This window comes from Pseudorca crassidens, chromosome 5, assembly GCF_039906515.1.
Source record: "Pseudorca crassidens isolate mPseCra1 chromosome 5, mPseCra1.hap1, whole genome shotgun sequence".
Lineage (NCBI taxonomy): Eukaryota > Metazoa > Chordata > Mammalia > Artiodactyla > Delphinidae > Pseudorca > Pseudorca crassidens.
The window spans coordinates 19,177,446-19,249,534 of NC_090300.1; the positions used below are offsets into that span (position 1 = coordinate 19,177,446).

Below are 72,089 nucleotides of genomic sequence, written 5' to 3' on the forward strand. Positions count from 1 at the left end.
TTGAGGTTTCTGCTACTTAGGAAAGTTGCAAAGTATTTGGCTTCTTCTAATCCTTGATTTCCTAATCTATAAAATCAGTGATAGCTATTTATAGAACTGTTTGGGGGATCATATGAGAAAAGGGATGTGAAAGAGTTGAGCACAGGGCCTAGGACCCTGGATGGATGTTTGTCCCATCTTCTTAGGTGACTTCCAGCTTCTGGTTCTCTCTTGCTCCTCTCAGCCTGAACTTGCAGCTACTCAAAATGACCTCTTCCTGGAGATGTCTCTGCTTCTACCTTAGACCAAAGATTTCAATGACTGGAGTTAAATTTTCTGAGTAGGACCATAGGCATCATTCTATTCCCAAACCAACTCGGGGTGGGGGGGGGTGGGAATCCTGTTATTATACAATATACCTAAAGTAGGAGAACAAATATCCTCAGAATGTGACCATCCATAAACTTATCTACACTTTTCTCACCACCTTACCTTCTCTACTGGCTTTCTAGGACAGAATGTTTTTAACTTAAATTCAGTAGAGGATGTAAAGATGAATTTGCGTGGGGAGTGTATCAGTGATATGTCAGTTTAGGCATTTTCCTGAAAGAAAGCAACTCTAGTTTGAATCACTCAGTTCCCCAAAAGAAGGAGGATGTGGGCAAAGATCCACAAGTATAGGGTACACACTTTGACAATGCTTGTGAATTTCTACAAATCCTAATGTTCTGTGTGACTAGTTTATAAGCATATTCCTGTCCTTCTCTGATGTAATTACAGCAATATCCAGAAATTTGCCTAATTCAAAGTTGTTCATTAATGGAAGACAAGGGAAAAAACTGCTAGTACTTACCATTTGAAAATAATCAACATGGAAAGTATAAATGAAATAGTTATAGCTACTAGGTAATAGTATAGTTATAGTTATATAGTAATATATAACTATATAGTAGTATATAACTGTATACTATAGTTATATAGTAATAGTTATAGCTAATAGGTGATTCGTCATAGACTTTAGCAAAAGGTAGACTAAATTAGTGACATTGAATTTTCACTTGTCACAGAAATTTAGAATAAAGTAGTATTCATTGCTTAATGACAAATGATTTAATATAGTAAAATACTATGCTTATTTTTAAGGGTTTCTAAATGTAAAATAAAGGAAATATGTGAAAGTATTTGAACTCAAAGTATTTCTTAGATACTAAAAGCTATTGTTTTCAGTGAATTTAGTAACAAATCTGATTTTTCTAATTACTAAATATATTAATAATTATTTATATGTAATGCTATTAACAATTCTATATATGTTTTATGGATAAACTCCGTAAAATCAAAATCAGAAATCTTACATACAAACTGACAGAACAATTCTCTATGCATAGTGAGTCCATAAAAGACAGAGCTAAAAAGAATGCTAAAAAGGTCTTCCTCTTCACTTCCCTCATGTCTGGGACCCTATGAGGCATCAGCAGGAAAGGATTCATATTTTCCCAGTTAAATGTGAGCCCAGAGGCCCAAACAGAGTTTCACTTGTAGTCAGTTTTTGTATGTCTAATCTTCCATGAAGAGAGAACGGAACTTCTAATAAGTTAAAGTAAACACAGAGAACATTCTGAAAATCTGAGAGTGTTGCATGTAATTATTTGACAGGATGGACTGCCGAATTAAAATATATGTACATGTATAAACTATATATATTATAAATCTCAAAGAAACAAAAGATATAAAGTAGAGCACAGGGAAAACGCTAATAATAAGAAGAAATAAAGCCACCAGAGAGACTAATATTAAAACACTAAATTTTCAAATAGTAAAAAGGCAGTAACATCTCCTGGGACTTCATAAAATGGGATTCAGACCCACTATTTGTTGACAATGTAGGTAAAAACAGAAGAGAAGGCGCAAATAAGTGTTCCAGGTTTGCTCTGATAGAAAGTATTCTCTCAAAAGGATAAAAAAAAAAAAAACAAACAGCTGGAGAAGAAAGTTTCACTGCAGGTTCTCCAAGAGATTATTTCTAGTCTCATAGGAAAATAAGTGAGCATGGTGGATGTAAGGTTGAACGTCTTCAGGTTCTTGAAAAATTATACTAGGAAGAATAGCTAAATCCTTTTCTCCCTAGTTTTTCCATCTGCTGACAGAATGCTCAGGCTGGCCATTTATGGACTAGAGGTGGGGCAAGGTGGAAGGCAAGAATATATCAGGTAAGAAGCTGTTAAGACAGTTCAGACAAGAGATAATGATCAATCATCCACCTTGGCTATAGTCACGTGGATGAACTGAAGGGAGGTGAGGGCGTGGATTACATGCCTATTTAGAAAGTTAAATCATATGGATTTACTGAGTAAATGGGGAGGAAACCAAAAACAAAACCCCAAAACAAACAAAACAAAAGAGAAAGAGTCCAGCATGACACTCAGGTTTCTGGTTCGAATAGGAGTGGGTTCTAGCCTATGAGAACTGACTTGCAAATACTCAGCATCGTGTAGTGTGCAGTTGGTGTGTAATGTTGACCCACTACCTTTGTACAGTGAGCACTAGGGGTGTCTGGTGATGTTTTCTGACTTGATCTCTTTGGCATGTGTCATATGTCTTCAGTGATTAGGACCTTCCCTAGGGCTCACTAACATCCAAATTATTTCAGTCAAGAGACAGAGACCTCCAGGGGTTGGGAGGGGTAGATAGGTGGAACACAGGATTTTTAGGCAGTGTAACTACTCTGATATTATAATGGTGGATACAAGTTACATATTTGTTCAAATACAGAGCATGCACAATAGTAAAAGTGGACCCTAATGTAAACTATGAACTTTGGGTAATGATGATGTGTCAATATAGGTTCATCAGCTGTCACAAATGTACCACTTTGAGGGGAATGTTAATAATGGGGGAAGCTTTGTATGTGTTGTGGGTACAGGGCATATGGGAAATCTCTGTACCTTCTACTCATTTTTGCTATGAACCTAAAACTGCTCTAAAAGTAAAATCAAATTGAAAAAAGACAACTGCAAAGTAAATATACACAAATCTAATGTCTTAGACCCAAGTTAAGGGGTGAGATGGAAGGGAATTGTATAAAGTCAGAAATAAGTTGTGATATATGTTGGGATACCATAATGATTGAAGCCACACAATTCTGTTTAGGGATCAGAAAAATAAAGACGTTTTAGGAAAAGAATCCCAGTGAGAAAACTGAATAATATAAAAAAAAATTTTATCAGTATAAATACAAGATCTGCAACTACTCCATGGAGGCACTCTAATTCCTATGTTCCAGAAAAATTTTAGCACATATACACTAGGTGCTCTCTTCTGGGATTTTTAGGGGTTTTTAAAATGATTTATTTATTTATTTAGTAAGATTCACTCTTGGTCCCTATAATGTGTTACATATTAGCTGGAACATATATCTGAGGAGCACGTTTTCTACTTTGAATACTTTTGGAATAATCTCTAGGAATTGAAAAATAATGCATTCAACACACTTTTCATTGAATACCTGTTATGTTCCAGACACTATTCTAGGTGGTGGGGGATATACTAGTAAACAAAACAAATAAAAATTTCTAGTTTCTTAGAATTTGCCTTCAGGTTAAGAGAGAATATAAATGTATTGCTAGCTAAGATTATAGTACATACAAGCTAAGAATAATAAGGAAGCAGGAGAAGAAGCTAGAGAGGGATCAGGGAGGGAGATGATTGCTCTTTTCCACAGAGTGGTGAGGAGACTTAGTGAATGAAGGAATTAGGTGCATACTGGGAAGAAAAGGACTTCAGGCAGAGAGAAGAGCAGGAAATGTTTGGTAGGTTGAGAAATATCAAGGAGGCCAGAATGGCTAAAATAGAGAGGAGGGGAAGTACCCTGTGGTCAGCTCATCCAGTACCTCATAGAGCTGTATTACCTTCTGATACATAGCACATCACAATAAAACCTAGTGGCTTAACACAGCAATCATTATTTCTCACACTTCTGTGGGTTCACTGGGTGATTCTTCTGCTGGTCTTGCCTGGGTTACCTCAAGAGCTGAAGCCATCTGGCAGCTCTGTTGGAACTTATGGTCCAGGATGTCCGTAGGTGACATAGTTTTCTATGATGGCCTTCGTCACATAGTGACAGAAGTGTTCCAAGAGGATGAGAGTGGTGGGAGCTTTAGGCCTCAAGATCTGGGTTCAGAGCTTGCTCAAGGGCCCCTCTGATACATTCTAGGAATCAAAGGAAGTCCCAAGGCCCGCCCAGATTCAGGGAGTTGGGGAGGAGACTCAGCCCCTTCATGGGATGAGTAGGAAAGCATTTGTGGCTATTTAAAAACCACCTCACAGGCTGTAGTAAAGGCTTAGAACTATTTTGCAAGAGTCATGAGAAGTGATGGGAGGATTTTGAGTAGAGAAGTCAGATGAACAGGCTTGTTTTTCAAAGAGCACGCTAGCTTCTGTACGAAGAACAAACAAGAAACCATTTAGGAGGCTAACACTGAATAGCATTCCCTCTGTCATCCATTAAACCTACAGAAAGAAGCCGACAGCTTTTAATAGACAGAGCTGTTATGGTCATATTCCATGGGTTCCCTCATGGTTCAACTTGCTGCAATGTAGTAAAAATCAGTTAAGACATAAAATTAAAGCTTTCTTTTCCAGAAAAAGACAATGACCTTTATGTGCTATATTTCTACTTTCATTTATGTTTAGTTAAATTTAGTTGTCAGCATTCAGAAACCATGAGCTTTCACAGAAAGTCTATATTTCTGGCTTCTCTTGAAAAAACAACTGTAGACATTACATTAAATTCTCCATGCTGCACAGGGACTTTGTCATTTAAAATAAGAATATCATGATTATCTCAAGGCATTTATGTCTTTTTCCAAAGAGCTCTAAGCACTGTAACAATACTCTGGAGTGGAAACAGCCATTTACATAATCAACTGTAGGAATTCTTGCAGTCCTGTGCACATTTCATAGATGTGCATATGTTATGCATGCCATAACTATGTATAGATTCTAAGTTAAAACTTGCTGTCATTTCCTGATTTCGTCTTCATCTTTGTTGTTCTTCTCATCACAGTAGTCTTCCATACTATAAGTACAGGTGAGAAGGCTATATATTGAGTGAATTTAAATAAAAGACTGAACAGAAGAAGGCCAGAAAGGATGTTGATTAAGATAGAAGAGAGAACAGAGTTTGAGACTTTCCACTGCCCAGGAGGGAAATGTTAGCGCTTGAAGTAACTTAGTGGTCATCTACTTCAGTTTCTCCTGTAATAGTCAAGAAAATGAGTCTTGCAAATGCCCCATTCTGGAGGCCTGTAGGCAGAATGCAGCCTGTAAATAAGTTTTATTTTACCTTCAATGCATTTTATTATTAGTTAAATTTAGTTTTCAACATTCAAAAATCAAGAGCTTTCACATCAATCTCTATTTCTGGCTTCTGTTGGAGATTCACGTTATCTTAGAATACTGGATTTTTCACAGCCTTCCCTACTAAGTCTGCCTCGTCATTTCCAATCCTACCTGAACTTTGGTGACATTTTATTGCAGCCTCTGGGTCACACAAGACTTAATGGCAGAGATGAGGCCAGAAGCTCTAAACCCATGTTCTTTCCAGTTCATTCTTCTTGCCTTTCTTTGTGATTCTTTGTGATTCTAGTTTTACTGGTTGTTTTTTTCCAGACAATAAATAGCCATTACAATCCTATTTTCTTCTCGAAATTGGATAAAGATATTTGTGGATCTTAGTAAAGCTGCTTCCACCCCTTTAATTAAAAAAAAAAAGTTCTATAACTCACTGAACAAAAGGCAGATAGGCCATTTCAGAGTCAGGATCTTGAGGGATCATCAGCTGACAATGAAAGGGCAGAGTGATTCCTTCCTCAGTGAGGTACATGGTAAGAGTGACTCCAGCTGAAGAAGTCAGTAAGAAACTCCTAATAGTCATGTACCACAATGTTCATTGCAGCTCTATTTACAGTAGCCAGGACATGGAAGCAACCTGAGTGTCCATCGACAGATGAATGGATAAAGAAGGTGTGGCACATATATACGATGGAATATTACTCAGCCATATAAAGAAACGAAATTGAGTTATTTGTAGTGATGTGGATGGACCTAGAGTCTGTCATACAGAGTGAATTAAGTCAGGAAGAGAAAGACAAATACCGTATGCTAACACATATATATATGGAATCTAAAAAAAAAAATGGTTCTTGAAAGAACCTAGGGGCAGGACAGGAATAAAGATGCAGACGTAGAGAATGGACTTCAGGACACGAGGAAGTACCGGTAAGGGTAAGCTGGACGAGGTTGAGAAAGAGTGGCATTGACATATATACACTACCAAATGTAAAATAGATCGCTAGTGGGAAGCAGCCGCATAGCACAGGGAGATCAGCTCTGTGCTTTGTGACCACCTAGAGGGGTGGGATAGGGAGGGTGGGAGGGAGGCTTAAGAGGGAGGGGATATGGGGATATATGTATGCATATGGCTGATTCACTTTGTTATACAGCAGAAACTAACACACCATTGTAAAGCAATTATACTCCAATAAAGATGTTAAAAAAAACAAACTCATAATAATCATGTACCTTCTCACTTCAAAGTCTACTCATTAGAAAACATCACATCTTTTAGCCTTTTATTAATATGCTATAAAAAAACCATTGCCTTCTGTATGCACAGATGAGTTTGGCATACAACGGAATAAGATTCCCACTGCCAGGCAACAAATTAAAACAAAAGCTGTCAATATAGAATCTTGCCCAGCTTCTAGAATATGCATTAGATGCATTCAATTTGATAAATTCAGCTAAAGCAGTGTATTCATAAAAGGGTTCATTGTTAACTTTGAAGTGTCTTTTCTGAAAAACAGACAAAATCCTATAATATGGTTTCACATATTATCTTTAGATATATTTATGTAGAATACTTGCTGATTTTTTAAAACTTTTTTTGAATTAAATATTTACTTATCCTCACCATGGCCACTCTGCGTGTCACAGGATGGTTTGTAATTAGCAGTTTCATGTCTTTGAGGCTAGTTAAAGAAAACAACTCAAAGAGCTACTTCAAATATCGTGGAGAAGGAATGTGCAAAATATCACATCCTATATACTGTACCTGAGGTAGTTAATTGCCTATTTCTGTACATTTCACATATGTATGACATGATCAGCACACCTACATAGTCTCAGCAGAATGACTACCTCCAGATCTTTCCAGAAAAATCACTAGGTGTAGTACTTACAAACTATTAAAGCCATATTATTGACCAAAGAGAATAGTAAGTTCTGTAATAAGAGTAAGAATTCTAGCAAAAATGTTGGTTACTTCACTGAAATTTATATCCCTATAAATGATAGAATTAAAATATTCATCTTTGATTGTCTTGCTATAACTGAAGGGACTCATAGTTTATAAGCATCATTCTCAGAGGAGGTCTAAGATGCCTTTAGACCAGTGATCCCCAACCTTTTTGGCACCAGGGACCTGTTTTGTGGAAGACAATTTTTCCACGGGCGGGAGGGTGGGGGGAATGGGGGTGAGGGGGGCGATATGGTGGTTCAGGCGGTAATGCGAGCGCTGGGGAGCGGCAGATGAAGCTTCGCTTGCTCGCTCGCCCGCCCGCCGCTCACCTCCTGCTGTGCGGCCTGGTTCCTAAGAGGCCGTGACCAGTACTGATCCGCGGCCCAGGGGTTGGGGACTCCTGCTTTAGACAATTACGTTTTGTTGACATCTTACTTGGCATATAATCAAACTATGTTGCCCTGCAGACCTGATCCTAAACTTTCCATGCTTATACTTACTGTCCTGCTAAATATGAAGCTTATATTCTTCTGTACTCTGACTCTTCCTCTAAGTAACTGGTTATTAAATTGATTCATATGGGATTAGTAAGATCATGTCCTTAGTATATCTTCCAGTAAGTTCTAGATTATCTCTGAGTGTATAGAAAGTGTCAAGAAGTATAAAAAAGTGAATGAGATCAAATTCCTTCAAAAGGGGTTGCCTGTATTCCTCTGTGTATTAAAATCCTCCTAAATCAGGCTGCATCTGCCTTTTAAATCTGGCCTCCATTAAACTCTGCTCCAGCCAGCCTGGTCTACCAGCAGGGTCTGAGCATGCCTTCAGCTTTTCTGCTTTCTTACTCTACCTGAATCCCCAATCAGATCTTCCCCATCAACTTTTTTTATTTTATTTTATTTTATTTTTGGGCGGTACGCAGGCCTCTCACTGTCGTGGCCTCTCCCGTGGCAGAGCACAGGCTCTGGACGCGCAGTCTCAGCGGCCATGGCTCACGGGCCCAGCCGCTCTGCGGCACGTGGGATCTTCCCGGACCAGGGCACGAACCCATGTCCCCTGCATCGGCAGGTGGACTCTCAACCACTGCGCCACCAGGGAAGCCCCCCCGCCCCATCAACTTTTATACATCTTTTAGGACTTGACTTATATCCTTCACACCTTGATTATAAGATCTGCTTTTGGAAAATTGAGCTAATCTCTCAAGAGTCAGTTCCATTCCCTGAGCCAAGCACTGGGGCTCTGAAGATTGCAGCACCTGATTCCTGTTCTCAGGGTGCTTGCTGTCCAGTGGGAGAGACCGTGGCCACACTGTGCATCCAGTGCTTTGACAGAGGATTCCCAGAGGGCCTGTGTGCTCAAAGAGGAACGCTGACCCCAAAGATGGGGCAAATGGAAGTAAAGCTGGATCATCAGAGGTCACCTGAGGAAGGGGCAAGTAGAGATAGATGATTATGGCAGACAGTGAGGAGGGGGCAGAGGCTCAGAGAAATGAGGATGGGATACTCCTGGGCTAGTACAGATCCTGAAGTGGGAGGGAAACGTGGTGGGAGATGCAGCCAGAGAGGTGAGCAGCAGGAATCTCCCATCTCCTGTAAAGGAGTTTGAGTTTTATACTGAGTTACGAGGAAGCATGGCAGTGACGAGAGATCATCTCTAAGGTATCTTATAGCTTTGAAGTCTGTAATTCTCTGACCCCAGTTCTCTTCTACTTAACACGCTCGCCCAAAACTAACTTGGATGGCATAGCGTTCTTATTTGCATTTGTATCGTATCCTTTACAGTGGGCTTTGTATACAGTAGGTGATTAAAAATGCCTATCAGATTTCTCTGTTTTACTGTTATATTCTGAGAGGCAGAAACCATAGCTTATCTTCTGTTTTATCCACATAGTACCCAGTATTATAAATATTAAATGAGTGAATAAAAGATATGGGTGGGACTCCAGCCTGAATCTATGGCATCTTCCTTTTAGTGGGCCCAAGGTTTAAGAGCCTGAATGCAAACATGTTTCCTTTACTTTTTTGCTGCACAAATACTGGCTAAAAGCCTATGAGGTGCCAGGACTGAGACATACAACATTGCAGTTACAGTCAGTTATGCCCTCTTGGATTTTATATTCTCCCTTTTCTCTTGCTTCTCTGCCCCTACCCATGTGGTTACAAAGGTTCAGCAAAATTAGACACCCCTCCCACATAAATCATGGGAAATAATTTAAAAGAATCTGGAGCCCTGCTTGAAATTAAATTGTTCTTTATATTTCTGTTTTATCGTTGCTGCCAAAATTTTTGATGTAGTGGAAAGAGCATGGAATGCCATATCAGACAGACTGGGTTTGAATCTTCATTCTGCCATTAATAGGTGTATAATTCTTGCACAGTCTACCTTCCCTAAATCTGTTTATCCAACAGAAAAACTGAGCTCACTAGGACAACACACGGTGTTTGTTGGATGCATAGTAGATGCCAGTTTCCCATTCTTCCGCTTGTTTTTTTATAAGGATGTTAATTTCATCATGGAAGCAGAGTGAAGAGGAGAACTTGCAGTAAAGCCATTTGAGGTTCTCCCAGTGTCAGATGTCAAAGTAGCACAAAATCATTTTAGGTCTGTGACACAGGGCACAACAGTGAGAAAATGCCAGAACTGTCAAAGCAAATGGGTAATAAGAATAGAAGTTTTATGTCTTGTTTTATCAGATGTGCATATTAAATATTTTACAATAACCCCAAGAGGCAGATTATATTCATCTCCATTTCACAGATGAGAAAAAAGAGGCTCAGAGAAGCAAACTTGCCCAAAAGTCATGTGTAAGCTGAGATTTGACTCCAAGTACATTCACCATCAAGCCTTTTCTTCCCAAGCCACAGCATGGGACAAGCCACACTGCCAGCTATGAAAAAAGTAAAGTACTGTTGTCCATCTTCTGGTCTACTACTGACTGTAAGAGCTAAAAGGCAGAGACCTGTTTTTAAAAGTCTAAGGAAAAGTATCAGAAAAAAAGTGCGCCACAGCAGCTCTATTCAGAAGCGCAAATCATTAATTTTTTGTGTGTCTGTTAAGTTCTGGCCATGAAAACTTATTGAACAGATGGGCTAAAGGGCATTGAGCAGAGCAGTAACTGTCAAAATCTTAGCTTGGACACTTGATATACTTCTTTAGAAAAGTGATACTGTATGTTCCAAATATTTTCCATTCTCGTGTGTTTAAGTGTAATACATGACATGTAATATATGTAGGTTCAAACTGTTAGCTTTCATAATTGTCTCTCCTGATCTCACCTGCTGATGATATCAAGCTGAGATGGACCCCATTCTTTGCCAAATTATAGAGTAAATGAAATGAGAACTTAGGGTACCATTAATTTTTTAAGACTCCTGCTCATCTCCTGGTGATGCCTCCACTTTCCTTGTCCAGACCCCTACCTGTACCCTGGATTTCAGGTTCTACCATGTTTCTCCGTGTAAATTCATCACCTCAAACCCCAGTTAGGTGTCCCCTCTGTCCACAGTGTCAGCTTGTGCTCTAACCTGGTCTGGAATTGCCCTGACTGCTCAGTAAGAAGTAAAATTAATTCAGTCTATGGTATTAATAACAAACAGAACGGAGTGTGTTTCTTCCAAGCATATTTACAGTCAAAGGAGAAAAATCGTGGAGGAGTGAGAGCTGGTGCATCAGGCATAAAATGAGGTACTGGTGTCATTAGAAGTAAAGGCATGTTTGGACGGGTAGTGGGACATCCCATGAGGAAATGCTCTATTACAAAGGAAGAGATGAGGCAGAAACTACTGATGGAGTTGTCTGACTTTGTGTGTGAAGGAGGAGGGGTGAAGAAATTAGATTTGTAAAGATGCCTAAAGTGTGGATCTGAGTTTTTTCAAATCCTAAGGAAAAAAATGCACATTTTTAACAGCTACTAGGTATAAACATACATTTTGCAATAGCAGTGTTTGTATCTTTTTTAAAACTACAAAATGTTAAAAAAAAAACAACTTCATATGTGTTCCAGGTAACTTTTGTCTACACAAAAAGCATGGGGAGTTAGGAAAGGATTCCTACATCAAACTTGCTGCACCTCAGCCTACTACCCATTTTCTCCTTATCCCGGTACCTCTGGCAGATGTGTTCTTGTGTGTTTGGTAGCTGGATATAGCCAGAGTTCCAATGTCAGTTTTTCTGAATAGCTGCCCTCCCTGCATCACCTGGTTAGTTGGGGCCCATGACAGGAACTCTTTCCTCAGTGACTGCAAAGTGTTTAGTAAGTCCCAAAACCTAAGAGGCATAATTTTGAAGTCAGTGAGAATCAGAACTCCAGGGCAGTTTTATTGAGGTGGCAGCGACTTTAAATGATTCTGGAAAATGCTTCTTCACAGCTATGCTGGAAGCCAGCAAATAACTAATTGAGCCATTACTCTGGTAACAGGTGAAAGGCATCAATTTTCATTTACTCGTCCCTGCTCTGCCTCTCATTTAGAATCTCCCTGCAAACTCACATATTTAAGAGGGTAGGAAGAATAAAAAACAAAAAAGCCAGATAGCTAAACACATTGCTAGTCTTCTAGGGTCTTCTAAACTACGTGGCTTACAATACATGCTGTTGCCAGTGCACCATTATGTTCTCTGCCACCTCCTACTCTTCTCAGTGCCAAATAGACTATGTGGGGAAGCCCCGCTCTCTGCAAACTTTGACAGGCAGCCATTCACAGGGCCTCCCATGACAACTCCAGCTTCTAGATTCAGAAAAGAGTTTTCTGTCAGCAGGATTCATTTACATTCCAACTGACAAGGTTTTGGTCTCAGAGTCTTTGTTTTATGCTATGGTGTCTGTTCAAATTAACAGTAAGCTCAGTTGTGCTCTTCTGACCAAGGGTCACATTCTCATCTGGTGACTTGCTCTGGGCGGGTACAAACTGCATTATAACAAAGGCCACGGCTGTTAACGTGCTTTTACAAGGGAATATCAGAATCTGCTTTATGCATAAGCTCATTGATTTGTGTACATTAATTTTACTCCGTTGGCAGCCATATCTACTTTTTTTTTTTTTCTTACTGTGGAGTGAAAAAGTCTGTACAAGAATGTGAGGCTCTTAGGAGCTGAATATCTTATGTGAGTTCTTTAAAAGATAGTTCTCTGCAAGTTGTATGGTGATCTATTTTACCCTATCCAGTGTGACTTGGGAATTACTGTGGCTTTAATTAAGGTGGCTTTGATTCTGTCTTGTGAGCTAATGACTCTGTATGATTCCATACTAGTATCATAGTTTGTGCTGGCATATTAGGGGTGACTCTGGGCATTCATGGCGGGTGTGTGTCAGGAAAGAAGGCTGGGAAATTCCTGGGGCCCTTGTGGTGGGGAAGTGGGGTGGATAGCCCTGTGAATAAATCGATGGCCTCTGCAATTACTGATATCTGTGAAACTTTAAAAATCCTTCCAATGCTGAAACCTCTTCTGAGCCTCAGCTGTATAAACTGACCAATTTTAAAGAGGCCAAATTATCTGCAAATTAGCAAATGAAAATTCTCGAGTTTAAAAAATTGATTTGTAATTAAAAAAAAATCTTAAGCCTAGAAACTTTTAGAATTTTAAAACTTAAAAAAATTCATTTGCTAAATGATATTTATTTTTGAGATTTTAATTTTTTTAATTCAATACAATCCTATGCTGAGATATGTTGTTATATATTTCCTGTCAGACTTCATTGATGTGTTGTCCAAAATCATCTGTTGTTGGCAACAATGAGATACTATGAGAATTGATCTGCAACAACATTTGAAGCATGTATTACTAAAAGAAAAAGTGGTCTAATATTACATTAGTGGTAAATAAGATTTATAAATCGATTTTAGATAATTTTCAGTTTTATCTTAATCGTTAGTCTCAAATAAGTTTGGCTACTTTGCCCTTGATATTTTAACAAGTCATTAATTAAGCTGTCAGGCTATTTTTCCTTCTCTTTTATTGGCTAAATGGTGAAACTAGGTGCAGATGTGTAGTTATCAGAATGATTTCCAGTCTATTTTCACTCTCACCTCTGCTGCTCTATAAATCTGATGGCTGTGGCAGGTTCATAGTGTAAGACATTAGTTATTAAAACCTGAAGTCTGAGTTATTATTTATGAAATCTTATTATTCAGACATTGAATTAATAATGTTTCTCCAAAAGTAATATTCTCAAAATTGCACTGTCTAGAATGGAAATGAAGAAAAATTCATAATTAAGATTTTTTAAAGAATTTGCCGAATTAATCACAGCCTTAGTGATAAGTTTAATTGAAGGGTGTAATAGAGGATGTTAGCATTGATTTCTCTGTCAACTGAAAAAAAAAAAGCACAATCTAAAAGTTGAGAATTATGTTTTATTAAGTGGACATACTGAGGACTTAAGCCTAGGAGACAACCTCTCAGAGAGCTCTGAGGGACTGCTCCAAAGAGGTAAGGGAGGAACCAGAGTATGTAGGAATTCTGTATGTGCACCCCGCCCAGATAGCTGAACATCAAAGATTACTGCGAATTAGAAGAAAAAATGGTCATCTCCAGTTAATGAATTTAGGGCTTTTCTATTTATGGGAAGATGCAAATGAAATCATTCCTTCAATACGCACCTTAACTATCTAGGCCAGTATCGTGTTTTTCTCCATCCTGAATCCCCTCACGGTGCACGGTTGGGGGCTGCTGCAGTGGCTGAGGGCTTGTTGGCCACAACATCGTTTGTTTACTGATGTGGCAGGTGACATTCTTTGTCCATGTCTGCATTTATATGCCTAGTAGAAGAAAATTTGTGGACATTATTAAGTGACTTTCATTGATGAGTTTATTCAACACACAAGAAGGAAAAAAGAAATGAAGATGACGTGTTTGACCACTACTAGGAATCAGAGGACCTGGATTTTAGTTATTTTGCAGACATTTACTGCCTCTCTTCTCCCTTTCAAGGTTCACAGTTGCCGCCAAAAAGCCTGTTGATGTTTGTGAATGTGTCAGTTCCAGTGGCCCTGAACTCTCATGCCAGATACCTTTGCTCCATATAGCTATGCAGCATTCTTGCTTCTAAACTATAGCTTGTTCCAACCAACCACAGTTATGTTGACATGAGTTAGAACAGAGTCAAAATGAAGGCCACTTCAAGGTTTCAGCCACCTAGTGCAGTTCAGATGTTCAGAGTAAAATCTTATCTAGAACAGTGGAACAAAGTCTAAGATCTTGGGCTCCAGAAACAGTGATTCAAATCTCAGCGCCTTCCTTCAAACTAAGTGAACTTGGGGTCTCAGAGCCTCAGTTTTCTTTTTGAGAAAGAGGTATGGTGATGTTAAAAATAAAAATAATAGAATTGATTAACAGTGACTGGTGGTTATTATGTGCCAGGCTCTATGCTAAATTCTTCCTCTATAAAGAACTTAGCCCAGAGGACTTTCGGGAAGAGTTAAATGAGATCGTGAACGCAGAGCACAGAGGGAAACACTTTGTAAATAGTTGTTACTTTTTCCTACTACTATTACTATCGTAGCTGGTGGTGTTCCTCCCCAGCCCCCATCCCGCTCCTTCTCTTTCTCTACATAATAGCTCTAAGCTGAAATGGCCTTTTCAATAGGGTTGCCAGATAAAACACAGGGTACCCAGTAAATACAAACTTCAGATGAACAGCAACACACTGTTAAGTGTAAGTATTGTATGGGATATGGTTGCATCAAATATTACTTGTCCTAAAAAACTTTCTGAAATTCAACTTTAACTGAGTAATTGGTACTTTTCATTACTAATCTGTCAATACTACTTCTCAAATATGTGTATAATTTGTCCTAGTGGTGGACGATTGGGGATTTTCATGTAATTTAGTCATTTGTTTTAGTCAAAAAAACAAAAAAAGTATTTCAGAGCATTCTCTAAGTTTGGGAGGGGCAGTGGCTGTCTTTGTGTCTCCAGAGGAGAATTCAGCTGTGTATCTCATTTAGTTTTGACTATTCCATTCACAGTGTGTTTCGTAGGTTAATAGAATATCTTTTTCAAGAATATGGACTCTGCTCCTGGTTGTCTGGGTTACTGTTTTAATGCAGTGGTTTCATTTGGATCACTATGCATAGATAAGTAACAATAAAAAAATAATAAAGATACACATAAGGATTTTAAATAACTGTGTTCTGAATTCATCAAGCATTTCAGAGGAATTTTCAACTGTTTGGAAACCTCAAATATTTTGCCAAATATAAAATTCTTGATTATAAAATTTATCTATTTTAAGGAAACTTAGGTTTTCTGCCCATTGCTAACCTATTTATCTTTATAAGAATGATATTTATATAAAAGTTATTTTTAATGTTCTTAAGAGCTTTTGAGTCTTTGTCCATGCTCAACGTCTTATTATTTCTAAATTATACTATAATTTATATATTGCAAAAACGTGTTTTATTCTCACAGTATGGCATAACACTACACACAAGGAAAGGATTCTGATTTTCTCACTTGAGTAACATTTCTGCCCCTCCTTCCATATCACACATTAATCTAAAGATAAGACATGCCTCACACACCATTTGGAAGTTATTCTCCAAAATGTCAGGGTTGAGCATTAACATCATGTGTTTTTTTGTTTGTTTGTTTGCGGTACGCGGGCCTCTCACTGTTGTGGCCTCTCCCGTTGCGGAGCACAGGCTCCGGACTCGCAGGCTCAGCGGCCATGGCTCACGGGCCCAGCCGCTCCGCGGCATGTGGGATCTTCCCGGACCGGGGCACGATCCCGCGTCCCCTGCATCGGCAGGCGGACTCTCCACCACTGCGCCACCAGGGAAGCCCCATGATGTGTTTTTATATACAAAGTCACCCCTTTGAACATGAATATCAGTCTAGTTATGCACTTTTCAATGTTATTTATTATGAGGTTGCTGTTTTAATACTGCGTTAATTTGCCAACTAGTTATAAATCAAATGAAAATACTTTCTCCTCTAAATAATGGCAAACTTTATATTCTGCTTGACTTTTGACAATATAACATTTACCATTATCATCCCACGCTTCTCTTTTGGAAATTAGTAACATTTGCAGCATTCTCAAATCAATTCCATCTTTATTCATTTGCATGAGTAAGGGCAGAATCATGAAGTGAGTTAAGTTGGTCTCTCGTGACACCCTGCCACATGTCCATGACTGAGTGTCTCCTCCTTGACACCTTCCCAAACATTTGTGGGAGGAATGCACAAATGAATATTGAAGCAATCAGATGGCCACTGTAGAGTGTGTAAATTTCAAAGTGACTGACAATACACAGTATTTACTCCTTTGCTAAGATAACTGTCCAGGATGCACTGGGGGAAAGTGTCAAATAGTCATCACTACAACATCTGTCACTTCTAAAAACTGATAGGAGGGAACAGTTCTCTAAACACTGTACGTTCTGTATAGATTTTTAAAAAAATTTCTTTCCTGCTATGCGAAGAAATCTCATAGCAGCAATGATTATTATCCTGACATTTGTTTGGTATTTTATGGTTCATAAGAACTTTTACAAATCATTTTGGGGAAATTATTAGCTAAAGATCAAGAAAAACTCCACTCTCGCTGTGAGAGTCTGAAACAATCAAACTTTTTATTTGCTTTGCTTTTGTATTTCTTTTACGTAAGACAGAAAATGAGAGATTCAGAACCCCAAGGGACATGAAGCAGTGAAAAGTATGGGTTTTTTTTTGGCCAAGATATTTATTTTCTCCCTAGATAATATTAAGAATCAGACATTATCCTCCACCCTCTCTTGGGGTGGTGTTGCTTTTGTTTCAAAAGAAAGCACAGTGAAAAGTCCCTCTTCTCCCTTTCCTTTATGGGGAAGAGTGAAGTGACAGAACAAGAAGATTCAGCCATAGGTAGAATCTCTTTCTATGACACCTGGTTACCAGTTCCAAGGGCCAAGGTGACAAAACTTCATTTCTTGTATCCTAGGTAACTGGTAGTGATAATATTCAATCATGATTTTTCTCATTTGGGAGGTGCTTACTGACGTCTCCTTTTATTCTTTCGCAGGAAAGTGACAAAGCAGTGCCATGCTCAATTTCTCAAAATAGATAGGAAGTTAAAATGTTTGCAGAGCACCTCAAACTTCCATTCTTTTTGTTTTTGTAGTGTACAAAATATTTTTGGGTAGTGGAATGGCGCAGCCTGTGTAGAACTCTGTTCTAGTACACTAATGATGTTTATCAGTCCCCATTTGCCAAAATAAGGAGCACTTGTCACATAGCAAATAGCCAAGGGGCACTCACACTAAAAGTGGAGAATTCTCCAGGAGATTCCTAGCACCTTGCCACTCAAAGTGTGGTCCCTGGACCAGGGACATCAGCATCACCTGGAAACTTATTTTTAACAAATTTCTTCATTTCTAATATCTTACCCCAGACCTACTGAATTGAAAACTGCTTTTTAACAATGTCCCAGGTGACTGGTGTGCACATTAAACTTTGAGAAGTGTTGTCTTCACACATAAAGAGAATAAACTAGTGGTTACCATCCGGGAGAGCGTGGGGACAGGCAAGATAGGGATAGGGGTTAAGAGGTACAAACCACTATGCATAAAATAAGCTATAAAGATATATTGTACAAGACAGGAAATATAGCCAGTATTTTATAATAATTATAAATGGGGTATAATCTTTTAAAATTGTGAACCACTGTGTTGTACATCTGAAACTTAATGTTGTAAATCAGCTGGATATATGTATATGCATAAATGTATATGTATAACTAATTCACTTTGCTGTACACCTGAAACGAACACAACATTGTAAATCAACTATACCCCAATAAAAATTAAAACAAAAAAAATACCTCAGTAAAAAATAATAATAATAACGTGGTGGTTGCTGGAAAAAAGAGAAGTATTATCTTAGCACAAACATAGTATTTTATTAAAGCCTTGCAATAAACCCATGAGGCAGATTCTTGCTATTATCCTTAGCATGGTTATGAGGAAGCTGAGGCATTGAGGTGTTCAAATAGTCTTAAAATAAATTCCTCAAGTATATAGCCTTTAGTAGTAATATTAACAATGTAACAACAATTAAGAAAAAACAGCAGCAGTACAGCACATAAGTAGTTAACTGTCCTGCCTCTGGAGTCAGACTGCCTGGGTTCAAATCCTGACTCTACTACTCACCAACTGTAAAATATTCAACAAGGTGCTCAATATCTCTTTCCTTTTTCAACAGTAAAATAGGGGGTTTTGAGAGGGGGGAGGATTAAATGAATAAATTCAAATAAAATGCTTAGAATAGTGCCTAGCACGTAGTACAAATTCCATATATATTAGACAGTAGTAATAGAAGGAGTAAGAGTAATTGTAGTAGTAACATTTTTTCCAATGCCAACTACATATTTCATTCAGTCTTTGAAATTACTCTACTGTCCCTTCTACCTTGCGGTAGAAGGACTAATGTTACCCAGCTGAACTTGGGTTGACTTCCCTAACATGCAGCAAAGCCAATCTGCTGATGCTAGGTTGCACTAAAAAAGTACAGCATTCTTTGCAGGGTGCCAAGCAAGGAGAATGGGCAGCTAGTTCTCAAAAGACCCCATCCCCGTCAGTGGCATTCAGGGGACGATTTTTAAAGGCAACATTAGAAATGAGGATTACATGCTGTGGACATTTTTTCTGATTGGCTGCTGATGAGGTAACAGGATGATGTTTCAGGAACCTTAATTATCAGCCTGGTTCCAACCAGTCTGGGGTCTGTGTGCTTGTGGTCAGCATGTAGTCACCATCCTCCCCTTTTTTTTGGTGGGGTGGGGGAAGGTCTTAGTTTCTGAGGAACAAATCAAAGATATGCATCAGATCTTTATCTGTTTCCCTTCAGGAGGAAGCAGGGGTCCTGTGACTGTTTTTTGTTTGTTTGTTTTTTAACATCTTTATTGGAGTATAACTGCTTTACAATGGTGTGTTAGTTTATGCTTTATAACAAAGTGAATCAGCTATACATATACATATCCCCATATCTCTTCCCTCTTGCTTCTCCCTCCCACCCCTCTGGTGGTCACAGAGCAACAGCTGATCTCCCTGTACTATGCATCCGCTTCCCACTAGCTAGCTATTTTACATTTGGTAGTGTATATATGTCAATGCCACTATCTCACTTTGTCCCAGCTTACCCTTTCCCCTTCCCATGAGCTGAAGTCCATTCTCTACGTCTGCATCTTTATTCCTGTCCTGCCCATAGGTTTGTCAGAACCATTTTTTTCTTTTAGATTCCATATATATATATGTGTTAGCATATGGTATTTGTTTTTCCTTCCTTATTTTTTTTCCCATGGTATCCCAGCGCTTGAGGATAGAACCGGCAGACAGGAAGCCACTGGTACCGAAGACATGACGCCGGGGGGGCCAGAGCGCTTTCCCTCTACCTATGTACATTACATGGACTGGGACCGCAAGCCCGATCCCCGCCAAGAAAAAGAGGGTTATTTTTCTCTTTCTGACTTACTTCACCCTGTATGACAGACTCTAGGTCCATCCACCTCACTACAAATATCTCAGTGTCATTTCTTTTTATGGCTGAGTAATATTCCATTGTATATATGTGCCACAGCTTCTTTATCCATTCATCTGTTGATGGACACTTAGCTTGCTTCCATGTCCTGGCTGTTGTAAATAGAGCTGCACTGAACATTGTGGTACATGACTCTTTTTGAATTATGGTTTTCTCAGGGTATGTGTCCAGTAGTAGGATTGCTGGGTCATATGGTAGTTCTATTTTTAGTTTTTTAAGGAACCTCCATACTGTTCTCCACAGTGGCTGTATCAATTTACATTCCCACCAACAGTGCAAGAGGGTTCCCTTTTCTCCACACCCTCTCCAGAATTTATTGTTTGTAGATTTTTTAATGATGGCCATTCTGACTGGTGTGAGGTGATACCTCATTGTAGATTTGATTTGCATTTCTCCAATAATTAGTGATGTTGAGCATCCTTTCATGTGTTAGTTGGCAATCTGTATATCTTCTTTGGAGAAATACCTATTTATGTCTTTTGCCCATTTTTGGATTTGGGTTCGTTTGCCATTAAGCTGCGTGAGCTGCTTGTATATTTTGGAGGTGAATCCTTTGTCAGTTGCTTTGTTTGAAAATATTTTCTCCCATTCTGAGGGCTGTCTTTTCATCTTGTTTATGGTTTCCTTTGCTGTGCAGAAGGTTTTAAGTTACATTAGGTCCCATTTATTTATTTATTTATTTATTTTGCGGTACACGGGCCTCTCACTGTTGTGGCCTCTCCCGTTGTGGAGCACAGGCTCCAGACGCGCAGGCTCAGCAGCCACGGCTCACGGGCCCAGCCGCTCCGCGGCATGTGGGATCTTCCCGGACCGGGGCACAAACCCGTGTCCCCTGCATCGGCAGGCGGACTCTCAACCACTGCACCACCAGGGAAGCCACCATTTGTTTATTTTTGTTTTTATTTCCATTTCTCTAGGAGGTGGGTCAAAAAGGATCTTACTGTGATTTATGTCATAGAGTGTTCTGCCTGTGTTTTCCTCTAAGAGTTTTATAGTGTCTGGCCTTACATTTAGGTTGTTAATCCATTTTGAGTCTACTTTTGTGTATGGTATTAGAGGGTGTTCTAATTTCATTGTTTTACATGTAGCTGTTCAGTTTTCCCAGCACCATTTATTAAAGAGGCTGTCTTTTCTCCATTGTATATTCTTGCCTCCTTTATCAAAGATAAGGTGACCGTATGTGCATGGGTTTATCTCTGGGTTTCTCTCTTGTTCCATTGATATATATTTCTCTTTTTGTGCCAGTCCCATACTGTCTTGATTACTGTAGCTTTATAGTATAGTCTGAAGTCAGGAAGCCTGATTCCTCCAGCTCCGTATTTCTTTCTCAAAATTGCTTTGGCTATTTGGGGTCTCTTGTTTCCATACAAATTATGAAATTTCTTGTTCTAGTTCTGTGAAAAATGACATTGGTAGTTTGATAGGGATTGCATTGAATCTGTAGATTGCTTTGGGTGGTAAAATCATTTTCACAATGTTGATTCTTCCAATCCAAGAACATGGTATATCGCTCCATCTGTTGGTATCATCTTTAATTTCTTTCATCAGTGTCTTATAGTTTTCTGCATACAGATTGTTTGTCTCCTTAGGTAGGTTTATTCCTAGGTGTTTTATTCTTATTGCTGCAATGGTAAATGGGAGTTTTTCCTTAATTTCTGTTCAGATGTTTCATCATTAGTGTATCAGAATGCAAGAGATTTCTGTGCATTAATTTTGTATCCTGCTACTTTACCAAATTCATTGATTAGCTCTAGTAGTTTTCTGGTAGCATCTTTAGGATTCTCCATGTATAGTATCATGTGATCTGCAAACAGTGACAGTTTTACTTCTTTTCCAGTTTGGATTCCTTTTATTTCTTTTTCTTCTCTGATTGCTGTGGCTTAAACTATGTTGAATAAGAGTGGTGAGAGTGGGCAACCTTGTCTTGTTCCTGATCTCAGTGGAAATGGTTTCAGTTTTTCACCATTGAGAACGATGTTGGCTGTGGATTTGTCATATATGGACTTTATTATGTTGAGGTAAGCTTGTTATTTAAAGCTTGTTTCCTTATTTATTTTTATTTTGGATGATCTGTCCATTGGTGAAAGTGGGGTGTTAAAAGTCCCCTACTATGATTGTGTTACTGTTGATTTCCTCTTTTATGGCTATTAGCATTTGCCTTTGTATTGAGGTGCTCCTGTGTTGTGTGCATAAATATTTACAATTGTTATATCTTCTTTTTGGATTGATCCCTTGATCATTATGTAGTGTCCTTCTTTGTCTCTTGTAGTAGTCTTTATTTTAAATTCTATTTTGTCGGTTATGAAAATTGCTACTCCAGCTTTCTTTTGATTTGTATTTGCATGGAATATCTTTTTCCATCCCCTCACTTTCAGTCTGTATGTGTCCCAACTCTGAAGTGGGTCTCTTGTAGACAGCATATATATGGGTCTTGTTTTTGTATTCATTCAACCAGTCTGTGTCTTTTGGTGGGAGCATTTAATCCATTTACATTTAAGGTAATTATTTATATGTGTGTTCCTATTACCATTTCCTTAATTGTTTTGGGTTTGTTATTGTAGGTCTTTTCCTACTCTTGTGTTTCCTGCCTAGAGAATTTCCTTTAGCATTTGTTCTGAAGCTGGTTTGGTGGTGCTGAATTCTCTTAGCTTTTGCTTGTCTGTAAAGCTTTTAATTTCTCCATTGAATCTGAATGAGATCCTTGCTGGGTAGAGTAGTCTTGGTTGTAAGTTTTTCCCTTTCATCACTTTAAATATGTCCTGCCACTCCCTTCTGGCTTGCAGAGTTTTGCTGAAAGATCAGCTGTTAACCATATGGACATTCTCTTGTTTTTTATTCATTGCTTTTCCCTTGCTGCTTTTAATATTGTTTTAGTATTTAATTTTTGATAGTTTGATTAATATGTTTCTCAGTGTGTTTCTCCTTAGATTTATCCTGTATGGGACTCTCTGTGCTTCCTGGACTTGATAGACTATTTCCTTTCCTTTGTTAGGGAAGTTTTCAACTATAATCTCTTCAAATATTTTCTCAGACCCTCTCTTTCTCTGTTCTTCTCCTGGGACCTGTATAATTCAAATGTTGGTGTTTTTGTTTTTGGTTTTTTTTGCAGTACGCAGGCCTCTCACTGTTGTGGCCTCTCCCGTTGCGGAGCACAGGCTCCAGACGCGCAGGCTCAGCAGCCATGGCTCACGGGCCTAGCCGCTCCATGGCATGTGGGATCTTCCCGGACCAGGGCACGAACCCGTGTCCCGTGCATCGGCAGGTGGACTCTCAACCACTGCGCCACCAGGGAAGCCCAAATGTTGGTGTGTTTAATGTTGTCCCAGAGGTCTGTGAGTCTGTCCTCAGTTCTTTTCATTCTTTTTTCTTTATTCTGCTCTGCAGTAGTTATTTCCACTATTTTATCTTCCAGGTCTCTTATCTGTTCTTCTGCCTCAGTTATTCTGCTATGGATTCCTTCTAGAGAATTTGTAATCTCATTTGTGTTGTTCATCATTGTTTGCTTCCTCTTTAGTTCTTGTATGTCCTTGTTAAATGTTTCTTGTATTTTCTCCATTCTATTTCTAAGATTTTGGATCATTTTTACTATCATTACTCTGAATTATTTTTCAGGTAGACTGCCTACTTCCTCTTCTTTTGTTTGTTCCAGTGGGTTTTTACCTTGCTTCTTCATCTGCTGTGTGTTTCTCTGTCTTCTCATTTTGCTTAACTTACTGTTTTTGGGGTCTCCTTTTCGCAGGCTGCAAGTTCATAGTTCCCGTTGTTTTTGGTGTCTGCCCCCAGTGGGTAAGGTTGGTTTGGTGAGTTGTGTATACTTCCTGGTGGAGGGGACTGAAGCCTGTGTTCTGGTGGATGAGGCTGGATTTTGTCTTTCTGGTGGGCAGGACCACATCTGGTGGTGTGTTTTGGAGTGTCTGTGAACTTATGATTTTAGGTAGCCTCTCTGCAAATGGATGGGGTTGTGTTCCTGTCTTGCTAGTTGTTTGGCATGGGGTGTCCAGCACTGGATCTTGCTGCTTGTTTTAGTGGAGCTGGGTCTTAGCGTCGAGACGGAGATATCTGGGAGAACTCTCGCCAATTGATATTACGTGGGGCCGTGAGGTCTCTGGTGGTTTAATGTCCTTCATTCGGCTCTCCCACTTCAGAGGCTCAGGCCTGACACCTGGCCAGAGAACCAAGACCCTTTCAGACACACGGCTGCTAGTGCTGGAGGGTCTCCTGCAGAGGCAAGTGGTGGCTGTGACTCACTGGGGTCAAGATCACTGGCAACAGAAGCTCTGGGAAGTACTCCTCCCTCACATTCACATTCCTTTGCTGCTTTGTCTTTGTCTAGGGAAGCTTCAGGTGATCAGGGGAGGTACAGCCCAAACTCAAGGTGTTCCTGACAGTGCTCAGAAACCTGAAGAAGCATCAGTCTTGAGCAGGAAGCCAGTTCCATTGAAGATCGACCTATGAACCTGGCCACTCCCTGGGGACTTGGTGTGACTCTGTTTTATGAACTCTTGTTTAAGCTATCATTTCTTTTCTTGCTTGACACTTTTCCTTTGTTTCTGCGTTCCCTCACTTCTCTAATTAGTAACTGCTTGAAGCTGCTCTTTGGAACTTGGGCAAGGCCAAACAAGAAGCAGGGGTTGTGGAGGGGCTTGTACTTGGGAAGACCCCACAGGGTCCTGCTTGGATTCACTAAGAAGTAGTTTTGCCTGAAGTCACATAGCTGTGAATGTGATACTGGCTTAAAACCTCAAGATTTGTCTCCACCTTATATTGCACTGCTCTTTCAGTGAGTACCTTAAGTTCAGGTCTTTTGAATTCAAGCCGTCTATTTTTCCACCAAACTGCACTCTCTCCAACCATGAACGAGAAGAACACTTTCAGATGGCAGATGACTCATTAATGCTGTTTGACTCAGAACATAATTATCCGCCTTTAGATCTGCCTCTCTGTTTTGCTCTGGGCCCTATTCCTTTCCTCTTTGCCCTGGCCCTAGAGAACACTCTTGTCATTCTTTGCTTGCCTAAGGTTTCAAATCAGTATCAAAATATTCTTAGAAAGTAATAGAATCCTGAGCTGAGAGTTCCAGCTTCCCGAGGATTCTTCCTAATAAATAGCCTCTTAGCACGTCTGTTTCATAGACCTTTGTGGGAAATTTGCATTTTGATAGAGAACTTCTGAAGATGAAAAGCCTTAACCTACAGACTGACTAGCTAATGATAGTATATCAGGTACAAGAGGGCAGTGCCCTCTAGGGTAAAACACAATTAAAGAGGAATAAAAAAGTTTTTCCAGAGATCCTCTGATCTCAGCCTGTAGGCAAATGGTGTCCCAGATAATAGCACACCTGCAGAAGTCTCTACTACGCAGTGAAATAGAATGTAATAACCTTCATGTTTTAGAAGGTGGCAGCTCTGATTCTTAATTTAACCTCACTAGTGATTTTCATAACTAAAGTTTATAAATTGTCTGCAATGGTCTATTAAATGAAAAAATGCTTCCACACCAGTGTGGGCTTCAGCATAGGTGGACTTGAGCATGATGTGAGTGTATGGATGGAGGACATAATAGATACTTTTACAATTGACCCTTGAACAACACTAGTTTGAACCTAGGGGGTCCACTTATGCATGGGTTTTTTCAAGAATAAATACTACAGTTTTACACGAACCCAGAATCGCATTGATTGAATCCACAGATACAGAAGACGGCCTATAAGTTTTACACAGATTTTCAACTCTGTGGACGATCAGTGCCCCTAACCCCCACGTTGTTCCAAGAGTCAACTCTTCTCTTGTCTCTCTCAAGGGAAAGGCAGTGCTCCGGGAGCCTAATACTGTCTTAGAGAATGGATGTGCCACTGTAGGAAATCTGGAATTATTGGCATAATTGAAACATACACACATGTAAGGTGTCTTTTCTAATGCTTCATCATATGAAGGACTTAGAGGTCTGGGGAAATACTTTGGTTGCATTTAATGAGTACATGTGTAAAAGAAGCTTGGGTATGTTGAAACATACCCAACTTAAGAATTTATGGAGTATTATTCTGAAAAAGAATGTATGTATGTATATATATAACTGTATCACTTTGTCCACCTGAAACTAACACAACATTATAAATAAACTATACTCCAATATAAGACAAAAATTAAATTAAAAATTAAAAAAAGAACTTATGGAGTATTATTGAAGTACAAGCCTTTTGTTATATTAAACTATTGAAGTCTTTGACAAGACTAAAATTCTAAGTCCTTTAACAAGATGGAAAAATATCAGTTGAATCTTGAAAAAGACAGAAAAGCCATCTTCTCTCTGGATGCTTCATTTGAAATGATGAAAAACGGAATTAGGCTAGAGGCTTAAGTTTTATAACTATCCCTCTTTAGTGCAATAGAGGTTTTTTTTCTTTTCTTTCTCTTAGATAAGGCAAAAGAGATAATAGAGGGTGGCTCAGGAGACATGTTAGCTTAAGATCAAAGTAGCAGGAGTATGTGTATGCTTAGAGGTCAGTGTTCTTAAAAGGAATAGAGCCTAGAATGTTTCCAAAAATAGATGGCAACAAAGGGGAAAAAAAAGGAAAAGGGAAGAAACCTACAACAAATCTGATTAAAAAGAAAATGGGATAATGGATTCAAGAGAATATGTAGTTGATCATTCACTTCTCCACATAGCTCAGAATTTGGAACAATGGAATATCATGACTTTTTTCTTTCGCTTTTGGACACATTTTGTCATTTCTTTTGCAGGTGTGAGTGGGATGTGACATAGAGGTTGCTATAGTTACTCATTTTTAATGAGTTTCAAGACTTATCCAACCAAATACCTTTCTCACCCTCAAAATTTTTAGAGTACAGGGGAAATTTGTGACTGAAAAATGACTCATCATAACACAAATTTAAAAAATAATTAAAAACTACTTCAAGGATAAAATTTTAATTTATTGAACCATGATTTATTCTTTGATTTATTTTTGTCAAGTATATGATTTGAGGACATTTAAATAACACTTATTTAAGTAAAAGATATTTAATCCCTTAAAAATGATTTTTTTATTGTGAGTTTATAACACTTAGCATATCTATTAATAATCAAGAATATGTGATGGTAAAAAATTCAAATACAATTTACAAAAATCAAAATATACTATCACTTTAGAAAGAAAACTAGTTTTAGAATATTTAGCTCCCTCAAATTTTAAATTACCTTTCACAGTGGGGAAAAAAAATCTATACTATACTTATGAAAGGAGACTATAAACTTTCTAGTGCAGAAGCAAATGAAGGATGTTCAGAGGAAGTGGCGAAATCTCATTATTTAGGAAACCAAAATAAGAGAGGTTAATGGTTAAAACTAATAAGGATGATTTCAGATATCTTTCATGCTAATGATAAGGACATTCAGTATGTTGGAAACCTACAGAAAAATTAGAGGAAAAACAAAATGAGAATAATTTTGCCAAGATAGGCTTGAAATATTCATGACAGTAGACATTAGCTCCTTAAGTGGGATTCCCAGTACAACTTGGCAAAATTCTGTTTGATTATTCCTCCTTCAAAATGAGCCCAACCGTAAACAGCCACTATAATCATGGCTTAAGTTAACGTTTCCAGGTCTTTATTAGTGTAACGTAAAATATTTACATAAATATTTTATTGCTTAAAATAGTTCCAGAGCTACAGAAATACTAAAAATGATGTTTAGGCCCACTGCTCAGTAAGAAACATTTCTAAACCAAATTTAGGTATATGTCCATCTATCTACCTTAGAATTAAAGAGTTACAGAAAAAAGAGCACTTTTTTTAGCAACTTCACACTTGAACCCCAACCTAATATGATATATATATATATATAAAGTCCTCCTACACTTTAGTTCTATGAAAGAGGAATAGACAGAAAAGTACAGCCTTTGATAAGAGTTTACTTGGGTGAATAAATGTTATTTCAGTTTTTAATTTTTTTTTTTTTTTTTTTTGCGGTACGCGGGCCTCTCTTGTGGCCTCTCCTGTTGCGGAGCACAGGCTCCAGACATGCAGGCTCAGCGGCCATGGCTCACGGGCTCAGCCGCTCCGTGGCATGTGGGATCTTCCCGGACCGGGGCACGAACCTGTGTCCCCTGCATCAGGCAGGCGGACTCTCAACTACTGCGCCACCAGGGAAGCCCAGTTTTTAATTATTTTTTACGTCTCAGGAATATCAACTTAATTCTGAAGTGAGAACTCTGATGTTGATACAATAGCCACTAGCTATAATGCTTTACTAGTCTGAAATGAGAGGTGCTACAAGTGTAAAGTACATGCCAAATCAAAAGACTTAATCTAATAAAAAAGTAGAATATTGTATTAATTTTTATATTCATTACATTTTAACTTGATGATATTTTGGATGTATTGGATTAAATAACTCATCAGTTTCTCTTTACCTTTTTAACATAGCTGCTAGAAAATTTAAGATTACACATGTGGCTCACATGATATTTCTCCTGGATAATGCTAATTTAGACCAAGAGGTCCTTAAGTACGGAATTGTTAGCTATTTCAACAATTTTTTCCTTTGAGAAATGATGTTATATAAGTTGATGGGGTTTCTAAGGAAATCGGCAGAGCCTGCTTAGCTCATTATTGCAAACAGAGTGATCACTACCACAAGACTAGTTACGATCCGTCACCATACAGCTGACCTCCTTCATCCACTTTGCCCAGTCTCTCTCCCCGCTGGTAACCACTAATCTGGTCTCTGTATCAATGAGTTGGCTTTTGTTTTATTTTGGTTTTTGAGATTCCACATATGAATGAAATCACACGGTATTTGTCTTTCTCTGACTTACTTCACTTAGCATAACACCTTCAGGGTCCATCCATGTTGTTGCAAATAGCAGGATTTCGTTCTTTTTTATTGGTAGGTAGTATTTTATTGCATATATATATTACAACTTCTTTATCCATTCATCCATCAGTGGATACTTAAGTTGTTTCCATAACTTCCATTCATCCATGAGTGGATACTTAAGTTGTTTCTTGGCTATTATAAATAATGCTGCAATCAACATAGGGGTGCATATATCTTTTTAAACTAGTGTTTTTATGTAAATACCCAGAACTGCAATAGCTGGGTCATATGGTAGTTCTATTCCTAATTTTTGGATAATCTTCATACTGTTTTCCATGCTGGCTGCAATAATTTACAGTCCCATCAACAGTGTATGAGGATTCCCTTTTCTCCATAACCTCTCCAACGTTTGTTATTTTTGTATTTTTGATATTAGCCATTCAGCTGGTGTGAGGTGATACTTCACTGTGGTTTTGATTTGAATGTCCCTGATGGTTAGTGATGTTGAACATTTTTTCATGTGTATGTTGGCCATTCTGTATGTAATCTTTGGAAAAATGTCAATGCAGGTCCTCTGGCCATTTTGTAATTTTTTTTTTTTTTTGGCCGTTGAGTTGCATTAGTTCTTTATGTTGAATGTTAACCCTTTATTGGATAAATGATTTGTAAATATCTTATCCCATTCAGTAGGTTACCTTTTAGTTTTGATGATGGTTTTCTTTGTTGTGCAAAAGCTTTTTAGTATGCTGTAGTCCCGCTTGTTTATTTTTCATTTTTTTCCCTTGACTTTTGGTGTCATATCCACAAAAATGTTACTAAGACTGGTGTCAGTGAGGTTACTGCCTATGTTTTCTTCTAGGAATTTTATGGTTTCAAGTCTTATGTTCAGGTCTTTAATCCATTTTCAATTAATTTTTATGTATACTCTTAGTTGTTTAATTTCATTCTTTTGCTTGTGGCTGTCCAGTTTTCTGACATCATTTACTGAAGAACCCATTGTGTGTCACCTGCTCCTTTGTCATATAGTAATTGTATGTGTGGGTTTATTTCTAGGCTGTCTGTTCTGTTCCACTGATCTGTGTCTGTTTTTGTGCCACTACCATCCTGTTTTGATTACTACAGCTTTGTAATATAGTTTGAAATTGGCGAGTGTGATACGTCTAGCTGTGTTCTTTCTCAAAGTGGTTTTGGTTATTCGGGATCCTTTGTGGTTCCATACAAATTTTAGAATTCTTTTGTTCTAGTTCTTTGAAGTATGACATTGGCATTTTGATAGGGGTTTGCATTGAACTTTACCTAGTATGGATGTTTTAACAATATTAATTCTTCCAGTCCATGAACATAGAATATCTTTACAACTGTCTTCTTTAATTTCTTTCATCAGTGTCATAGTTTTCAGTGTACAGGTCTTTTACCTCCTTGGTTTAATTTATTTCTAGGTATTTTATTCTTCCTCGATGCAATTATAAATGCGGTTGTTTTCTTAATTTCTTTCATAGTTTTCTAGTATTATATAGAAACACCACAGATTTCTATATATTGATTTTGTAACATGTGTCTTTACTGAATTTATTTATTAGTTCTAACAGTTTTTTGGTGGAGTCTTTAAGGTTCTCTAAATACAGTATCATGTCATCTGCAAACAGTAACAATTTTACTTCTGCCTATCTGATTTGGATACCTTTTATTTTTTGCCTAATTGTTGTGGCTAGGACTTCCAATAATATGTTGAATAAAAGTGAAAGTGACCATCTTTGTTCCTGATCTTAGAGGAAAACCTGAAAGCTTTTCACCACTGAGTATGATGTTAGCCGTGGGTTTGTCGTATATGGCCTTTATTATGTATAAGGTATACTCCTTTCATACCACTTGAGTTTTTATCATAACTCGATATTGAATTTTGTCAAATGCTTTTTCTGCATCTATTAAGATGATCATATGATTTTTATCCTTCATTTTGTTAATGTGATGTATCCTGTAAATGTTGAATCATCCTTGTGTCTCTAGAAAAAATAAATCCCACTTAATCATGATGTATGGTCCTTTTAATGTATTGTTGAATTCAGTTTGCTAGTATTTTGTTGAGGAATTCTGCATCTATAGTCATCAAGGATATTGTCGTATAATTTTCCTTTTTTCTGGTGTCCTTCTCTGGTTTTGGTGTCAGGATAGTGCTGGCTTTGTAAAATGTATTTGGAAGATTTTCTTCCTCTTCAATTTTTTGGAAGAGTTTTGAGAAGGATAGCTACTAAATCTTTGAATGTTTTGTAGAATTTGCCAGTAAAGCTGTCTGGTCCTGGGGCTTTTGTTTGTAGGGAGATTTTGATTACTATTTTAATCTTCTTGCTAGTAATCAAGTCTATTTAGATTTTATATTTCTTCATGATTCAGTCTTGGAAGAGTGTATGTCTAGGAATTTATCCGTTTCTTCTAGGTTGTCCAATTTGTTGGCATATAATTGCCCATAGTGGTCTCTCATAATCCTTTGTCTTTCTTTGGTACCAGTTGTAACTTCTCTTTTATTTCTGATTTTGAGTCCTCTTTTTTCTTAGTCTAGCTAAAGTTTTGTTGATTTTGTTCCTTTTCAAAGAACCAGCTCTTAGTTTTACCGATCTTTTTAAATGTTTTTTAGTCCTTATTTCATTTATTTCTACTCTAATCTTTATTATTTCCTTCCTTCTACTCTGAGCATCATTTTTTTCTTCCAGTTTCTTTAGATGTGAAGTTAGATTGTTTATTTGGGGGGTTTTCTTGTTTCTTGAAGAACTCTATTGCTATGATCTTCTCTCTTATGACACTTTTGCTGCATCCCATAGTTTTTGGTATGTTGTATTTCTGTTTTCATATAGCTCTAGGTATTAATTTCTTCTTTGATTTCTTTGACCCATTGTGGTTCAGTAGCTTGTTGTTCACATTTTTGTGGTTTTTCCCTCTTTTTTCTTGTGATTGACTTCTAGTTTCATACCATTGTGGTTGGAGAAGATGCTTGATATAATTTCAGTCTTCTTAAATTTATTGAGCTTGTTTTGTGACCTAATATGTGATTTATCCTGAAGAATGTTCCCTGTGCACTTGAGAAGCACTTGAGAAGAATGTGTATCCTGCAGGTTTTGGATGGAATGTTACATATATATGTAATGTTATATATATATATGTGTATATATATATATATATGTAATGTTATGTATGCAATGTTATATATATATGTAGTATACATATATATCTATATATAAAATATGGTATGGAGAGAGAGAGAGAGAGAGAGAGAGAGTGTGTGTGTGTGTGTGTGTGTGTGTGTGTGTGTGTGTCAATCTAGTCTAATGTAGCTGATGTTTTGTAACTGATTTTCTGCCTGGATGATCTATCCATTTTTTAATTTATTTATTTTTGGCTGTGTTGGGTGTTTGTTGCTGCACACGGGGTTTCTCTAGTTCCAGCAAGCAGGGGCTACTCTTCGTTGTGGTATGTGGGCTTCTCATTCCAGTGGCTTCTCTTGTCACGGAGCACAGGCTCTAGGTGCGCAGGCTTCAGTAGTTGTGGCACATGGGCTCGGTAGTTGTGGCTCAGGGGCTCTAGAGTGCAGGCTTAGTAGTTGTGGTGCACGGGCTTAGTTGCTCTGCGGGATGTGGGATCTTCCTGGACCAGGGATCAAACCCTTGTCCCGTGCATTGGCAGGCAGATTCCCAACCACTGTGCCACCAGGGAAGTCCCTCTATCCATGATGTAAGTGGGGTGTTAAAGTCCCCAAATATTTGTATTGCTTTCAATTTCTCCCTTTTTGTCTGTAATATTTGTATTACAGCAAATATGTAATATTTGCTTTATATATCGTGGTGCTCCTTTGAGTACATATACATTTACAAATGTTATATCTCCTTAATGGATTGACCCCTTTATCACTATGTAATTTTCTTCATTGTCTTTTTTTACAGTCTTTGTTTTAAAGTCTATTTTGTCTGATATGAATATAGCTACTCCAGCTTTTTCTTTTCATTTCCATTTGCATGAAATATCTTTTTCCAACTCTTAGCTTTCAGTCTGTGTGCCCTTTCTTTTGAAGTGAGTCTCTTGTAAGCAGCATATAGACAGGTCTTGTGATTTTAATCTCTTCAGCCATTTTACGTCATTTGGTGAATTTAGTCCATTTACATTTAAACTAGTTATTGACAGGATGTGCTTATTGCCATTTTACTTGTTTTCTGTCTGTTTTGGTAGCTTCTCTGTTTCTTCTTTTTCTCTCTTCCCTTGTGTTTTGTTATCTTTCTTTAGCGTTATATTTATAATTTTTTCTCCTTTTATTTTGTGTGTTTACTATAAGTATTTTCTTTGGGGTTATCATGAGGTGCACATGTAACACTCTATGTAAATAGTTGCCTGTTTAAGTTGGTAGCAACTTAAATTTGAACACATTCCATACCTTTATTTTTTAAACCCCACCCCCACCCCATGCTTTATACTTTCAGTGACACTTTTTACATCTTTGTTTTATGCATCCCTTGACTAATTATAGTAATTTTAGTTAACTTTACTACTTTTTTGTTTTAACCTTCATGCTTGCTGTGTAAGTGATTGATCCACTACTTGTATATATTTACCTTTTACAGTGAGGTTTTTACTTTCATAAGTTTTCTTTTTCTTAATTAGTGCCATTTCTTTTCTTAAAGAAGTCCCTTTAACATTTCTTGTAAGGTTGACTTAGTGGTGATGAACTTCTTTAGCTTTTGTTTTCTGGGAAACTCTTGATCTCATTTTTAATTCTGAATGATAACCTTGTTGTGGGAGGTTTTTTTTCCTTTCATCACTTTGAATATGTTATGGCACTCCCTTCTAGCCTGGAAAGTTTCTGCTGAAAAATCTTAGAGCCTCATAGAATTTCCCTTGTACAAAATAAGTTATTTTTCTCTTGCTGCTTTTAGTATTCTCACTTTATCCTTAACTTTTACCATTTTAATTGTAATGTGTCTTGGTGTGTGTCTTCTTGGGTTCATCGTATTTGGAACTCTCTGGGATTCCTGGACTTGAATGTCTGTTTCTTCCACAGGTTAGGAAAGTTTTCAGCTACTGTTTTTTCAAATAGTTTTTCTGGCCCTTTCTTGCTCTTCTCCTTCTGTGACCCCTATAATGCAAATGTTTTGCCACTTGATGTTGTCCTGAAGGTTCCTTAAGGTATTTCCACTTCTTAAAACTTCATTTTTTTTTCATTTTGCTGCTCTGTCTGAGTGATTTCCTTTGTTTTATATTCTAGCTCACTGATTTGTCCTTCTCCCTCATCCAGTCTCCCGTTGAACCCCTCTAGTGCATTTTTTAGTTCAGTTATCACTTCTGTTTGTTCCTATATTTTCTGTCTCTTTGTTGAAATTCTCATGTTTGTCCATTCTTCTCCTGATTTCTCGGTGAGCAAGTTTTTGACCATTATTTTGAACTCTTTACCAGGTAGATTGCTTATGTCCATTTTCTTCTTTTCCTGAGGTTTTGCCTTGTCATTTTGATTGGAATATTGTTTCCACATTTTGCCTAATTCTCTGTGTTTGTTTATATGTATTAGGTAAATCAGCTCTCTCTCCCAGTCTTGAAAGAGTGGGCTTATTTAGGAGATATCTTGTAGGGCTCAGAAGTTAACTCCCAACTGGCCACTAGAGCCAGGCATTCAAGGGCTGTCCCCTATGTGGGCTATGTGTGCCCTCCTGCAATGGGAGGGCTGCAGGGTGCTAGTGGAAGGGACTGGACCCAGCCTGGCCAAGGGTCTGGCCAAGGCTACTGTGGAGTGCTGGTAGGTGGGGTTATTTCTTGGCCAGTTGTGAGGCCTGACTGAGCCACAGCGTGGGTGGATCTCTCAGTGGGACATGCACACGAGCACTAACAGGTTATAGGGAGAATTCCAAAATGCCTCCCACCAGTGCTGGTATTAGTAAGGTAGCCTGAGGTCACAAAAATGGCTCCCACCAGTGTGTCTGTCCCCAGGGAATGTCCCCACTGGTTCCTGCCTCCAGATGTCTCAAGATTCGTAAGTGGGCCACCTTCACCTATGGTCCACGAGCTTTTCAGTCTAGTGTTTTTGCACTCTTTTCATGTTGTGGGAATTGTGTGGGGGTCCTTTGTGAGCAAGATTTCTGTTCCCTGGAGTTCTGTGGTTTTCCTGCATGCATTCTCTGTTGGTTTTCAGAGCCAAGTGTTTTGGGGGCTTGTCTCTCTTGTGCAGCATCTAAGGGTTGGGGTGCCTGTTGTGGAGCTTGAACCCCTTCCTCCTCAGGAAAAAGATCCATACCTTTGTGGTCCCTCCCAGCTGGGGTGTGGTTTTTACCTTGGTGAGACTGTCTCTCTGCCTTTCCCACCCATCTTGATTCTGTCCTTCTACTCTTTGTTTTGGAGGCTCCGTTCATCTAATTTTCAGGTCGCTTTATAAGGGAATTACTTCATATGCAGTTGCAGATTTGTTGTGTCTGTGGGAAGCGGTACGTTCAGGAACTTCTATGCTGATATCTTGAACCCTCCAGAAAAATAACGTTTGACATAAGAAATTTACATTCCTTTTTATTAATTACACATAACCATAATTAAAGTTCAGTGAAAATCTCTAATCCAGTGAGAAATAGTTTAAATCGGTTGTTCTCAAGCTTTAGTGTACATCAGAAACATCTGGAGGGTTTGTTAAAACACTGGCAGCTGGGCCCCATATCCAGTTTCTGATTCAGATATCTGGGGTGGGACCTGAGAATTTGCATTTCTAAACTTCCCCGTGACACCGCTGCTGCTGTTGGTAGGGGAACCACATTTTGAGAACTACCAGGCTAAGTTTTTCCTCAGTGATCAAAAAGCATATCAGTAAAAACAGTTTTTCTTTAGGTTTACCAATTTTTGTAGTCTCACATAAAAGAATAATAGACAAAAAATTATATAAACAAAACATCTATTCTAAAACTAAGCATTATGCCCCTAAGAAAATTGTTGTGTAAGAAATTCATCTCTCAAAGTAACATATACGTAGTTGTTATTCTCAACAGTCAACTTTTTTTCTTTAAAAGCTTCTTTTTATTTCTAACTTGAAAAGGATGCCAGATTAATTCTTTGTGCTTTACATGGGAGAAAATTAGTTTTAAACGTCCTATGCTGAGGCAATGTATGGTTATATCATCATGTGAAGGCATGAAACTTCCTAAAGGATCAGTGTATTTCAGTGCCATTTTCTCAGTTCGTAACCAAAACGAATAACACTTTTTTCTTCAGGATTTCATCACCTTTTTATCACTTGGGATTGAGGTTTTGTGTTAGCTTAGTATTTCTGTGGTAAAATCATTTAAATCTCTGAAACAGATTAACAAAATAAACATGTCATCTTCAAAAATCAAATTCATGAAAGTTACAATGTTATGCAATTTCAAATGTATTTCCACATTAAGTAAAACTTAATTAAGTAAAACTTAATTTTATTCTTAGAACATTCTATTGGGAAGCAATTTTGCATCCTATATGTTTTAGCCTACAAATAGTATCATTTTGACAATTATTCCATTGAAATCTAGTTCCAGTGTTCAATATTTAATACTTATCTTTTTATATTTCACAGTTTTTAGTATCTGAGCCATTATTGCATAACATCTAGTTTAAACTCAGACTCCTTTGTTATTCCAGGTTCTCTACAATCTGAAGTTAATCCATTTGCTCATAGTTATTTCCTCAACATAAACCTTTGTGAAATTTTAGTTTACAGACCTTCAGATTTGCCTTGTGATTTCTTGCTTCTGAGCCACAACCTGAAATATCCTGCTGTCCCCCGTCTTGGCCTGTAAATCCTACCCACCTACCTCCATCAAGTCTTTCCTTACTAAATCAGATCTCCCTGGACACTTAATATTGGACATGTGCTATTAGCTAACTTCGCCTGTGTTCAAAATAAATAACTACCATTTGCATGATTGCTCTTTACCAGGACCTGAAATAGGTCATTTACCTAGCATAATCATCGAAAGGATTAGGTACTATTATCATTCCCATGTTAATGTTGAAAGCTCAAGCTCAGGGAGGTGAAGTAACTTGTCCAGAGAAGTAGCTCTTAAGTTGCAGAGCTGAAATTCCATTCCAGGTCTCTGTATCTTGCAGAGTCAAGTACATATAACCAACTACCATGTTGTATTGCGTGGCAGCCTCCAAATTATGACTGGGGTATATATTTTGTGTAAAAAAAGCATCTTAGTATACAAAAGGAATACTTAGAATTACTTATGCTTTGATTGGAATTCAGCTCATTAAAGTTGTATATTTAAAAAGGAACCTGATTTTTTAAACCTAAAGGCCCAAATCATTAAGCCTCTTATTTGCTTTATGAATCTAGTAATTTGGTGTTAAAATTTAAAAATCACTTTCACTTTGATAAATACATAGCTAATAGATTTGGCAGATTAAATGCCTTGAGATACTTAAAAGCATTTACAATAAAGTTTAATTAAATTTCTTTAGATATTTCAGACTATAGTCCCAGATTTATCTGATTTTTCTCAAGCCCTTCAAACAACTGACAGGGAAGTTTGTCAGTCTATATACCTGCATTTTTCTAAGCATGTAAGCAATGCTTGTAAATTTAATAAAGGAAACTTTAAAATTTAGTAACTCGTATTCTCCTGAGTATGTCTAACATATTTAAAAGCATAAACAAAGCATTACTGAAGATGCACTATTATTTCAAATACATTACTACATGTACTTAACCCTCCTAAAATTTATTCTTAAGTAATTATGAAAAAGATAACTTATTTTCACACTTTGTGGAGGTAACAAGACTTTTTATGGAGGTAACAATGTATTAAAAGCTGGGGTGGGGAGGCAGAATTACGTCTTGGTAGGACTGAAGCCACTTGGTTGAAGATTGAGGATCATGGTGGAATCAACTATCCTTTAAAATTCGTGCTAGAACAGAGAGAGCTGAGGAAATCATTCAAGGCTGTTTGACCTTAGCTGGCATTTATTGAGCTAGATCTCTTCTTTTAGAAATGGGAATCTTCAAATCCCCTGCCTTCCGTTTTTGCCATCTGGTGTCTTATTCACTACCCTCATCTATTCAGTGAACCCCAGGGTATCTTTCATAGATTTTATTATATAATTTGAGTTGAGATTCTTCACTGCCTAACCACATTGCAATTAATTTAATCAATGAATTAAATTGTGAGATTTTGTCCTTAAGGGATTTGCAGCCTGGCATTTCTTTACATATGTTTAGAAACTCATTTTTGTCCTTTCTTTAGCACATCTTACATCTCATAGTATTTGCCATGATGCTGCAAAAAATTACTGCTACATCTTATAAATATTGCCTGGGTATGTAAGTGGAATCATATTTAAGAAGATTTGATTAATTTCTTCTATTTAACCAATTCATATAAACATTCCAAGTACACATATAAATGTTATATAGTATATTTATTTTTAAGTACTTTTACTGTTTAATTTGACAATAAAAAACATGCTTAGTACTTAATTCTTATAAATCTAACAAACATAATGACTTATTTTATTTGCTTCAATGATATATTTACTCATTTCAAATTAAAATCATAAGTCTAAATCAATTCCTCATTAACACAATTGCATTAGAATCACAATGTTGGCCTGCTACTCTGATAAGACAAGATTTTTTGACCATTACAAATAGATAAAACAAAATATATAAAAAGTTCTTCATATAAACATATTAATATTATGGTTTTGATTTACTTAAAATTTATTAATTGTGAATCATTCAGGGATTAAAAGGTGCTTACATCCTGGGGGAAGTGGTTGAGGCTATACCTTAATCAGTGATAAAGATTATGTTCTTTTCTCATATTTTCCATGTCTATTTTTTGTATCAATATTATGTGTACCTTGTAAAAGCAGATAGGAAGTAAATATCTTTGAATTCCTTGCAATATTTTATGTAATATTAAAATTACCAGGGTTTTTTGAGTATTTGTAGAAGTCACCTGTAAAACTGCCCAGATTTGATACTTCTTTCTAGGAAGATACTAAATTACTGAGGCATTTCCTTTAATGATCTTTAAAACATTCAGTTTGGATCTGCTGCATCTATAAATATGCCTCTCTTTACATTTCTAATACTGACAACTGTTTCTTCTCTTTTCCTTAGTAAATATTTCCAGTTGATAATAACTATCAAACTACCAACTTTTACATTTGCTGCCCTCTGATTTTGGTTTTCTATTCCAGTGTCTTCTGCTCTGATTCTGCTTTTATATTTTCTTTGGGATTATTTGTTCTTCGTCTCAACTTTGAAAGTTGGAACCTCCTGATCATTACATTTTGGTCTTTCTCTTCTGTAAATTCATGGCTATAAGGTTATACATTTCTGTCTGTATATCTCTTTAGCTATATCTCACAGATTCTGACATTACCTATTTATCATTAAGAAATTTCACTATAGTCTCTTTGCATGGATTATCTGGAAGTATTTCTAAATAGCTGTCCTTCCTTGTTTTCTTTTTGTCTCCAATTTTAACTGAACTCCACTGTGGTTACAGATCATGTTCTGTATTTTTCTGTAATTCTTTAAACTATATCAACAGTTATTTTATAGCATAGTACATGGTTATTTTTTATAGGCATTTCATACCTGATTGCAAATAATTTCATTGTGCAGTTATTGGAAACAGAATTCTTCATATGTCTGTTAGAATAGAACTATAGCAGAAGATTAGTTCCTTTGTTTGAGCAGAGGGAGAGTGATAACTTTTTATTTCTATATTTGTTTTATCCTGATGGTAAGCATGAAATTTCTGGATTAGATGCAGCCTGATTATTTACATAGCAATCTTAGTGCTGATTCCCATGACTCATTTTTCTTTTGGGACAATATGATGAGGGCATATATTACCCTATATGTAAAGAGTAGGGGCTCTTTAGGAGAGGAGAGGACTTGAGAATTACGAATCTTGGAGCTTGTCTAGGGACTCTTACATAAATGTCTTTCATCCCCTGCAGAAAAGGGAGAGAAAATTTTGCTCTCTACTGCAAACAAATCCTCTCTGGGAAGGGAGCAGGGAGGTCCCTTGGTTGTTACAACCCTTTCCAATAGAAACAAATGGCTTCAGGAAAGAGAAATTTGTATATCTCTTCTGGATATTTTGCTATTTGTAATGTCTAGGGCTTGTTTTCTGTTCACTCATGTTGAACTCAGGTTGCCTATAATGTTTGCTCAGAAACCCTCACTATACAGAGATATGGAAATATTAGTTTCCCAGTGGAGAGACCCCACCTATCCTTAAACCTGCCTCGGCAGACTGAGTCATGTGGCAAAGTAGCCCCAATTCCAAGTTGCTGGTTATTATTCAGTAGCGGGTATTACTTTGGGATTTCAACCGCAATCAATTTGGAGGTTTAGAATTCATCTCTCTTACACCCAGCTACTCCACAGCATGTCATTCTTTCAGCCTCTACTCTGTTCATGATGGTAGTGAGCTATGAGATGGGGTGGGAGTAAGGGACTCCCTGTAGATTTTGGAAGTAATAAGTTAGTTCTCTCCTCACGCTACTTCCACTTAGACTATTTCCTACTAAAATATATCAAAATTTTAGGTAGTGATTAGAACCATGAAAACAGAAAACAAAATCCAGTGATTCAACTGACTTTATGCAAAGCTAAATTAAATTAACTGCATAAATATTCGAATTGATAAAGCTGGATTTTACATGTAGCATTTCTCTTAATGCCATCTTTTTAATGTTTTTTCTCAGTGGACCATAAGACAATAAGTGCAAACTCAATAGAAACTGAACTCAAAGGCATAAATTTAAACAATATAGGGAATATTCATAGTGAATAATGATCAAGACAATGAAGTTACAACTTAGTGAATAAAAACAAAATGAGTTCTCTATAAAAACAATAATAAGCAACCAAACACAATCGTATTACATTAAGAAAAAGTGGCATTTCTTTCCTAATCTCCATTTCATAACCACAATAAAAATATGAAAATATCCCAATTTCAGAGCATTCCAAGCAATACAGATAAAACTAAGTGATCTACACAATTGTAATTTTTTTAAAGCATGTTTTTATGCTATTTTTTTAAAAATTTAAAGATAATTTGGGTATTTTTAAAGTTTTAATTTTTCCATTATATATTCATGGAATAAATATTTAAAATAAATAATTTGATCAAGATTTTTAATGTTCATTTTTCTTAACTAAAGAAAAAATATTCAATTATACTTTAAAACTATAGCAGCTAAACTAAATTTGTCTTTCTCCTCGTATCTTGGGAATTATGAACTTGAACAATTCTTGTTTGTTTTTGCTTTTGAAAGGTTTGGTTGGCTGTTAGCAATATATAAACAGTCCATTCACTTTAGTGATAAGTGAGGTATGCCTGATGCTTTTTAGTTTGATTTACATATTTAGACCTAATACTAGATTTTGGTACAAGGCATGGCTGCTTTCTCATTGTTTTATTTGAAACCACATTTTTCTTGAATTGTTATTACTGTTTTTATATGTATTAAATCAAATTTTAGCCTAGGCTCAACAGATCTCTAATTAAGCAGATACATGTAATGAGATCGAGGCATTAGGCAATAGTTCTTCCCGTCTATGTGTATTTGAGAATGACATCAATAGGAACTTCATGATGCGTTGATTATGCTTTGTGAAAATTCTGTAAAATTTGATGAGGAATATGCTTCCTGGTTTCTTTTCCAGCCAGTACAAAATTCTCTTTCGACTTCCCCTTTTTATTTCCGCTATTAAGTTAAAGTAGTTGATCACTGTGGGTTATACTTCAAAGGGAAACCAGTGACTAATGGGCAATAGGATAGATATTACTACATCCCAATTTTCTTCACCTGATGTAATAGGATATTAATAATGTATATAATTATGTCCTTCATACACATTCAGAATACACGTAAATATTTAAGCTGTTAATACATGTTTGGCAACACACTCTTTCCAGTCATTGGACTAAAGCAGTGGTCCTCAAACTTTTAGCCTGCATGAGAGTCATTTAGAGGGCTTATGAAGATTCCTTACAGAATATTATTTTAGCCAGATTTTATGTGTGTGAAAGGGAGGGCAGATATACCTATGTAAAATGTTAGAATCATCGACATAAAATTATAGAAATTAGATGTTAATCAAAATCCATAATTATATATGCCAGGGAGCAGTATTTACTTTCTAAGATGTACTAATAGTTTATACAAATCTAGCAGTAGCTGGTTTGTTTTCCCATCGACATGTATGGTTTTACTTGAGAAGCATGCACCTGTCACCGTCGTTAAACTCTGATGAATCTTGATATATGTTTCCTTCTGTTCTATTTTGACTGACTTGGTACCCATAAGAACATGTAGAAATGATGGATGTTGATTTTAAATTGATGAACTCTGATTGCTGTGTCAGTGAACTGCTTCTTAATTGGCCTCATTCTTTCAAATCCTTTCCTATACAGTTGTTTTTAGTGGTGATGTATCTTTTGAGTGTGTGTGGAAGTAATCTGATAATGTTCTTTTTTTCATCTTATTCTTTTGAGAGGAAAGTATGACAGATTAAGTACATTCATGAGTTTTCAAAATATTTACTAAGACAATTTTAAAATTATACCAGTATCAACTGTCATTTTTTAAATGAGCTTTATAAAAATGTGCTGTCCTTTGCTTGTAAAAGATCAAGTACAACATAGTAGAAAGAGTTGAACAAGAATAATAATAAGAGGATTGCAAAACAATGAATTGCAAAAAAATTCTTGCATTAGTGTGCACATTTAGTCGGTTGTCTTAATACTTCAGCTTAAAGTTACCCTAGTAACCTGATGATTAAAAATATTTCTGGAAGAAGCAATTGAGAAAGCCTGTCAATTATTAGGAACTTTAGTCTAAGAGCAATGATCCAGGGGGGAAAACATGCCTGCCCTTCCTTTGGATAAAGTGATAGCCTCAGAAATAGGATGGGCATAAGATAAAAGGAATTGGGATAGATAGGAGGAAACGTTTCCTGGAGAGAGGTTTGTTGGACTTTGCAGTGCTGGGGCTGTGAAAATTGTACCTCTGAGATTATCTTTGGCAGACCTTTGCTGAATTTAGATAATTTAATGTTCATTCATTCTGATGGCAAAATGCCAGAGCTTCCCAGTTTGTGTTCCTTGGCACACTGCAGGGCCTCAGATGGTTACAGATGTGCCAGCATAGTGATCCCTTCAGCCTTAGCAGTTCTTGTATAAGCCTGGGACAACTGAAGTCAAAGGTCATGTCCTTCAGTCTTGAGCTGGTCCTGCCATTTTACTTCAAGTTGCCTGAATTATTATCATTTTCTATGTCTGATATATATATATATATATATATATATATATATATATATATATTTTCAAAGGTAGGCAAGATGGCTCCTTGAGGTTCTACCTCTTAAAACAAGCCAGTCTACTTGCTGTCCTCCACCATGCTAATTAATTTCTAGTTTTGTGGCTTCCATGTCTAGAATGCCCTCCTCCTTCCAAACTACTATGTGCAAATTATTTCTTAAATAAAGCACAAGAAATATGATCCATAATGAAAACACAGTTAACTGAATGATATTATAACTTACAACTTCGGTTCAAAGAATGACCCTAAAAACAAAGTGAAAAGATATGCCTTAGGCTGGGAAAAATCTTTAAGAAATAAAGACAAACTAATAAAATATGGACCTAGGAAAGGAACAGACAGTTCACCAAACAAGAAACCTAGAAGGTCAACAAGCAACTGTAAGGTGCTTAACTTTACTAAGCAAATTAAAACAACAGTGAGATTCCAACTCATGGTATAATACTGGAAAAATCGATGACCCTAAAAGTAGATGAGGATGTGAAGAAACAGAAAGTTCTGTATTGGTGAGAGCAGATGAGAGAGCATTTGACAGTAGCTGGTAAAGTTGAAGATGTAGGCACAGCAATTTCACTTCTAGGTATCTATTCTAGAGAACACTTTACACTTGTGCAAAAGGATGTTCATTTGGCAAAATTATAAAAACTGGTATAACTATTCTTTATGCATAGTAACAGATTAACAAAATAACCCTTAAAGTGAATGAATTAGATTGAAGTGTATCAACATATATAATACAAAAACAATGAAAAATGAGAAGGCAATCAGAAAATTATAGGTACTGCATGATACTATTTATTCAAAGTTTCAAGACTTACAAAATGTATTTTTTTTTTAATGGATAACATATGCAGTTCAATGCATGGGAATGATACATACCAACTTTGTAGCAGTGTTTACCTTTGGGGAGGGAGAGGATAGAATGGGGGATGGGTATTAGCTGGAATTAAAACATTTCATTAAAAAAAAGGAAATGTAAAGAAAATGTCAAAGTTAATATCAGTTTAACCTTCTCGTTGAGTATCTTACTGATATCTTCTACAATTGTCTGTATGTTTAAAATGTTTCAATTAAACATGCTTTAGATGAATGAGAGAAATCTAAAACCAGTCTTAATAAACTTAGTTGATTATACATACACACAGATATCTATCTATCTACCTAGATATGTATCCATGTGGGTAGATATCTGTATATTATATCTGTGAGACTCTACTTGACAAAGTGTTTAATTTTCCCATCAAATTATATATCCTTTAAGAGATGACGGTGTGATTTCTGTTTCTCTTCTGCCCTTTTCAGTGACTAGAACTGCACTAGGTATCTGATTTCTGTTTCTCTTCTGCCCTTTTCAGTGTCTGGAACTGCACTAGGTATCTTCTGTATACGTTAACAAATAATTTTGTTAACTGATTGCACAAAACGTATTCACTGAACTGGAAATCCTTGCATGTTAAATTAGTAATGCAGCATTTGCAAACTTGCCAGGCACCAAAGAAGTAAATATGTTTCTGTATAGCAAAGGTTCTTTCTAACTTTGCCCTTTTATGCTGTCCTTGCTTCTTTCTCCCCTTCCCTCAACTATTTCTCCTCCTGTTCCCCACAGCATTCTTCTAAAACCATCAAAATCAAGTAAAGTGGGGTTTCATTACAAATAAAATGAGTTATTACAGCCCTCCAAACCTCTCTGTTCCATCCTCTAGCTAAATGGGTCAGTGCTCTTGGGATGAGAATAACGGGAACTCATAAATGGTGGTTTTGACCCAGAGGCATGTCAGATCCTAGATCAGATGTCTTTGCCAGAGGCAAACAGTGGTTAGAAAAAAACACCCTAAATTCTGCATCTCTCATTATCTCACTGTAGAAGCTAAACAACTTTATCTAGGAGAAACAACAGTTATTTCTAGGAGAAATAATTTTTGATTAAAATGACTACAGAAGATCAGAGGTGTCTGCATAGAGGTAATACATTGCTGATATATTTTCAAGCCTTCCAATTTATAGTCCATCAATGTTCTGAGATCTACATTTTATTTTAAAGAGTTGATAAATTAGTTTCTGTAAAGCAGGCCAAAAACTTTTAAGAAAATGAGAATCAGTTTGAGAATCCTCTAGTGTTTCTGGACCCTATCCCCAGAAAAACTCACTGGGACACAAATACACAAGTTTTCATGTAATTTCAGGGAGGCTTATGGAGCTGCTGAAGCTTATCCATGGACCCTCCTTATTCTGTAGACCCCAGGTCAACATACTTGTCCTAAACATTTCCTAATGCTTCTAGTACCTGCCTAGAAAAATCCTCAAATTATGATTTGTTATTACTAGATATGAACTTGTGGGATTTAAACAAATTATTGATTATTAACTGTAAAAGATTAAATAACACTATCATTTTTTTCAAATTGACCTGTAGTTTTAAAATATAGAAGTTCCTGCAAACAAAATTCTACCGATAATTCTGAAAACTACATAAAGAAGGGGAATTGTGGATTCTTTCAAATACATTTCTAATCTTTAAAACTTCATTTCTGTTTACTATTAAGGCAATTTTGCCAAAATAGAAACATACTGTGTTGAATTCTTTTAGGCTTATTGCCTGATTTTACTTAGACTTGGGATGCACAATAATTAGCAATATTGAATTTGAATGAAGCCAACATAGAGGAAAATAACTGGCTTTTAATCGTAATACCACTGTTTCTTTGATTGAGGTCACTAATTTAATGCAGCTAATGTGGCTATATTACTTATTCCTTTACTGAAAACAAACAACCCTTCCCAGGTCCTACCTCAGCATCGTCAGTAGCCTCTTCTGGCTCTTCATCTTCTGAAGAACACCTCTCTTCACCTCTGGCTCCTTCCATCTTCCCTGGCTACAAAGGAGTTCCCCCTGAACTCTTTTTCTCTTTTCTACATGGCTTTCTGGTTTCCCATTCACTTGAATGCAGATCTTTGACTCTCTGGTCACTTATTTGTTCCTTCTAATCAAGATCCCTTGACCAGCGAGTGACTAATGTATGTGTGTAACCTTGGGCTTACATGTAGTATAAGCCGTTTAAAAGCCAATATCATCTTATATTACAATAACTAAAGTCAAAGTCAGAGATCAAAGTCAAAGAGATTGAAAAATTAAACATGGGGAGAGATATGGACAATATGGCTGGTATCTGTAAGTAACTGAGGTCTATATAAAAGAAACATGAAAGGAGGGGCAGAGAAAAATGAGGCGCAGTGACGGGAGTAAAAACTTGAACTTGTCTACCACTCCCTTTTATCCTCTGAAGATTATTAGCACATATATTATCAAGCATCTTAGGAGTTGTCACCTATCAATGATGAGAGTGATGATGCCAATAAGGGTTAACCTTTATTGAGTAATTATATGTTAAGTCCTTTGTGATTAGATTCTTGTTTTATCTTCACAATAATTCTATGAGGTAAGTAACCGTAAAACTACTGTTTACCTATGCTCCATGATTAAAGAATCCATCCATGATTAATCAGTCAATCCACACTCAGAGGAACAGAGTTTATGCTCTTATTTGCTAAGCTCTATTGTCTCCCTCATGGGAAATCGAATCCAATAGTTCTGCTTTCACTCCCTTTCTTCTCCCATTCTCCATGCAGTTTGGCTTCTGATGGAATCTTATCCAGTCTTATGGATTTCAATTCCATTTACACTTTGACAATCCCAAGATCACTTCTCCAGTCCCTCCCCTTGAGCTCTAGACTGCTGTTTGACAATTCCAATTGGATTTCTAATAGGCATTTCAAATTGATCGTATTAAAAAAACAAACTCTGAGTTTCTTCCCTCAAACCAACTTCTGCAGATTTTATCTGATGAAATACCAACTCTATCCATATAATTGTTCAAGCCAAAAATGTTAAAATCATCCTTGACCAAGCCTCTTTTTATATTCATTTTTGCTTTTTTATTGAAGTATAGTTGATTTACAGTGTTGTGTTAGTTTCAGGTGTACAGCTTAAGTGATTCAGCTTATTCTTTTCCAGATTCTTTTCCCTCATAGGTTATTACCAAATATTGAGGACAGTTCCCTGTGCTATACAGTAGGTCCTTCTTGGTCATCTATTTTATATATAGCAGTGTGTATATGTTAATCCCAAACTCCTGATTTATCCCTCCCTCCCACCTTTCCCCTTTGGTAACCATAAGTTTGTTTTCTATGTCTGTGGGCCTATTTCTGTTTTGTATAATATGGAAGTTCACGTCTATCATTTTTTTTTTAGATTCCACATATAAGCAATATCATACATTTGTCTTTCTCTGTTTGGCTTACTTCACTTAGTATGATAATCTCTAGATCCATCCATGTTTCCAAACCTATTTTATATACCCCAAAATAGTATTTCTCGGTATGTCTAGAATTCGAGCACTTGCCCACCTCCATTGCTACCTCATCGGTCCCAGCCATTATTGCCCTTGCTTAGATGTCTATAATGTCCTCCTACCCCATTTCTATGCAACAATCTTGCCCAAATAGGCTGTACAGAAGCCAGAGGGAATCTTTTAAAACAAGTCATATCACTCCTACTTAAAAACCCCTTTAAAACAAAAAACAGGGCCTAACCATCTCATTCAGACCTGGACCCTGGCATCATACCAAACCCCTTCCTCAAAGTCTGACACTCTCTATTCCCCTTAACCTGCTTTATTTTTCTCCATAGCATAAAATACCTTTTTTTTTTTTTAACTATATATGTACTTATATCTCCCCAATTAAAATGTAAATTCCATGATGGCTGTCATACCTCCAGCACCTGGAACCCTGCCTGGCACATAACATTTGTTGAGTGAATTAATGAATTTACACTTCCACTAGCAGCATATGAGAAGGCCCATGTTACCAACTCCTCCCCAGGAACACGTAGTTTTTATTACTTTTTTTAACAGTGAAAAATAATTCATTGTAGAAAGCAATTTTCTATATGAAAACAATAAAGTCAGACAAACACATGTAATAACTTATTTTTGACCAAACAACTAATAGAGTATACACACAAAACTCATAATTAATATAATTAAGTGTGGAGAGATTGAAAAACACAGTATTTTTTCAGAGTTCAGCAGTGCTCTTATCCGTTGCTGGTGATTTTACCTGCTGCCATTTTCACATCTCTGCTCTAGGTTGCCCAGGCTTCTCATTATCCCACCATTCCAACAGCAGAATAGATGTTTCAGGTGACTGGAATCTGCTTTATACTGATCTGCAAAGAAGTCTCTATTTTGATTCCTCCAGCAGTCTGCTTTCCTATCTAATAAAAGAGAGTCCTTTATCAGAATATTAAAGGGAATAGAGAAAACCAAGCACAAATGATATATACTCTTTAATGTTCATAAGTAGCTTTCCCCATCACCAACATTTTGGCATGGGAACATCAATTTTTCTTGTTTTCTTTTTAAGGTGCCCAACCTTCACACTTGTGAAGAAGGAGTGAAGTTTGTTATATCAAGAGTAGAAAGAATTTAATACCTGAAAAATTAGGCCCTATTGAAAAAGTAATGATGATAGATTATACTGCTAATATTCATCTTAGAAACTACTTTTAGGTAATTCTTTTGTAAAAATATTGACTTTTCACCATATGTGGAGGTGCTAGGCACTAGATTCACTTCCTGCCTTATGGAGCTGACAATCTAGTGGGGGACACAGAGCAAAACACGAAGTTGTACTAATAATTGATTTAAATTAAAATAAATCACGTTGACATACAGAGGTAAATATTGGCTTCACTGATAAATTATGTTTTGAAATTTGTATAATATGTAATTCTGAATGAAAAGACTTAAGATAATGAAATCTGTAACTTAAAACTGACAAGTTGATAAACATATTCAAATAAAATATATATGAAAAGTGTTATTAAATTACTCCCCACATCAGTAATAGACGTGTGAAACATCAACACAAGGAAAAAGGTGAAAACTATATACATTGTGCTATTAGAAAAGAACATCATGATTGTAAACATTGCTTCCTTAGAGAGGTCTTTTCTAGGCAAGTTGCTAAAGCAATTTCCTTCCATTATTCTCTATCACAGCAGTCTATTTCATTCCAGATATTAATCACAATATCTAATCACTTTTATATACATATGTCTGTGTATGTGCATATATACGCACACAAATATAGCAAATTATATATTTTTTGCATTGCTTATTTGTTGATTATCTTCCCTGTATTAGAGTATCCACTTCTCAAAGGCAGGCACGTTGGCTATCTCAATCTCCTTTGTGTTTCCGTAATGGAGAACAGAATTTGGCATGTAGCTAACGTTTAATCAATATTTTTTTCAGTAGTTGAATTGTAATAAAAACATATGGCAAGCTTGTTACGTCAGATTCCTACTGTGTATCTTTTGCTGAATATGTGTCAAATATTAAGTGCTCAGTGCCTTCAAGTTATTTTTTTCTTATAAAACATAGCATACAAAAAGAATTCCTACGCACTTACTCAAGTAAATACCTATCTCCCACACTTAATCCTACAGATCAGTCAGTACCTTTGTAGGATCTAGTTACTTGGTTTTAAATAGTGCATAAGACAAATGAAAGGTCTCTCTTAAAAATTTTCCACAGTTTTAAAATAACTTGTTTATCAAATCATTGTTTTCATTGCAGATTAGCTTGAAGCTATATATTTTACCAGTGTAACTTAGTATAAATAAAGATCACAAAAATAAGAATGAGTTATAACTGTTTTGCTTCTTATAGAGAACATACATTTTGGATGTGAAATACGCAATTGGAAAAAACATAATAGATGAAGAAGGAGCCACTTGAAAATGCTTGAATAATGGTCAGTGACACTGGATCGTTACTCTGGGTCTTACATTACACAAGGCCATGGGTGCTCCTGACCTTCTGAGCCTGAGTAAAGGCAGGCTCAGGAGGCTGAGCCCTCACAGGTGTGCCCTTGATAAAGCATTGTCAAGCTTCCTGCATCCACACAGCTGTTAGAGAGCCCAGGATCCAAAAGAAATGCCAGGCACACACGGCTCAGGGGTATTGTGACATTGCCTTGATAAATTAAGGGAAGGTGTAAGGGTGTAGAGATTACTGTCATTTGACAAGAAAATAGCAATCTGATCTAAGTACCTTTAAAATAGCAAATATAGCTTATAAACTCAACTTGGATTATTTATAAGGAATTATCTTTCCAGAAAAATTTATATAAGGATTCCCTTATTAGGATTGTTTGCTCGTTTATATTTAAAGAAATAAACACTCACATTATAAAATAAGATTATATTCAAGTTTCCAAGAATCTTCCTACTATGTAATATTGTTCACAACAATAAAGTATAGCCGTACTATTTCTTAATGTCATAGACTTAATCATGTTCCAAAGCATTTGTACCACTTTGTGCCTGTTTTTCTGAAAGCAAAGCTTTATGTTCTAAAAGAGAACTTTTAAACAGGTAGAAGATATTTATGTGGCGATTGTAACAGCTTGTTTATGATAGCCAAAAAATACCCGAAAACAAGTATCAAATATTTATCTATAGAATATATATATTCTATATATATATACTACATATTCTTTATCCATTCATCTGTTGATGGACACTTACATTGCTTCCATATCTTGGCAATTGTAAATAATGCTGCTATGAACAGTGGGATATGTGTATCTTTTCGAATTAGTGTTTTGGTTATTTTTTGGATATTTACCCAGGAGTGGAATTGCTGGGTCACATGGTAATTATATTTTTAGTTTTTTGAGAAACCTCCATACTAGTCTTCATAGTGGCTGCACCAATTTACGTTCCCACCAATGGTGCACAAGAGTTCCCTTTTCTCCACATCCTTGCCAACGTTTGTTATTTGTGTTCTTTTTTTGTTTTTTTTTGCGCTACGCGGGCCTCTCACTGTTGTGGCCTCTCCCGCTGCGGAGCACAGGCTCCGGACGCGCAGGCTCAGCGGCCATGGCTCACGGGCCCAGCCGCTCTGCGGCATGTGGGATCTTCCCAGACTGGGGCACGAACCCGTGTCCGCTGCATCGGCACGCGGACTCTATACCACTGCGCCACCAGGGAAGCCCTATTTGTGTTCCTTTTGATGATAGCCATTGTGACAGGTGAGGTGATATCTCATTGTGGTTTTGATTTTTATTTGCCTGATGATTAGTAATGTTGAGCATCTTTTCATGTGCCTGTTGGCCATGTGCATTTCCTCTTTGGAAAAACGTCTATTTGGTTCTTCCAATTTTTGAAACGGTTGTTTGTTTCTATGATGTATGTAGCTCGTTTATTTTTATATAACTTCTATATTAATCAAGGTTCTCCAGAGAAACAGACTACATACACACACACATATATATGCATAATTATTTATACAATATATATATATTTTTTTACAGAATGTGTGTTTAGGAATTGGCTCAAAAAAAAAGAAAAAAAGAAAGAATAGACTCTCACAATTATGGAGGATAAGTCCCATGAGACATTCCAAGATATGTAGTTGGCAAGCTGGAGACTCAGGAGAGCTGATGATGTAGTTCTGGTCTGAGTCTGAAGGCCTGAGAACCAGGAAAGCCAATGGTGTAAGTTCCAGTCCAAAAGCCAGCAGGCTCAGAAAAGAGCCAACGTTCAGTTCAAGTTCAAAGGCAGGAAAAGGCTGATGCCCCAGCTTAAACAGGCAGGGAGAGTTCCCTTTCACTTAGTCTTTTTGTTGTATCAGGACTTCATCTGATTGGATGAGATCCACCCACATTAAGAAGGACAATCTGCCTTACTCAGTCTACCAAATAAAATGTTGTGTGGGTTTTTTTTTTGTACAATTCATATTCATTTTTTAAAACTTGAGATATAATTGACAGGTAGCATTGTATTTGTTTTAGGTGCACAACAGAATGATCTGATAGATATATATAGCTAAGTGATTACCACAATAAGTTTAGTTAACATTCATCATCACATATAGTTACAATTTTTTTTCTTGTGATGAGAACTTTGAAAATCTACTCTTAGCAACTTTCAAATACACATTATTATTTACTATACTCATTATGTTGTACATTACATCCCCAGAACTTATTTATCTTGTGATTGGAAATTATAATAAGTGAACTCAAATATTAATCTCATCCAGAAACACCCATACAGACACACCTAGAATAATGTTCAATCAAATGTTTGGGCACCTGATGGTCCAGTCAAGTTGACACATAAATTTAACCATCAAAACTCCTCAGCTCAAATACTTCCTCAGTGAAGCTCTTCCTGCTTCTCTAGTCTAATACAGTCCATCACCCTCCCTTGAGTTGGTTAGATCATTATCCTGCTTTGTATTCTTTAGAGCTTTTACCGTTATCCAAAATTAGTCTGTTTTAAAATAAATTTTATTGATGTAGAAAATGCAAATGATACAATTCTAAGTATGAAAAGCAAGATACAAAATGTACATAATTATTCCAATTAATGGTAATCATTTTATGTACTTATGGAAGCATAGAGAAAAGACTGAAAATATATTAAAATGAGTGTTCTATCTTCATGGTGGTATTCTGGGCAATTTTTGTTTTTATTATATGTTTTTCTATATTTTCCATTTATATATCTATATTTTCCATTTATATTATATTATATAATATATTTATATTATTTCCATATTCTTTATAGCAATGGTTTGCAATTTTTGTTTTTATTATGTTTTTCTATATTTTCCATTTATATTTCTATATTTTCCATTTATATTATATTATATAATATATTTATATTATTTCCATATTCTATTATAGCAATGGTTTGCAATTTTTGTTTTTATTATATGTTTTTCTATATTTTCCATTTATATTATAGCAAACCATTATTAAAAGAAAAAATAAGTTATTTTTAAAAAGGTGTTCATGTTTCATTTGTGTCTCTAAAATGACCTTTCTTATACACATATTTATATAGAGTAATACTTAGCAAGCACATAAGAGGTTACATCGTTAGTTGAAAAAAAAATGAAAATATGGGAAATAAAGACCTGATTTTGGCAACTCTTATTAAAATAAGAGGTTTATGAAAGGTACAATTATAGTACCATATTTAATATTCCATAAGCAGTTTTGAATATATTATAGGGAATTAAAGTTGTAATTATATGAATCATTGCAACATTTACAAAGATATATTTTATCTACTGACTCTTTTACTCTCTTGTTAATCATATGTTTTACTGAAGTACAGCTGTCTATTTTATAATCAAAGAAATATAGTTGTACTTTAAAATACTAATCAACTGTTAATGTATTTTATAATAACTGAATGAATAAAAATTAAATTTAGAATAGAAAAACCTACAACTTAAATAAAATTCTATAAAGAGGTTCATCAAGATAAGGATGAGTCAAGTCCCCCAAAATAAGAATTTTCAAAATAATGATTCCCAAATCAGTTGAAAATTTACAACATCCTCATACCTAAATAATGCATGGTGTAGTAGTGTACTCCAGAAAACTGTTCCTTTGATTTTCAAGACAGTTATTCAGGAATACAAGTGAGTACGTATTTCAGTTCTGGTTAACAAACAGCAAGATCTTGGTTACTTTTCCATACTGTTCCTCAAAATGACCTGTTGATATTTCTAGTTTAAATTTTAGTTAAGCTGATGTCCAGCTCTTTTAGATCTCTTTTCTCTGGCTTGTGGTCCATATAATAAATGTCAGAGGGGCAAAACGTGGCTTTGCTGTTATGACGGCTGCCCAGTCTGGTCTCCACTGTGCCGAGTGGGTAATGGACAGGGAGGAGAAATGAAAGATACCCAGAGCAGCATCTTGATCTGCCTTTACCAAAGAGGCCAAGAGTATCTTGGGACAGAGAGAGAGAAACTGCCAAGAGGACCGGAAGAGAGGGAGATGAGTTGGTTCTGGCTGAGCTGGTTGAGGGAGAATTGAGAGAGAGAATAGAGAGAATGGGGGGGCGGGGGAGGCATCTGTTGAGCCACGTAAGAAGCAGAGGAAAAGAACGTGGTGAAAGGGAATTTTAAGAGCGTTGGTTGTATGAGATGAATCCCCTTAGTACTTTCCAAGAGAATTCAATAAAAGTTTGAATTTCTTACAGTGCATTTTTTAGAATGTTATATTTTGTTTCTTTGAGTGTGATACCATGTAGGAAGTGGACCAAACAGAGCACCTTTATGTGGGGGGATAAAAGCTATGACCTCCATTTTACAAAACTTGTATTAAGAGTTGTATAACTTTAAGTACTAAACTGATAATTTGGCATCCAAGTACCATCACGAAATACTGTCATCTCTACTTCTAAACAAAGCTCAAACCCGACCACTTCTCATCTCTTCTAGACTGTTGCAAAGCCTTAACCACTCTCTTTGATATCCATCTTGCTCTACTATATAATAGTCAAAGTGCTTCTTTTAAAATTTAAATCATATTACCTCATTCCTCTATGACCCTCCAAAAGCTTCTCATCAAACTCAGAATAAAGTCCTGACCAAGACTTCTAAGGCCTTCCATAAGTTGCTTTCTTTTGACTTCTGCATTCTGATATCCCTGTAGTTTGTTTTCACACACCAACTCTGTCTAAAATAGGCCCCTGCCCCATAATACCCCATCATTCTTTCCATTTTTTTATTCATAACGTTCATCAGTACCTGAAATCATATCTTATAATTATCTCTTTAATAGTTCCTTGTCTGTATCCCCTTCTAGAGTTTAAGCTCCATTAGGGTAAGAACTTTGTGTGCAGCTGTAGATCTACTCCTAGACTAATGTCTTTCATTCTGAGGTTGAATGGATGAATGAGTGATTAATGCATATTTAAGAAATCTTTCTGTCCACAGAAGTTTACAGTGCTTACCATGTGTAGGCACTGTGGTGGTTGCCAAGGATATAAAAATTTCTACCTGTAAAAATTCTAAATAGAATCTATCTATCAAGGCAGATTCTACCTTGTCATGGGGTCACTGTGCTAGAAAAGCCAGAAATTAAATTAAAAAGTAATCACAAATAATCAATTACATGTATAAAGAGTGCTAAAAAGAAAAATAAGTAAACAATTTAAGTTGAACCTAAATTAAGCTCTTCCTTTAAATTTCAAGGATATATTTAAACAAAGCAGATGGATTTTTCTGTAACATTTGCCATTCTTTCTCTTTAGTGTTCTCTTTTAGAAAGGAAAGGAATAAATATACAGTGATGATATCAATGGAAAATAAGGGTTAGAATCATGCAGCATGAAGAGAAAATGAGGTGGGAAGCCTATGAAAACAGGGAGGCAGAAAATGAGAAGCCAGTACATCACTGTGTGTGGGTGGGATGGTCTTCAATTTATCATTCTCCACATGCTTCATGAAAACACAGTTCAAGGACCTTAGTTTATGAAGTTCCCTACTGTTTGTCCCCAAAATGATTGTGGTCTTAAATGACTAACTAATGACCCCAAAATAATGACTTAATAACATATTCCATTTCATCATTTATCAAATGACTTGGTAGATTTAACATAATCATGATGAAGATAAATGGTTCTCAAGTAATTTTTAAAATATCAAAAATTTCATATACAAACATTTCAATATATTTACGTAACTACCATTGCTATTCATTATTTCAATTCTGAACATCCCTCCCTCTGAAATTTTATTCTAAATTGGTTGAGAAATGAAAGATTAACCTCATCAGATATACTTTTCTCCGACTTTGTCTGTTATCAGATGGTTTATAAAAATATAATCAATTCTCAGAATTTTTAACTGAAACTTGAATTAGAAAAATAAATGTGTGCTTAAGAATAACTGTGGGGCTTCCCTGGTGGCGCAGTGGTTGAGAATCTGCCTGCTAATGCAGGGACACGCGTTCGGGCCCTGGTCTGGGAGGATCCCACATGCCGCAGAGCAACTAGGCCCGTAAGCCACAACTACTGAGCCTGCGCATCTGGAGCCTGTGCTCCGCAACAAGAGAGGCCGCGCACCGCGATGAAGAGTGGCCCCCGCTTGTCACAGCTAGAGAGAGCCCTCACACAGAAACGAAGACCCAACACAGCAAAAATAAATAAATTTATAAACTCCTACCCCCAACATCTTAAAAAAAGAAAAAGAATAACCGTGTATTATAATTATACGATATGCATTAACGTTTAAAAGAAAGTGCTGTATCTAATTTAATTTTGACAACTAAGTCTCAGTGAATTCTAGCAGTTCACTGTTTCCTTGTCAGTGTCTGGGTACTGTTCTTGATCTGCCTCTGGTTCTGTAGGAGGAAGAGCTCAGCTAGAAACTTGTCTTTTCTTTAAGGAAGCTCCATACTGTTCTCCATAGTGGCTGTATCAATTTACATTCCCACCAACAGTGCAAGAGGGTTCCCTTTTCTCCACACCCTCCCCAGCATGTGACCCAGCAATCCCACTACTGGGCATATACCCAGAGAAAACCATAATTCAAAAGGACACATGCACCCCAATGTTCATTGCAGCACTGTTTACAATAGCCAGAACATGGAAACAATCTAAATGTCCATCGAAAGATGAATCAATAAAGAAGATGTGGTAAATATATACAGTGGAATATTACTCAGCCATAAAAAGGAATGAAATTGGGTCATTTGCAGAGATGTGAATGGACCTAGAGACTGTCATACAGAGTGAAGTAAGTCAGAAAAACAAGTATCGTATATTAACGCATATATGTGCAATCTGAAAAAATTGGTATAGACGATCTTATTTACAAAGCAGAAATAGAGACACAGACATAGAGAACACATGTATGAATACCAATGGGGAAAGAGGGGGGTGGGATGAACTGGGAGATTGGGATTGATGTATAAACACTATTGAGACTATATATAAAATAGATAACTAATGAGAACCTACTGTATAGCACAGGGATCTCTACTCAGTGCTCTGTGGTGACCTAAATGGGAAGGAAATCCAAAAAAGAGGGGAGATATATATACGTATAATTGATTCACTTTGCTGTACAGTAGAAACTAACACAACATTGTAAGGCAACTATACTCCAATAAAAATTTTTTAAAAAATCAAGTTGAGGAAAAACGAAAAAAAAAGAAAAGAAACTTGTCTTTTACTCAGGATCTGACTATCTTATTACCTAGGGCTTTGCCGCCCTTCCTGTAGTTTTCTCTAAGTTTACTTTCCCTTTTTCCTTCTTTCTATGGTAGGTTATCTTGTTTCTGTGTCTCTACCTTTTGGAAGTTGCCCATGCTTTGCATGCCCGGGCTGCTCCCTGGCAGCCAAAGGCCTTCTATACACTGTGCACTTCCTCATCCTGTTAGATTCTCAGCACCCTGAACGACCTCCCCTCCCCATTACAGCCACATACTCTGTGATCCTTGCCAGCAAGCACCCCAGGACATCAGCAGTCAAGAATGTCTCACTTTCTATGCAGTATCAGGGACAGTTCTGTCTTTCTCTGATGGTTTCCTACCAGAAACATATTTATTATGCATTCATCAAGAATTTATCATGTGTCAAGCTCTGTTCTATCTCAATTAATCCTCAAAATAATCCTCTGAAGGAAGTACTATAATCAGCATTTACAAATAATTTTTTTCAGTAATCACAGCCAAAAGTGATAAGAGTAAAATTACACTAAGTGTCTTGGGTAACTGATTGCAGAAATGATTTAGCACTTCTTAAACTCTTTGTTCAGGTTTTTTTTTTTTTTTTCTATTTGAACTTTTTAAAGTTTGAGATATGTTTTTTTAGAAAATCTAAAAATTTTAAATAAACTTAATGACCCATTAAAAAACATTATTGGCTTCTCTTCATTTTACATTCTATTCTACAGCATAGTAAAATTCAGTTCTCATTAATTTAAAAGTCACACATTTCAAAACTAATGATGGAACTAGATTTAACTTGTTGGAGCAAATGAGTAAAAAAAAGTAATTTAAATGCATATATAAAGTTAGATAGCTATACAACCTGATTTATCGGTATGCTAATTGCAAATGATTATTAGGCAAAAAATATTTTTAAGGAAGATTGAACCACATGTAGGAAGTCTATTCAAAGTACAGTGTGAGTCCTAAAGTGGGATTGGAGGAAATGCTTAATGTTGTAAAATTTGTCCTTTCAATGTTTCACTGTTACTAAAAACATTAGCCTTAATTAACAGAATTGAGTTTTCACTGAAGTAATGATTAAATAAGATTAAAATAAAAAAACTGGAACGTATATAGTGCAAAAATATTTTGGTGTAGTAATCCTATTTTTTTCTCTATACTTTTATACCTTTCCTTTTTCAAGCAGTAATAAGAAGTAAGAATATTTGGTACTTACTGTCCTCTGGGCAGGAATGACCCAGCAGAAACAGCTGGTGAGGCAAATTCTTGAATTTTGAAACTAAGAAGCTAAGGACCAAGCATAAGACAAAATAATCTAGAAGGACATATGATCAGCCAGCCCTGTTTTAATGTCTCTGAGGCTAAATAAAGTTTGCTATATGAAAAGTAGAGAAGAGAGTGACAGAAAAAACATGGGAGTTAGTTGTTGGTCAGCAAACATACTTTCCCTTGTCCCCTGTCTTTGGGCAGGCTGCAGGACTAGTGATGTAGGTGGTGATAGAAGCCTTGGATGGATTGGCCCTTGGTCTTATCTCCCAAGTACATGCCAGGGCAAGGGCAAGCCTTGCAGTATTCCCTTAAGCTCAGCCAAACAGGAGAGGCAGCCTGTGCAAACCAGGGTGGTGGGAAGAATAGCAGAATGTTTTCCCACATGGTCAGAAGTAACACGGATATGCTATCGGCAACCACTGAGGACAAGGAGGATGCAAATATGCTATGTATGGACCAGTTCTAAATTATTATGAAGGAAGAAGAGTCATACTGTGATCCTTTTCTAGTAGAATTGGGCTACCCATTGGTAAAAGCTCTGGTTGACAAAAGTAGGACAATAAGACTCTATTATAATTGTCCACATCAGGGACTCTTGTAGAGGTGGTGGAGGGAAGAGGGTAGGTGTGAAAATGAAACAGGAAGTAGCAATGACTGAACCTGATAAATGATTTAACTTGAAATGGAGAAGGAATCCAAGAAAAATACCCAGGATTTTGGCATGGGCCCATGGGAAGTGTGGGGGAAGATGGTAAGGTTTCTTTTAGAGGTGTTGAATAGTAGAAGTCTGCAGGATATCCAGGTGGAGCTGTCTGGGAGGAAGTAATGTATCGGTCTGGAATTCAGCTATACATTTTGGTTAATGGGTACCAGTCATTTGGTGTATTTTGTAATTCAGAGTTGGAATGTGAATTTAATTAACTTATATTCTGGGGACTAAATATAAAATAAGTGTAGCCCAGGGAGTAAGAACTTGGGTATGATAGCTAGAGCACTTGGGTTCTAAACCCAGCTCTAAGACATACTATCTGTATGATTGAAAGGATATTCTGAACCCCTCTGTGGATTTTTTTTGGTCATCTGTAAAATGGAAATTACTATAATACCTACCACACTGCATGGCTATGAAGATTAAGTGATTGAATACATATAAAATCCTTAGTGCTTAGTGAATATTAGCTATTCTGGGTTGAACAACATGAAATTGGCATTTTGAAAGTCAAGAGTCAAATATTGATATTAGCAATTGCATATGATCTAATTTTATATCTGTCAAAGCAGTAATCTAGTGGCACTTTTCTGTTTCCATAATTCAGCTTCACTTGTAGTAAATCCATCTACTCTACTTTGATGGTATAAACAGGTACCACAAGACATTTGGGAATATGATTGACTTGATGTAATTCTTGGTATAAAACTTATTATATCTGATTTTCCCTGTAACCTCTGAAATATTTCCAACAGTGGAAACAGAATGTCTTATTTCTACTAAGAAATAACTACCAAAAAACCCTGATAATTATTCCTGAAATATGTGCTCTGTTTAAACACAGTTGTACAGTGAAGATGATCATTAGTATTGACACCTTTGGAAAAATTCAGATATACTGTCTCTGGCGGGGGAAAAAGGGCACTTGACCAGCTAATCTCTGGGACTTAGCTAGTTTTGGAATCACAGTTCAGGTCTTTACTCACCCACTTACCATCTGCTTCCTTGAGGCTATGTTCTAAGTAACTGAATCAAGAGATGAAAAAAACATGAACTCAACATAAAAAAGATCAAGCTGATTTGAAACAGTATGCATTGCAATATTATTATATTCAAGGGCAAAAGAAAATTTGTGTACCGTAGTATTTCCATAAACTTGAACATTTTGATGGTGGTATTACTGCAAATCCTTTGTGTAATAAAATACTGGGGTTTGAGGTGCTATTCAGAGCAGAGATCATATAAATTTCAAAATCTAAATTGGGTTGCTAAACCAAATCCAGTCTGTGTCATCAGATGAACATGGTAGTTGGAGTTACAGTACATATGGCCAACAAATTCAGATGTGTGTTTAAAATACCACAGAAGACCTGTGTGGGCAGGCACTTTTCAGGATTTTAAAGAGGTGAGGAGTGCGAAGTATTTGCACACAACACGAAAAGTAAATGTTATAGTACGTTTATAATACTTAACAGGTATTTCACTTCTGAAAAAGAATCAAAGATGTTACTTGGCAGTGAATATAAAAAGAGAACATTTTGGAAAAATCAAATAATTTATTTTCCCATTGATCCTTCTTTTGAGAATTTGATATTCTGGTTCCCGTTATTCTTCATTTCTTCTGACCAGCGTTTAATGACTGCTTCTTTTCCTTTAAAATAAAGGCAGAGGGTTCTTTATATTTGCCATGTGACTTGGAATTTGTTTTTTGTGGTTTGTTTGTGTTAAATTATCCAGCCTTTTTTTTTTTTTTTTTTGTGGTACGCGGGCCTCTCACTGCTGTGGCCTCTCCCGCTGCGGAGCACAGGCTCCGGACTCGCGGGCTCAGCGGCCATGGCTCACGGGCCCAGCTGCTCCGCGGCATGTGGGATCTTCCCAGACCGGGGCACGAACCCGCGTCCCCTGCATCGGCAGGTGGACTCTCAACCACTGCGCCACCAGGGAAGCCCCAAGCCATTTTTAAAAAATTGAAATCTTATGAAGTTTTGTTTTATTTTTTATCTGAAATATAGTTGATTTACAATGTTGTGTTAGTTTCAGTTGTATGGCAAAGTGATTCAGTTATACGTATATATGTATTCTTTTTAAGATTCTTTTCCATTATAGGTTATTACAAGATATTGAACATAGTTCCCTGTGCTATACAGTAGGTCCTTGTTGTTTATTTTATATATAGTAGCATGTATCTGTTAATCCCACACTCCTAATTTATCCCTACTCTCCTTTACCCTTTGGTAGCCATAAGTTTGTTTTCAATGTCTGTGAGTCAATTTCTGTTTTGTTAATAAGTTCATCTGTATCATTTTTCTTAACATACCACATGTAAGTGATAGCCCATGATATTTGTCTTTCTCTGTCTGTCTGCCTTCACTTACATATGATAATCTCTAGGTCCGTCCATGTTGCTGCAAGTGGCATTATTTCATTCTTTTTTATGGCTGAGTAATGTTCCATTTTATATATATATCACATCTTCCTTATCCATTCATCTGTTGATAGACATTTAGGTTGCTTCCATGTCCTGGCTATTGTAAGTAGTGCTGCTATGAACATTGGGGTGCATGTATCTTTTTGAATTAGAGGTTTCATCTTTTCTGGATATTTGCCCAGCAGTGGGATTGTTGAATCATATGGTAGTTCTATTTTTAGTTTTTTAAGGAATCTCCATACTGTTCTCCATAGTGGCTGCACCAATCTACATCCCCACCAACAGTGTAGGAGGGTTCCCTTTTCTCCATACCCTCTCCAGCATTTATTATTTATAGACTTTTTTGATGATGGCCATTTTGACCAATGTGAAGTGATACCTCATTGTAGTTTTGATTTGCATTTCTCTGATTAGCAATGTTGAGCATCTTTTCATGTGCCTGTTGGTCATCTCTGTGTCTTCTATGGAGAAATGTTTATTTAGGTCTTCTGCCCATTTTTTGATCAGGGTGTTTTCTTGTGAAGCCATCTGGTTCTGGGCTTTTGTTTGTTGGAAGATTTTTAATCACAGTTTCAATTTCAGTGCTTGTGATTGGTCTGTTCATATTTTCTATTTCTTCCTGGTTCAGTCTCAGAAATTTGTGCTTTTCTAAGAATTTGTCCACTTCTTCCAGGTTGTCCATTTTATTGTCATATAGTTGCTTGGAGTAATCTCTCATGATCCTTTGTATTTCTGCAGTGTCAGTTGTTACTTCTCCTTTTTCATTTCTAATTCTATTGATTTGAATCTTCTCCCTTTTTTTCTTGGTGAGTCTGGTTAATGGTTTATCAATTTTGTTTATCTTCTCAAAGAATCAGCATTTAGTTTTAATGATCTTTGCTATTGGTTCTTTAATTTCATTTTAGTTTATTTCTGATCTGATCTTTATGATTTCTTTTCTTCTGCTAACTTTTGGGGTTTTTTTGTTCTTTTTTCTCTAATTGCTTTAGGCGTAAGGTTACATTTCTTTGAGATGTTTCTTGTTTCTTGAGATAGGATTGTATTGCTATATACTACCCTGTTAGAACTGCTTTTGCTGCATACCCTAGATTTTGGGTCATCCTGTTTTCATTTTCATTTGTTTCTAGGTAGTTTTTGATTTCCACTTTGCTTTATTCAGTGATCTCTTGGTTATTTAGTAGTGTATTGTTTAGCCTCCATGTGTTTGTATATTTTACAGATTTTTTTCCTGGAATTATGATACCTAGTCTCATAGTGTTGTGGTCTGAAAAGATACTGAGACGATTTCAATTTTCTTAAATTTACCAAGGCTTGATTTGTGACCCAAGATATGATCTGTCCTGGAGAATGTTCCATGAGCACTTGAGAAAAATGTGTATTCTGTTGTTTTTGGATGGAATGTCCTATAAATATCAATTAACTCCATCCCGTTTAATGTATCATTTAAAGCTTGTGTTTCCTTATTTATTTTCATTTTGGATGATCTGTCCATTGGTGACAGTAGGGTTTAAAGTCCCCTACTATGATTGTGTAACTGTCGATTTCCCCTTTTATGGCTGTTAGCATTTGCCTTATGTATTGAGGTGCTCCAGTGTTGTGTGCATAAATATTTACAATTGTTATAACTTCTTCTTGGATTGATCCCTTGATCATTATGTAGTGTCCTTCTTTGTCTCTTGTAATAATCTCTATTTTAAAGTCTATTTTGTCTGATATGAGAATTGCTACTCCAGCTTTCTTTGGATTTCCATTTGCATGGGATATCTTTTTCCATCCCCTCACTTTCAGTCTGTATGTGTCCCTAGTTCTGAAGTGGCCCTCTTATAGATAGCACATATACAAGTCTTGTTTTCGTATCCATTCCGCCAGTCTGTGTCTTTTGGTTGGGACATTTAATCCTTTTACATTTAAGGTAAATATTGATATGTATGTTCCTATTACGATTTTCTTAATTGTTTTGGATTTGTTATTGTAAGCCTTTTCCTTCTCTGTGTTTCCTGCCTAGAGACGTTCCTTTACTATTTGTTGTAATGCTGGTTTGGTGGTGCTGAATTCTCTTAGCTTTTACTTGTCTGTAAAGCTTTTAATTTCTCTGTTGAATCTGAGTGAGATCTTTGCTGGATAGAGTAATCTTGGTTGTAGTTTATTCCCTTTCATCACTTTAAATATGTCCTGCCACTCCCTTCTGGCTTGCAGAGTTTCTGCTGAAATATCAGGTGTTAACCTTATGGGGATTCCCTTGTATGTTATTTGTTGCTTTTACCTTGTTGCTTTTAATATTTTTTCTTTGAATTTAATTTTTGATAGTTTGACAAATATGTGTCTTGTCATGTTTCTCTTTGGATTTATCCTGTATGGGACTCTCTGAGCTTCCTGGACTTGATTATTTCCTTTCCCATGTTAGGGAAGTTTTCAACTATAATCTCTTCAAATATTTTCTCAGTCCCTTTCTTTTTCTCTTCTTCTTCTGGGACCCCTATAATTCGAATGTTGGTGCATTTAATGTTGTCCCAGAGATTACTGTCCCAGGACAGTAAGACTGTCCTCAATTCTTTTCATTCTTTTTTCTTTATTCTGCTCTGCAGTAGTTATTTCCACTACTTTATTTTCCAGGTCACTTATCCATCCTTCTGCCTCAGTAATTCTGCTATTGATTCCTTCTAGAGAATATTTAATTTCATTTATTGTGTTGTTCATCATTGGTTGTTTGCTCTTTAGTTCTTCTAGGTCCTTTTTAAACCTTTCTTGTATTTTCTCCATTCTGTTTCCAAGATTTTGGATCATCTTTACTGTCATTATTCTGAACTCTTTTTCAGGTAGACTGCCTATTTCCTCTTCTTTTTTTTGGTCTGGTGGGTTTTTATCTTGCTCCTTCATCTGCTGTGTATTCCTCTTTCTTCTCATTTTGCTTACCTTACTGTGTCGGGTCTCCTTTTCGCAGGCTGCAGGTTCATAGATCCCGTTTTTTATTTGCTGTCTTCCCCTAGTGGGTAAGTTTGGTTCAGTGGGTTGTGTAGGCTTCCTGGTGGAGGGGACTAGTACCTGTGTTCTGGTGGATGAGGCTGGATCTTGTCTTTCTGGTGGGCAGGACTGTGAGCGGTGGTGTGTTTTGGGGTGTCTGTGGACTTATTATGTTTTTAGGCAGCCTCTCTGCTTATGGTTGCGGTGTGTTCTGTGTTGCTAGTTGTTTGCCATAGGGTGTCAAGCACTGTAGCTTGCTGATCGTTGAGTAGAGCTGGGTCTTAGTGTTGAGATGGAGATCTGTGGGAGAGCTTTCACCATTGATGTTATGTGGTGCCGTGACGTGTCTGGTGGACCAAGGTCCTTCACTCGGCTCTCCCACCTCTGAGGCTCAGACCTGACACCTGGCCAGAGCAACAGGACCCTGTCAGCCACATGGCTCTGAAGAAAAGGGAGAAAAAAAGGAAAGAAAGAAAGGAAAATAAATAAAATATGGTTATTAAAATAAAAAATAAAAAAATTATGAAAAATAAAATTGTGTTAAGAAAAAGAAAGAAGAGAGCAGCCAAACCAAAAAACAAATCCACCAGTGATAATAAGCACTAAAAACTATATGACAAAATAAAAACAAAACAGACCCTAGTACCAACGGTGACAGCAAAGCTATATAGAGAAAATCACACAAAGAAGCATACACATACACACTCACCAAAAGAGAAAAAGGTTAAAGAAAAGATATATATATATAAAAAAGGAGGTCTTCCCTGGTGGCACAGTGGTTGAGAGTACACCTGCCGATGCAGGGGACACGGGTTCGTGCCCTGGTCCGGGAGGAGCCCACATGCCGTGGAGTGGCTGGGCCCATGAGCCATGGCCGCTGAGCCTGCGCGTCCAGAGCCGCTGAGCCTGCGCGTCCAGAGCCTGTGCTCCACAACAGGAGAGGCCACAGCAGTGAGAGGCCTGCGTACTGCAAAAAAAAAAAAAAAAAAAATAGGAAGAGAGCAACCAAATCAGTAAACAGATCTACCAATGATAATAAGCTCTAAATACTAAAGTAAGATAAACATAAAACAGAAACAGATTAGGAAATCCCAAGTCTGCAGTTGCTCCCAAAGTCTGCCACTTCAGTTTTGGGATGATTTGTTGTCTTTTCAGGTATTCCAGAGATGCAGGGTACATCAATTTGATTGTGGGGATTTAATCCGCTGCTCCTGAGGCTGCTGGGAGAGTTTTCCCATTCTCCTCATTGTTCGCACAGCTCCTGGGGTTCAGCTTTGGATTTGGCCCCGCCTCTGCATGTAGGTGGCCTGAGGGTGTCTGTTCCCTGCCCAGACAGGATGGGGTTAAAGTAGCAGCTGATTAGGGAGCTCTGGCTCACTTAGGCCGGGGGGAGGAAGGGGTACAGATGCGGAGGCGGAGACCTGCGTAACATTGCAACAGCCTGAGGCGCACCATGTGATCTCCCGGGCAAGTTGTCCCTGGATCACGGGACCCTGGCAGTGGCGGGCTGCACAGGCTCCCAGGAGGGGGGATGTGGATTGTGACCTGTGCTCACACAGGCTTCTTGGTGGCTGCAGCAACAGCATTAGCATTTCATGCCCATCTCTGGTTTCCACACTGATAGCTGTGGCTCATGCCTGTCTCTGGAGCTTATTTAGGTGGTGCTGAATCCCCTCTCCTCATGCACCCTGAAATAATGGTTTCTTGCCTCTTAGGCAGTTCCAGACTTTTTCCCGGACTCCTTCCCATCTAGCTGTGGCACACTAGCCCCCTTCAGGCTGTTTTCACACAGCCCACCCCAGTCCTCTCCCTGGGATCTGAACTCTGAAGCCGGAGCCTCAGCTCCCAGACCCCACTCACCCCAGTGGGTGAGCAGACAAACCTCTCAGGCTGATGAGTGCTGGTCTGCTCCAATCCTCTGTGCAGGAATCTCTCTGCTTTGCCCTCTGCACCCCTTTCACTGCACTCTCCTCCATGGCTTTGAAGCTTGCCCCCCACCCTCCACCCACCCTGTCTCCACCAGTGAAAGGGCTTGCTAGTGTGTGGAAAGTTTTTCTCCTTCACAGCTCCCTCCCTGAGGTGCAGGTCCTGTTCCTATTCTTTTGTCTCTGTTTTTCCTTTTTTCTTTTGCCCTACCTAGGTACATGGGGAGTTTCTTGCCTTTTGGGAAGTCTGAGGTCTTTTGCCAGCATTCAGTAGGTGTTTTGTAGGAGTTGGTCCACATGTAGATGTATTTTTGATGTATTTGTGGGGAGGAAGGTTATCTCCATGTCTTAACTCCTTTGCCATCTTGAAGGTTCCCCTATTTGTAGACTTCTTGATGATGGCCATTCTGACTGGGGTGAGGTGATACTTCATTGTAGTCTTGATTTACATTTCTCTGGTAATTAGTGATATTGAGTGTCTTTTCATGTGCCTGTTGGCCATTCATATGTTTTCTTTGAAGAAATGCCTATTTAGGTCTTCTGCCAATTTTTTGATTGGGTTTTTTTTTTTTTTTTTTATATTGTATGAGCTATTTGTATATTTTGGAAATTAATCCCTTGTCAGTTGCATCATTTGTAAATATTTTCTCCCATTCTGTAGGTTGTCTTTTTTGTTTATAGTTTCCTTCACTGTGCAAAATCTTTTAGTTTTGATTAGGTCCCATTTGTTTATTTTTGCTTTTGTTTCCATTGCTCTAGGAGAAGGATCCAAAAAAATATTGCTGTGATCTGTGTCAAAGAGTGGTTTGCCTATGTTTTCCTCTAGGAGCTTTGTGGTAACCAGTCCTTTGCCCATATTTAGGTCCTTTGCCCATTTTTTAAACTGGATTATGGTTTTCTGCTATTGAGTTGTATGAATTCTTTATATATTTTGAATATTAACCCCTAATTATATATATGATTTGCAGGTATTTTCTCTCATTCTGTGAAGTGCCTTGATATTTTGTTGATCACTTGTTTTGATGTGTAGAAGTGTTTAGTTTGAGGTAGTCCCACTTGTTTATTTTTGATTTTGTTGCTTGCCCTTTAGGTGTCATCTCCAAAAAATCATTGCCAAGACCTGTATCGAGGAATTTTTTTCCTATTTTTTTTCTAGTAGTTTTATGGCTTTAACACTTACATTTAAGTCTTCCATCCATTTCAAGTTAATTTTTGTCAGTGCTGTAAAACAGAATTCATGTGAAGATCCAATTTTCCTAGCACCATTTATGAAGAAACTGTCTTTTCTTCATCTGAGTATTCATTGCTCTCTTGTCAAGTAGTAGTTGACTGTGTATGCATAGGTTTATTTCTAGGTTCTCAATTTTGTTCCTTTGGTTTATGTGTCTATTTAATTCCAGTACCATACTGTTTTGGTTAGTATAGCTTTATAATACAGCTTGAAGTTAAGAATGTGATACCTCTACTTTGTTATTCTTTCTCAGGATTCCTTTGGCTATTTGGATCTTTTGTGGTTTCATTATCTATTTCAGGCTTGTTTTTTCTACCTCTGTAAAAAAAAAAAAAAAAAGCCATTGTAATCTTTTTTTTTTTTTGTGGTACGTGGGCCTCTCACTGTTGTGGCCTATCCTGTTGCAGAGAACAGGCTCTGGACACACAGGCTCAGCGGCCATGGCTCACGGGCCCAGCCACTCTGCGGCATGTGGGATCTTCCCAGACCGGGGCACGAACCCGTGTCCCCTGCATTGGCAGGCAGACTCTCAACCACTGCGCCACCAGGGAAGCCCCATCATTGTAATCTTGATAGCAATTGCATTGAATTTATAGATGGCTTTGGGTAGTATGGACATTTTAACAATTTAAATTATTCCAATCCATGAGCACAGAATATTTTTTTATTTATTTGAATCTTCTTTGCTTTCTTTTATCAGTGTCTTGTAGTTTTCAGAGTAGAGATATTTCATCTCCTTGGTTAAATTATTCCTAAATGTTTTATTATTTTTGATGCTGTCATAAATGGAATCCTTTTTTCTTTATTTCTTTTTCAGATAACTCACTGTTAGTGTATAGAAACTCTACTGATTTCTGTATGTTAATTTTGTATCCTGCAACCTTACTGAATGAGATTGATTAGATTTGAGTATTTAGCGTCTTCTATATATAAATGTATGTCATCTGCAAATAAAGGCAATTTTACTCCTTTTTTAAAATTCTAATGCCTTTTGTTTCTTGCCTGTTTGCTCTGCCTAGGACTTCCAATGCTATGATGAATATGAGTAAAGAGAAGAGCAGTATTGTCTTTTCCTGATCTTAGACGGAAGATTTCAGCCCTTCACCACTGAGCATGATGTTAGCTGTAGGCTTGTCATATATGGCCTTTATCATCCTAAGATACATTCCTTCTGTATCTAATTTGTTGAGCGTTTTTTCATGAACAGATATTGAATTTTGTCAAATGCTTTTTCTACATCTGTTGGGATGATCATTCCATTTTTTTTCATTCTATTACTGTGATGTATCACATTTATTGATTTGTATGTGTTGAACCATCCTTGCAATCCAGGGATAAATCCCCTTGATTATGGTGAATGATCCTTTTAATATTCTCATGAATTCAGTTTGCTAGTATTTTATTAAGAATTTTTATATCTATATTCTTCATGAATATTGGCCTGTAGTTTTCTTTTCTTGTAGTGTCTTTTATGGATTTGGTATCAAGGTAATGCTAGCCTCACAAAAGGAGTTTAGAAGTGTTCCTCCTCTTCTTTTTGGAAGAGTTTGAGAAAGAGTGAGATTAATTCTTCTTTAAATATTTGGTAGAATTAATCAATGAAGCCACCTAGTCCTGGTTTTTCTTCATTGGGAGATTTTTGATTACTGATTCAATCCCCCTACTCGTAATTGGTATATTCAGATTTTTTATTTTTTCCTGATTCAGTCTGGTAAGTTATATGTTTCTAAGAATTTATCCATTTCTTCTAGCTTGTCTAGTTTGTTGGCATATCATTGTTCGTAGTAGCCTCTTATGATCCTTTGTATTTCTGTGGTACCAGTTATAATGTTTCCTCTTCCATTTATAATTTTGTTGGCTTGGGTTTTCTCTCTTTTTTCCTTGGTGAGTCTAGATAAAGGTTTGTCAATTTTGTTTATCTTTTCAAAGAACCAACTCTTAGTTTTGTTCACCTTTTCTGTTTTCCTATTCTGTATTTTATTCATTTCCACTGTAATCTTTATTATTTTCTTCCTTCTGCTAACTTTAAGCTTAGCTTGTTTTTCTTTTTCCAGTTCCTTGAGATGTAAAATTAGGTTGTTTATTTGCAGTCTTTCCATTTTCTTGAGGAATGTGTTTGTAGCTATAAATTTCCCTCTTAGAACTGCTTTTGCTGTACCCCGTAAGTTTTGGTATGTTGTGTTTTTATTTGTCTAAAGATAATTTTTCTCTTAATTTATGCTTTGATACATTGGTGGTTCAGGAAATGACTATTTTTTAATAGTTAATAACTGTGAGAAATTGGCATGGTAGTTTAAACAGTTTATAGTCAGGTGGGGTGTATTCCTCTTAAGTGAATATGAGCTGAATGTGAATACTGATTTGAAGAAGAGATTATGGCAGAAAGAACACTGCCAATTTAAGGCCCAATCTTTAAGGGAATGGAAGCTTCTAGTTCGGTTTCTTGGAGTTTGACCAAGATATTTGACTACTCTGAGACCACTATGAAGTGAGAAAGTCCAAACTTGCATGTAGAAAGGCCAGGTAGAGAACCGAGGCCCAAGATGTGTGGCTGTAGCCATTCCCACTTATTTGAGCCAGCCCAGCTGAGGTCCCAGACATGACAAACCATTCCTAGTTTGTCTTCCCTAAATTGATGACCTATAGAATCATGAGCTTATAAAATGGTGGCTGTTTTACACCACTAAATTTTTGGATGGTTTGTTGCACAGCAATACATCTTTAGAACAACTTTCAATATCCATGGATATTTTCTTAGTTCTACTTCTACCTTATCTGCTGTGATCTCACATTATTTTCCTGTCATCTGAACAGTGAGGGCTCAGACCTCTAACCCATGTCTATCTACACTCATGTGCTGGAGAAATTTCCTTCAGTCTTAAGGCTTTAAATTTCATCCTTACACTATGACTTCCTAATTTATATCTGTAGCTCTCACAGTATACCCAGTGGCTTCCTTGGACATCTCCATTTTAATGTCTAATAGGCATTTCAAACTTAGCACATTCAGACTTAAGGCTGATAAAGTCTGATCTCCTTTACCAACACAGCAACTCTCATACTGTTTCCCATCTGGGTACATGATACACAGTGTCAACCAGTGTCTCAAACATCATAGATGTTACCTTTGATTTCTCTTTTTCTCCCACACTTCACTTCGGTCCATCAGTAAGTACTGTTGACTCCACCTTAAAAATATATTCCAAGCTGAATGATCTTATAAAACATAAGTCAGATTATGTCATTCCCTGCATTTAACCTGAGAATGACTTTTCTTCCCACTTATGGCAAAATCTAATACCCTTACCATGACCTTGTATCACCTGGCTCCAGGTGACTTCTCCAACCTCACAGCCTTTTCTTTCCCTTCTTTACTCACTTTATTCTAGCACATTTGCCTTCTTGTTGGGCTCAGGCATCCCAAGTGGATCCTACCTAAGGGCTGGAACTCTCCTTTTTTGTGTATTTTCCCACAGCTCACTCCTGAAATTCAATCAGGTCTTGGTGAAGGTGCCACATTCTCAGAAACGTTCTCCTTGTCAGCCACATCTCCAGCAGGAACCCCTCTGTCCCCATCATTCTCCCCTAAAGTTGCTTTATTTTTCAGCATTGCACTTTTCACCACCTGAAATGACATGTTACCAGTATTTATTTATTTAATTACTTGTTTATTGCCAGCACCATTATTATGTAAACTCTTTAAAGCCAGGTTATTTATCTTGTTCACTGCTACATCCCCAGTCCTGGAACAGTGCCTGGGGACATTACATATTGATTGACTAAATAAACTCCTTGAGAGCAGAGACTATTTTATTCATCTTTAAATTCCTCCACCCACAGCCTTGAATATTTCTTGACAGAAATTAGATAGTTAAGGAATATTTGTGAAGGTGTTGAAATCAAGCCTGGAAGTGGTTCATAACAACTTCTGAAGCTGTCTCCTTTCGATTAAAGTCTTTAATCAGGCAATTTGTGAGAGCAAATTTCCATAATTTCTGGGTAGCAAAGGTTCTGGTTTCCATCTTCTTAAGTGCCCAGCAATTCTGAATGTTCAACATTCCTATTGCTGAGGGGCTCCTTGAATGAGGTTCACTTTATTTGTCTTGATAAGTGTGCAAAAAATGTGATATCTGACTATCTTTGATTACTTTTCTGTCATCATTTGGGAAGCTACACGGACCATGCATAGAAGTGTTCTGAGTGAATTGTTTTTATCATTTAGATGAAAATCTGAGTTAGAACAATGGAGGAAAGTGTTCTCTTGAGACACTTTCAGGATCTCATTTAATTGGTAAGGCAAGGCACATATATATTCCTGACTACATAGTGTGCTTGTGAAAAGGTGTATATTTAAAAATCAAAAATTTGACATTCTCAAACATTAGCAGGGCCTCTACGTGATTCTTGAGCCCTATGTATATTTTTTAACTTGATTTCTAGACAAAGAAATCTTCTTCCTAGGGATTTCTTAATATTGTAGGGACCTGAAGGAGTTCATGACAGCCTTGTGCTATCAAACACACATAAGCATGTTTGTTCATGACTCTTCACTGTTAAA

General features: G+C 37.0%; 1 non-coding gene across 1 annotated transcript; it reads right to left on the bottom strand.

Annotated features, from left to right (window-relative positions):
* Positions 1-19,551: 19,551 nt before the first annotated feature.
* On the bottom strand, positions 19,552-19,700 carry LOC137225613 (small nucleolar RNA SNORA57). Its single transcript, XR_010943924.1, has one exon. It is a non-coding gene; the product is annotated as a small nucleolar RNA SNORA57 (small nucleolar RNA).
* Positions 19,701-72,089: the final 52,389 nt, after the last annotated feature.